This window comes from Mus musculus, chromosome 9, assembly GCF_000001635.26.
Source record: "Mus musculus strain C57BL/6J chromosome 9, GRCm38.p6 C57BL/6J".
NCBI lineage: Eukaryota > Metazoa > Chordata > Mammalia > Rodentia > Muridae > Mus > Mus musculus.
Genome location: NC_000075.6, coordinates 19,392,949 through 19,465,037, shown reverse-complemented (window position 1 = coordinate 19,465,037; position 72,089 = coordinate 19,392,949). Strand labels below are relative to the sequence as shown.

Genomic DNA, 72,089 nt, shown 5'->3' with positions numbered 1-72,089 from the left:
AAGCTTTTGCCGCAGAAGATTCCGGTTGTCCTGAGCGTGTTCTTTCCGGTGGGAACAAAAGCTCGGGATAAGTGGTGCCGAAACCTGGGACAAGAAACATCTTCAGGCACAAGCGAAGACCCCCTGCTACAGGAAGAATTCAGAACTGCATCACGGGGAAGGAGTGGTTAATAAGTGTTCCTGTAAAACAGACTGTTGAGAAGGATCTGGCGTGGATTCAGAACTCTTCAGCTGGGGAACGGTACTGGTAAGTCTCCCAAATTGATCCCCGGGTTAAAGGGGGATATTTTTAAGAGAAAGAAGAAAGATGAAGACTGAATAAACTGTTGTTAGAAGGACTGGTGGTCTTGTCGTTCTTGCTGGTCGAGAGCAGACGCAACAATTGGTGGCCCGTATGGGGAACCGACTCCCCCACCGAGTTCAGAACTTTCAGCAGTCAGTGGTTGCAGGCAGGGTAAGTTCACGGTGAGTGAAACTTGCGACCCCAGGAGTTTGGGAAGGACCTCGGATAAAATAGAGGTGAATATAAAGTTGCCAGGAAGCAGGCAGAAGGTAACAAAAGGTTCCTGGCTTTGGGACAAGTTAAGGTTCACGGTTTTGGGACAAGTCAAGGAACTATGATAAGCTCAGTATAGTGATCAATAGATCCTCGCTGTGTAGTTATGCTTTTTTCTCCCATTGACCCTTTGTGGGTAGGTCTGATAGTTTTGGTCTTGTTTGTTCTGATATATGGACTCTGTTACTCTTTGAATCGAGAGGCAGTCAAGACAGGTCAGAAAATCCTTACAGAGCAACAAGAGAGTATGTTGGAAGAGGAGAAGGGCTTAAAAAGAAAAAGGAAAAAGAAAGGAGACACAGTGTTATCAGGTGGACAGAAAGGACAAAATAAAAGAGCCGAGGCGGAGGAGGAAGGCGAATTAGCTTCTCTGCCTCCTCCCTATGCCTCTTCAGCAGCCACCTATAGGTGGACCTTCTGTTCGGAGGTTTGGAGAGAGAATAGATTCTCCTTGCTGGGATGTCCTATTTTCACAGACCAAGCAGGGCAGAGATATCATGAGCCTCTAGATTTCAAAGTAATCAGGAATTTTGCTGAGTCCGTGCAGACGTTCAGCTTAACCGTGCAGACGTTCAGCTTAACTGTCTCCTATACAGTGGCTCAAGTAAAGGCCTTGAATAGACACTGCATGACGCTGTCTGATTGGGCAGGCTTGGTAAAGGCATGCCTTTCACCTGGGCAGTATTTAGATTGGAAAGCCTTCTTTATTGAATTTACAAATGAACAGGCAGTGGCTAACTCTGCTGCAGGAAATCCAGCATGGGATAGGGATATGCTGCTTGGTCAAAGTCGATTTGCACAACAACAAACAGGATATCCACTGCAGGTGTTTGAGCAGGTGAATCAGATTGCTATAAGGGTGTGGAAATCATTGCCTATCAGAGGGGAAGCTAGTGAAAACTTGACTCTCATATTGACTCCCCAGATGGACACACAGGTGATTGAGGTTATGGTCTCATTACCACGAGGTATTGTGTCCATCCCCCCTGGGGATCGACCAAATCAGGTGTTGATATGGGCGAGAGGGTCTGTTTGTGTGTTTCCACACGACCAAATGGAACCTCTTTGGGTGCCGGAGAGGTTGGTGAGACGCTGCAAGAATGAGGCTCCTGATCCAGTTGCCCCTGTGGATGTGGTGGATGGTCCCACAAGCACAAACGATGGAGCCGAGATGGGAGATCCTTTCGGTGTTCCAGAAGCCGATACCAGCTCGACATGACGTTCAAATTTTTAGTGGGGTGATGAGTGAGCAGCTAATCAGGAGCTGACACGTCATATGGAGGGGTATATAAGGAGCATCATTTTCCTTGTTCGGGGTTCTTCTTCTTTCGCCTATGCAATCAATAAACGTGTGCAGAAGGATCCTGTTGCAGCGATGTTCTTCCTGGCCAGTTGAGTGCGTGCAAGAAGATGGCTTTAGTAAAGTCTCCTTTATGAATGTAGGTGCCCTTGCCTTTCTCTTGGTGGATTTTTTTACTTTGATGAATACAAAGTGTCCTTCTTCATTTATCTTGATATAACTTTTATTTGAAAGTCTATTTTATTGAATATTAGAATGGCCTCTCCAGCTTTTTTCTTGGGACCATTTGCTTGGAAGACTTTTTTTTTTTTTCAGCCTTTCACTTTGAGGTAGTGTCTTTTTTTGTTATTGAAGTATGTTTCTTGTATGCAGCAAAATGCTGGATCCTCTTAGCATATCTAGTCTGTTAGCTCATGTTCTTATAGGTGAGTTGAGTCCGTTAATATTGAGAGATATTAAGGACAGATGATTGGTAGTTCCTGTTACATTTATTTTTGTAGGTGGCATTAAGTGATTCTCTCCTTTTGGCTTTGTTGTGGGATGATTAATACCATGTTTTTTCCTTTGGTGTAGGTACCCTCTTTGTGTTGGAGTTTTCCTTCTAGAATCCTCCATAGGGCTGAATTTGTAGCTAAATATTGTTTGGATTTGTTTTTGTCTTGGAATATTTTTGTTTTTTTCATCTATGTTGATTGATGGTTTTGTTGGATATAGTTCTCAGGGACTGAACCACCAACTAAAGAGCACACACAGGCTGGACATAGGCCTCCCTGAACATATGTAGCAGATGTGCAATTTGGTCTTCATGTCGATCATGAAGTGTGGAGTGTGGGATATTTATTTATTTATTTATTTTTTTTTTTTTTGAGTGTGGGATATTTTAAAACCTGTTTCTAGCTAGGCTGCCTTGTCTGGTCTCAGTGGGGGAGGATGCACCTAGTTTCACAGAGTCTTGATATGTGAGGTTTGGGGGATACCCAGAGGGTTCTACCCTCTCAAAAGAGAAGGAGGGGAGGATTGTTGAAGACATTAACCTGGAGTGGGGACAGTGATGTAAAGAATTCATTAAAAACAATTCCTAATGAAAGCTTAAAAACAAAAAAGAAAGTTTGGGACTTTGAATATGACTTTGAATATGTCATAAATCACTGAATTTGACATGGTTCTCTGCCTTAGTCTGACCTATGAAACACAAATTTCACTTTCTCATTTTTATAATGGTAGCAACTGTGGAAATACTGGGGGATGATTCAGAGAAAAGGAATAAGTAGGAAAAAGTGACATACGTTGGGTTATGTCACATTGTGAACCCCTGAAATTGTGAACTGTAAAAATCTTGTTACAGTTTGGCTCAGCCCTAATACACATCTTTAAATCAAGTGTCTATTATTTACTGTAAGAAAGTACTTGTGGTGTGTCTCAGCCTTTTAAAATATTTTTTACTGAATTTATTTTTTAAGACTTAAGCATTTTCTTTATATGAGTACACTGTAGCAGTCTTCAAACACACCAGAAGAGGGCATCAGATCCCATTATAGATGGTTGTGAGCCACCATGTGTTTTCTGGGAATTGAACTCAGGACCTTTGGAAGAGCACTTGGAGTTCTTAACCACTGAGCCATCTCTCCAGCCCCTGCCTCAGCCTTAAACACCTTTAATCCTATACCTAAATAAAGTAATATCAGGTCAAGAGACAGAGCAAGAAAGCAGCTGACAGGGAGTGAATGTAGTGAATAGAAAGGAGGGACATTGAAAGACAAAGTTTTTCCAGTTTACAATCTCAGGTTTTACAGTGTGAACAAATATCATGCAAAAGACTAAATATAGGGGCTTGTGGTGGACTTCCTATCAGTTTAGCTTTTCCTTTTCAATATGTATTAATACTTAGGATGAAAATTGATCGTGAAAGGTTTAAAGAAGTAGGAAAAGTGAACAGAGGATATAACAACTCTAAGGTATAATGGCTAAGAAATGGAGACTTATTTTCAAAGTCCAATGAATAACCCTGATAGTACAGTGTTTTACTGTGAAAAGAAGGAAGGAATAATACAGAGAAAAGGCATAAACTTATATCACAGAAGGAAATATAATACTAATGTCACCTTACACTGTTTTATACAAATAAGTCACATACAATATTTTCATAATTATATTACATGTTTTATATTATCTGTCTGTTTATCTATCTATCTATGAATTTTATAAGTGTAAAGTTTAAATGAAATAATATTCTCAGAAAAACTATGTATCAAATAGCTATAAATATATAAATTTAAGCAAAAATAAACCTTTATTAAAATCATACTGTCATTGTTGATTGCTCATGTCTAAAATCTGGAAGATTACAACACATCTACTATTAAAAGCTTAAGTCTAACACAAAATCCAGTCGAATTCATACTAAATATGGGGTTTACTTTCATCCATTATTATATGTGCATGAGCAAATCTGAACCTTAATATATTATAAAATTTCTACCTTATAACACTGTGGTACACTTGTTAATGAACTTCACATATACATTGCCCTAAGAACCTTATTTGAACTGTAATATATCCATAAACATCATATTTTGAAGTCATAGATTATATTAATATTTGTAATGAATGAATAAAATTTAATGTGAATATTTTTTGTTTCATACTATACATTTTGTGTTCATTAATATTAGTAGTATTATATGAGAAATGTCTATGCTCATTTTGACACATTTTATTTACACATTTGTTCATCTTAGAGTATTTTCTGCTTTCTATAAAACATCCACATTAGCCTCAGTCCCACTAGGGAGAGAGAAGAAAGCAATCACAAGTGGGAAGGAAGGGAGGGAGGGAGGTTGGGAGGAAGGGAGGGACTTGGGAGGGATTGTGGGTGGCATGGGGGCACAGTGGAGATAGAGGGGAACCTGATCTGATATAAATTTAAAAATTGAAAAGTTCAGTGGCAAAAGATTTCCCATAGACACTTGGTTAGAAATAGGAATATATACAGCTTATTAAGAAAGGAAAAGCACTACCCCAAACAAGTGTTGGTTAGTACACTGAGGTTAAAAATGTCAAAGATGTATTGGGTCCTGAAGTGAATATCCATTCATAGAAAATTTACATAGACATCACATTTTCACATCAAATATTTTCTCACATGGGCTTAGTTCCTTAGGTGAAGGATTGCTTCCAATCTTCCACTGCACAGTGGTTTGTGCATGCTCTGCTTATGAAGCCTAGCTTGGAAATGATTCCCAGTGTTTCTCTGGCAACTGTTGTCTTTCATATATTAATCATATGTTTCAGTCTCTGTAGTTGTAAGCAGCCTGTGGCCTGCATGTACTGGGTACTCCTGAAAGGCAGGCTGATGCTGAAAAAGAGACTAGACGGGGAGAGAAATAAAGACTCCAAGACAAAAATACTCTGTTCAAGGCACCTTAAAATTTACTTAGAGTCTAAGCTTATATAGGGGGTAGGCCCATCCCCCAGCCAGTCCATCCTTGGTGCCCGGAGCCAGCCTGTAGACAACATGCAGGATAGGATGTTTCTCCAGAATGTCTCAAGGGTTTCTCAGCAGGCAGCAGAATCTTGGCAAAGAGCAGTGGCAGTTGACACATCAAAAGAAACCAGCCCTCTTCAGGCTGGGGAAGGCTACAAGTCTCTAGTGCCTTCATCACATAGAAATGAGCACCCTATAAATTTATAGACATATTCTTTTGATTTTTCTTATTATGAACACATTTATTCAATCATCACAATGACCTCCATAAATATACACAATTTTTACACATCAATGTTTTTAATAAGTTAAGGAAGTTAGCCCCAGCCTGTATTTAGATACTCAGCATCAGCAGCCAGGTAATTATCCCCAACCAAATGGAACAATCACACCTTTTAAAAGGTACTTGCCCTCTCTTACATTTTTGGTAGTGAGTCTAGGTCTTCATGTGGGACCTTAACAGTTGCAGCAGGCGCTCTTTATGACACTTGCCTGGCTTTGGATTCCTTTCCCCTAACTCAGATGCCTTATCTATGCAGAAATAGGAGAAGATGCTCCCAGTTGTACTGCAATTTGATATGACAAGGCAGATTGATGGCCATGGGAGGCCTCCCATTCTTTGAGGAGAAAGGAAGGGGAGATGGGGAAAGGGGAGGTGAGAGGCAGGGACTGGGAGGAGAGGAGTAAGGGGAAATCTAAAGTAAATATATTAATCAATTAATGGGGGGGGGAGTCCCTGCAATCATGGTCAATTCTCTTACTCTCAATCTACTCAGCTTTTTCATTCTTTTTGTCCGTCTTTCTGTCTCTCCCCTCCATTTTTGCTCATAGGCAGCGTTATATAGCTCACCCAATAAATCTATTGTATGAGGTCTTTTATAATCTTTGCAGCATTCCTTAGTCCCTCCAATCTGCCAAAGTACGTCAGCAGCAGTGTAATAATTGTCTCTGTGTTTCGGTAGGATATTCTGGTGTGTGCACACACACCGTTCTCATGTGTCCAAGCCACACTCCTACAATATTCCTTATCTCCAACCCATCTGTAACACAAACACATTTTCAGGCTCATCTCTTCCTGTGGATCCTTTCTAACAGTGGCAAATAGTAAGTTTCCCACCTGGTTAATGTGAAGGCTTCCCTGAATCTGAAGGAATGATTTATAAGCATCCTATGTCCCTCCAGTATTCTTGGAGATTGAGGTACCCCAGCCATTGTCTGTTATGCTATGGGTGACTCTCTTCATTAGCTATACCTCTGACTATTATCTTTAGAGAGACTTCATTTTTGAGTTTAGATTTTGCTTCAATCATTAATTAATTAATTAATTAATTAATTAATTAATTCAATAGTCGTGGTACCAGGTAGAGTTTGTAATCTGACTTTGGCTGGCTCAGACACTGACCCTCATCCAGTAGGTGATAACCAACTAAATAGCTTATGCTTTTCTTGTTTGGTTCCCCTGACCCTTGGGAATAACTTGGACTTCAGTATGAGACAGTGGACCATGTCAAGAAACTTGGTAAGATTAAGCATGTTTAGAGTGCCTAGCACCTAGGCACTCACCTGAGACAATAGGCAGCTCCCTGCTCCTTACTAGCTTCTTGTCCTGGAGTATGTGTCACACTTCAAACATAGGAAATGTGACCGGTGATCATGCAGCCGAGAACAGGTCTCTATGTTAATGAGTTATCTAGAGGCCCCTGATGGTTTAGGCTATGAGCTTCTCTCTCCAGACATTCCTTCTTGTAAAAGGTATTTAATCTCTGGCTTATCCTAAGGAGGTGATATGTATCCATTTTCTATGATGAACAATCAATAAGCAATTTGGAAACAAGGACTGTCTCTTTTTTTCAAGAATCAACATGAGGAACATGGAGAAGGCATTTTCCTGTGGTGTTGTGCTGCCTAAACGTCCCATAGAAGGCCCCTCTGCTCTCCCAGACAATCACCTAAGCTAAGGTAAAGACTTTCAGCTTCTGGCCCCAGGTTCATTGTTAGCTCACAGGGCCACCCCATTCCCAAATCTCCAAGACTCAGTGTCTGGATTTCCAGGAGTTTGAGAGCCCTCAGTTCCAGGTTCCTCATCACAGGCCTGTAGACCCTGAACCATTTGTTTCCCACTCCATGAAATTTCCAGTGGTAACTAGATGCCCAGGAAGTTATTTTTGGTTTTTGTTTTTCCTTGGTTGGTTGGTTGGTTTGATTTTAATGTGTGTGTGTGTGTGTGTGTGTGTGTGTGTGTGTGTGTGTGTGTGTGAGAGAGAGAGAGAGAGGGGGGGGGAGAGAGAGAGAGGAGAGAGAGAGAGAGACTTATAATCAACTCTCTGTGTCTCTGTGTATGTATTTATGTAACTTGGATTCAACTTTCACTCTCATTTAAAAAAATCTACTAGGAAAACATGATTTTATTTATTTATTTATTTATTTATTTATTTATTTATTTATTTATTTATCTATCTGTGGTTTTTCGAGATAGGGTTTCTCTGTGTTGCCCTGGCTGTCCTGGAGCTCACTCTGTAGACCAGGCTGGCCTCGAACTCAGAAATCTGCCTGCCTCTGCCTCTAAAGTGCTGGGATTAAAGGCGTGTGCCACCACTGCCCAACTGATCAGAGTTTTAATAATAACTAATCGAGTTCTGATAATCCATTAATCTAGCACTAGTAAATACTGATTATTATTAACCTGATCACAGCTCAAGACTTTTAATTTTCTTTGACTGTCTTCTATGTTTAGACTTACTAGTGTTTGTCATTGTATAAAAAGCATCTGTCTAATCTATATCCATCTAGTTTTCTGGAAAGAGGAAAGAGCTTTTAACCCAAAATCATATTGGGTCCTCCAGCTTTGATGAGTCAAAGGACTGAGTTTACTGCCTTTGCTACAATGCAGATTTCAGTAGAATCCAACCTGCTAGGATTCTACAGGTGAGCTTGAAGTCCCAATTTAAAGCGTATTAGGGGAATTCTAGGGTCCAGAACCATTGTCAGGGGATGAGGGCTGGAAACTGTTGCTGAGTAATCCTAGGGTAGGTGAGTTTTATCTTACTCTATCTCTACGCATTCCAGAACCATTATGGGCGTATAACTGTTTCTGGGGAAGTCTGAAAATTACTGCTAAGGGAGTCTAGAAATTGCTTCTGACTCATTGTCCTTGCCCCAGGCCAGGTGGCTGGGCATCCTCTGATATCAAGGAAGTTTCTGACTAGGTGGCTGATGCTTGCTTGATGCTTGGGTCTTTTTTTTTTTTCTAGTAGCTTACTTGCCTGGACTTTGGCCTAGTCTCTTAAACTGTCAATTTGAAGTCAATTTTGGAGTTATCTTACCCTTCTCAATATGTACTAGAGATAGAGATGAAAATCAATCTTCCAACTTGCCTATTCTATTTATTTCTAAGGATTGGTTACCTTCCTCATTTTCCCTAGTCTTGGTTCTTTCTTCTCCTAAATATCAAGACCATTTTAAATGGACACCTAAAAAAAATAAAATTTCTCCCTAAATTCCATGACTCTATCTTCTACCCTAATATGGATCTCTTCCAGCAACCTGCAAGATCCAGGTGTTCCCTCAAAATTTCTCTCTGGAACAGCTTCAAGGATCCAGCCTTACATACCACTTCAACTACTGCCTGTATGTTCATAGCCCTAGTTGGTCCCAGAGACCCTGGACAACAAATGAAAGAGCCTGCTCACCCAGAACCAGGCCAGCACCCCAATTACTTTGGGCCCACAAAAATGTTAATCGTCTTAGAGAGCAGGATGCAGCTTGAAGAGTACCTCCATTCTTGCCTCAACATCACTCCTTTCCATTTCCTTACTTTTATGATAAACAAAAGGGAGGAATGTTAGCCTCAGGCTACCTTCAGTGACTAAGCGCCAGAAACAACATCATCAGCAACCATCAAATTCAACAAGCATATCTTTTAAAAAGTCCCTGCAATCAAGGGCCACTCTTTTCATCTTGCTCTATCAATCTGTCCTTTCCCCCTCTCTATCCCTCTTTTTCTATCTCTGTCTTTCTTTCCCCTCCACCCTTACTCAGAGACTGCCTCTATATATACCCCAATAATTCTGTCATGTGAAATCTGCCACATTGTGTGATCTTTGCAGTATGTTAGACATGGCCATTCTGCCCAGGTACTTCTACAGTAAAATTCTTATAAAGGCAACCAATAAGTTCTGTTTATATGACATTTGGAAGTACTAAAATGTATTTATATGAGGAAATACCTACTGAAATTTGTAAGGGAAAGTAAAATATCAATACAATAAAACCTAATTGTAAAATCAATGAAAATGTAAATTATTTATAGTGAAAATAGTATTACAAATTTGTTTGGAATCCCACATTTAACTTAAGCAAATGTGAACAGGCTCTTTTTTTTTTTAACCTTAAGAAATACCAACAAAAAGAGTGAATGGATATAGATAGGAGAGATTCAGAAAATGAGAAAGAGAAACAGTGGAATAATACCTCATTTTGCCTTGTCCCAAATAATCTCACCACATTGCAAGATAAAATATATATCCATATATAGAGAGATATGTATCTGTATCTGTATCATCTGTATCTGTGTCATCTGTATCTGTATCTATATCTATATCCAGGAAGAACTAATTCAGTCAAAAGCTCTCATGGAAAAAGGTATTCTGGCTTCATGGAGAACTGGATGAATCTTTCCTGAGCTGAGAAAGGTCATCAACTAAAGTGATAACTGTTTGTGTTGCTTGAAGTATTTGTATCCCCAAGTGCTGAATTCTCAAGATGTTTCATTAACAAAAGATTTATTATCATTTTTGCTCAATTAAGCTTAAATCCTCAAGGATCACTACTCACTAACAGAGAACTTCTTGTATGAATGCAGAGACACTGAGAGGCCAAGCAAATCTCATTGTATTTTTATTATTGTTTCTCTCATCTGTATAGAGGCTGAAAGCATTCTATTTATGTTTTTAATGATATTATATTCAATTTTATATATTTGTTTATTTATTTATTTGGTTTTTATTTATATATTTATTCTGTATGTATGTGTGTGTGTATTGTGTGTTTGTGTATGTGTGACTGGTGTATGCTTGTTATTGTGTCCCTGTGAAAGTCAAGATTCATATACCTCTCCTATGAGAAATAACACTACACTCTTAAAGATTAATTAAAGAAAAGAAACTTAAAAATACTGTATGTCCAACTCTGGGTGATGCTCAAAGTATCAAGTTTTTAATAAACAAATTTCTAACTTGTATTTCCTTATGCATTTCACATATTCTCAAATCCATAAGCTTTTTTTCAGGTCCAACGATACAGTTATCCTTAAACTTCTTTCAGATCTTTGCCCCAGGTTATATTTGAACAATTTTTAAAAAATGGGAGATTTCAATTATATCAATTTTGACAGATGAAAAACTTACACATCAAGAATTATAGAAATATTTTTCTTTTTTTTTTTTAGGTTTTGCTTGATAGAATATTTTTTTTTGTTTAATTAGGTATTTTCCTCACCTACATCTCCAATGCTATCCCAAAAGTCTCCCATACCCTCCCCCAACCCCCATACCCACCCACTCCCACTTTTTGGCCCTGGCGTTCCAGTTCCCCTGTACTGGGGCATATAAAGTTTGCAAGTCCCATGGGCCTCTCTTTCCAGTGATGGCCAACTAGGCCATCTTTTGATACATATGCAGCTAGAGTCAAGAGCTCCGGGGTACTTACTGGTTAGTTCATAATGTTGTTCCACCTATAGGGTTGTAGATCCCTTTAGCTCCTTGGGTATTTTCTCTAGCTCCTCCATTGGGGGCCCTGTGATACATCCAATAGCTGAATGTGAACATCCACTTCTGTGTTTGCTAGGCCCCAGCGTAGTCTCACTAGAGACAGCTATATCAGGTTCCTATCAGCACAATCTTGCTAGTGTATGCAATGGTGTCAGCGTTTGGAAGCTGATTATGGGATGGATCCCTGGATATGGCAGTCTCTAGAGGGTCCATCCTTTTGTCTCAGCTCCAAACTTTGTCTCTATAACTCCTTCCATGAGTGTTTTGTTCCCAATTCTAAGAATTCGTTTTTCTTGAGTTTCATGTGTTTTACAAATTGTATATATCTTGAGTATTCAAAGTTTCTGGGCTAATATCCACTTATCAGTGAGTACATATCATTTGAGTTCTTTTGTGATTAGGTTACCTCACTCAGGATAATGCCCTCCAGGTCCAACCATTTGCTTAGGAATTTCATAAATTCATTCTTTTTAATAGCTGAATACTACTCCATTATGTAAATGTACCACATTTTTTTGTATCCATTCCTCTGTTGAGGGGCATCTGGGTTCTTTCCAGCTTCTGGCTATTATAAATGAGGCTGCTATAAACATAGTGGAACATGTTTCTTTCTTACTAGTTGGAACATCTTCTAGATATATGCCCAGAGAGGTACTGCAGGATCCTTCCGTAGTACCATGTTCAATTTTCTGAGAAACTGCCAGACTGATTTCCAGAGTGGTTGTACAAGCCTGCAATCCCACCAACAATGGAGGAGTGTTCCTCTTTCTCCACATCCACGCCAGCATCTGCTGTCACCTGAATTTTTGATCTTAGCCATTCTGACTTGTGTGAGAATGAATCTCAGGGTTGTTTTGATTTGCATTTCCCTGATGATTAAGGATGCTGAACATTTTTTCAGGTGTTTCTCAGCCATACAGTATTTCTCAGGTGAGAATTCTTTGCTTAGCTCTGATTTTTTAATGGGGTTATTTGATTTTCTGGAGTTCACCTTCTTGAGCTCTTTATATATATTGGATATTAGTCCTCTATCTGATTTAGGATAGGTAAAGATCCTTTCCCAATCTGTTGGTGGCCTTTTTGTCTTATTGACGGTGTCTTTTGCCTTACAGAAGCTTTGCAGTTTCATGAGGTCCCATTTGTCAATTCTCGATCTTACAGCACAAGCCATTGCTGTTCTATTCAGGAATTTCTCCCCTGTGCCAATATCTTCTAGGCTTTCCCCCACTTTCTCCTCTATAAGTTTCAGTGTCTCTGGTTTTATGTGGAGCTACTTGATCCACTTAGATTTGACCTTAGTACAAAGAGATAGGAATGGATCAAATTGTATTATTCTACATGATAACCACCAGTTGTGCCAGCACCATTTGTTGAAAATGCTGTCTTTTTTCCACTGGATGGTTTTAGCTCCCATGTGAAGATCAAGTGACCATAGGTGTGTGGGTTCATTTCTAGGTCTTCAATTCTATTCCATTGGTCTACTTTTGTGTCGTTATATCAGTACCATGCAGTTTTGATCACAATTGCTCTGTAGTAAAGCTTTAGGTCAGGCATGGTGATTCCACCAGAGGTTCTTTTATCCTTGAGAAGAGTTTTTGCTATCCTAGGTTTTTTGTTATTCCAGATGAATTTGCAGATTGTTCTTTCTAATTCGTTGAAGAATTGAGTTGGAATTTTGATGGGGATTGCATTGAATCTGTAGATTGCTTTTGGTAAGATAGCCATTTTTACAATGTTGATCCTGCCAATCCATGAGCATGGGAGATCTTTCCATCTTCTGAGATGTTCTTTAATTTCTTTCTTCAGAGACTTGAAGTTCTTATCATACAGATTTTTCACTTCCTTAGTTAGAGTCATGCCAAGGTATTTTATAATATTTGTGACTATTGAGAAGGGTGTTATTTCCCTAGTTTCTTTCTCAGCCTGTTTATTCTTTGTGTAGAGAAGGGCCATTGACTTGAGTTAATTTTATATCCAGGTACTTCACTGAAGCTGTTTATCAGGCTTAGGAGTTCTCTGGTGGAATTTTTAGGGTCACTTATATATACTATCATATCATCTGCAAAAAGTGATATTTTGATTTCTTCGTTTCCAATTTGTATCCCCTTGATCTCCTTTTGTTGTCAAATTGCTCTGGCTAGGACTTCAAGCCCAAAGTTGAATAGGTAGGGAGAAAGTGGGCAGCCTTGTCTAGTCCCTGATTTTAATGGGATTGTTTCTAGCTTCTCACCATTTACTTTGATGTTGGTTACTGGTTTGCTGTAGATTGCTTTTATCATGTTTAGTTATGGGCCTTGAATTCCTGATCTTTCCAAGACTTTTATCATGAATGCTTGTTGGATTTTGTCAAATGCTTTCTCCACATCTAACGAGATGATCATGTGGTTTTTGAATTCGAGTTTGTTTATATAATGGATTACGTTGATGAATTTTCGTTTATTAAACCATCCCTGCATTCCTGGAATAAAACCTACTTGATCAGGATGGATGATTGTTTTGATGTGTTCTTGGATTCGGTTAGTGAGAACTTTATTGAGGATTTTTACATCGATATTCATAAGGGAAATTGGTCTGAAGTTCTCTATCTTTGTTGGATCTTTCTGTGGTTTAGGTATCAGAGAAATTGTGGCTTCATAGAATGAGTTGGGTAGAGTACCGTCTACTTCTATTTTGTGGAATAGTTTGTGTAGAACTGGAATTAGATCTTCTTTGAAGGTGTGATAGAACTCTGCACTAAACCCATCTGGTCCTGGGCTTTTTTTGGTTGGGAGACCATTAATGACTGCTTCTATTTCTTTAGGAGATATGGGACTGTTTAGATCGTTAACTTGATCCTGATTTAACTTTGGTACCTGGTATCTGTCTAGAAATTTGTCCATTTCGTCCAGGTTTTCCAGTTTTGTTGAGTATAGCCTTTTGTAGAAGGATCTGATGGTGTTTTGGATTTCTTCAGGATCTGTTGTTATGTCTCCCTTTTCATTTCTGATTTTATTAATTAGGATGCTATCCCTGTGCCCTCTAGTGAGTCTGGCTAAAGGTTTATCTATCTTGTTCATTTTCTCAAAGAACCAGGTCTTCGTTTGGTTGATTCTTTGAATAGTTCTTCTTGTTTCCACTTGGTTGATTTCAACCCTGAGTTTGATTATTTCCTGCTGTCCACTCTTGGGTGAATTTGCTTCCTTTTTTTCTAGACCTTTTAGGTGTTTTGTCAAGCTGCTAGTGTCTGCTCTCTCTAGTTTCTTTTTGGAGGCACTGAGAGCTATGAGTTTTCCTCTTAGAAATGCTTTCATAGTGTCCCATAAGTCTGGGTATGTTGTGGCTTCATTTTCATTAATCTCTAAAAAGTCTTTAATTTCTTTCTTTATTCCTTCCTTGACCAAGGTATCATTGAGAATAATGTTGTTCATTGTCCATGTGAATGTTGGCTCTTCATTATTTATGTTGTTATTGAAGATCAGCCTTAGGCCATGGTGGTCTGATGGGATGCATGGGACGATTTCAATATTTTTGTATCTGTTGAGGCCTGTTTTGTGAGCAATTATATGGTCAATTTTGGAGAAGGTACCATGAGGTGCTGAGAAGAAGGTATATCCTTTTGTTTTAGGATAAAATGTTCTGTAGATATCTGTTAAGTCCATTTGTTTCATTACTGCTGTTAGATTCACTGTGTCCCTGTTTAGTTTTTGTTTCCACGATCTGTCCATTGATAAAATTGGTGTGTTGAAGTCTCCCACTATTATTGTGTGAGGTTCAATATGTGCTTTGAGCTTTACTAAAGTTTCTTTAATGAATGTGGTTGCCCTTGCATTTGGAGCAAAGATATTCAGAATTGAGAGTTCCTCTTGGAGGATTTTACCCTTGATGAGTATCAAGTGTCCCTCCTTGTCTTTTTTGGAAACTTTAGGTTGGAAGTCAATTTTATTCGACATTAGAATGGCTACTTCAGCTTGTTTCTTCACACCATTTGCTTGGAAAATTGTTTTCCAGCCTTTCACTCTGAGGTAGTGTCTGTCTTTTTCCCTGAGATGGGTTTCCTGTAAGCAGCAGAATGTTGGGTCCTGTTTATGTAGCCAGTCTGTTAGTCTATGTCTTTTTATTGGGGAATTGAATCCATTGATATTAAGAGAAATTAAGGAAAAGTAATTGTTGCTTTCTATTATTTTTGTTTTTAGAGATGGCATTCTGTTTTTGTGTCTCTCTTTTTTTAGTTTGTTGAGGGATTATTTTCTTGCTTTTTCTAGGGCGTGGTTTCCGTCCTTGTATTGGTTTTTTTCTGTTATTATCCTTTGAAGGGCTGGATTCGTGGAAAGATATTGTGTGAATTTGGTTTTGTCGTGGAATACTTTGGTTTTTCCATCTATGGTAATTGAGAGTTTGGCTGGGTATAGTAGCCTGGGCTGGCATTTGTGTTCTCTTAGTGTCTGTATAAGATCTGTCCAGGATCTTCTGGCTTTCATAGTCTGTGGTGAATAGTCTGGTGTAATTCTGATAGGCCTGCATTTATATGTTACTTGACCCATTTCCCTTACTGCTTTTAGTATTCTATCTTTATTTAGTGCATTTGTTGTTCTGATTATTATGTGTCAGGAGGAATTTCTTTTCTGGATCAGTCTATTTGGAGTTCTGTAGGCTTCTTGTATGTTCATGGGCATCTCCTTCTTTAGGTTTGGGAAGTTTTCTTCTATAATTTTGTTGAAGATATTTGCTGGCCCTTTAAGTTGAAAATCTTCATTCTCATCAACTCCTATTATCTGTAGGCTTGGTCTTATCATTGTGTCCTGGATTTCCTGAATGTTTTGAGTTAGGATCTTTTGCGTTTTGTATTTTCTTTGATTGTTGTACTGATGTTCTCTATAGAATCTTCTGCACCTGAGATTCTCTCTTCCATCTCTTGCATTCTGTTGCTGATGCTGGCATCTATGGTTCCAGATTTCTTTTCTAGGTTTTCTATCTCCAGTGTTGCCTCACTTTGGGTTTTCTTTATTATGTCTACTTCCCTTTTTATGTCTTGGATGGTTTTATTGAATTCCATCACCTGTTTGGTCTTGTTTTCCTGCAATTCTTTAAGGGATTTTTGTGTTTCCTCTTTAAGGTCTTCTACCTGTTTAGCTGTGTTCTCCTGTATTTCTTTAAGTGAGTTATTAAAGTCCTACTTGATGTCCTCTACCATCATCATGAGATATGCTTTTAAATCCGGGTCTAGTTTTTCGGGTGTTTTGGGGTGCCCAGGACTGGGTGGGGTGGAAGTGCTGCATTCTGATGATGGTGAGTGGTCTTGGTTTTTGTTAGTAAAATTCTTACTTTTGCGTTTTGCCATCTGGTAATCTCTGGAGTTAGTTGTTTTAGTTGTATCTGGTTAGATCTTGTTCCTCAGGTTTTTATGTTAGCCTCTATCAGCAGACCTGGTAGACTAGATCTCTCCTGAGCTTCAGTGTTCAGAGTACTCTCTTAAGGTAGGCTCTCCTCTTGCAGGGAAGGTGCCCAGATATCTGGTGTTCAAGCCTGCCTCCTGGCAGAAGTTGTGATCCACTCACAGAGGTCTTAATATCCCGTGGAGTGTCCTGTATATTCCTTACCTGTGTCCACAGACTCCACGCCCCAGGTACCCTAGTGCTGGCGTGGACCGGAAGGGACTTGTGCCCCTGATCAGGCCTGGTTTTCTGCTTCCCTAATTAATGCAGTCTCAGGTCCCGTGTGATTAGATTGGAGCAGCAGCTGTGTTCCACTCACCAGAGGTCTTCAGATCTTTGGCGGTCTTGTGGGTAGCTGGCAGGTGTCAGCCAACTCCGTGCCCTAGCTACCCCAGTGCTGGCTCAGAAATATTTCTTAAGTATACAAATATTGTTCTTTTCTGATATTTGTTATCCTGGGTCATCTTGTCAGTCTGCAAAAATTATGCTTCTCCTAAAGAGTGGTTCACTAGGTCTTCATGATGGTTGTGAGCTTGAGATGCCCCATTGATCTGCTCATTAGAAGCATATAGAGATAGACCTAAAGGTTGATTGTAATTCAGAGATGTCTCCTTTTATTATTGGAATGGAGACTAATTATAGGTTAATTTTGGAGAACAAACAGTAGCAGAAACTTTCTCAGCAACCCTAAACTTCATAATTTATTATTATTATTATTATTATTATTATTATTATTATTATTATTATTATACAACTTACTATGGTATAAAATTCTATTTTATGCAACAATATTTCTTATCAATTTTATTGGTATACACTTTATACCAATAATTTATTACTCCCAGATTCTACTTTATTGCTACAATTGATGTAGAAGAAACTCAAAGTAATCAATTGATATTATATAGAATTTTTAGTGAAATTGCTTAAGAAAAATTAGGTAACATAAAGTAGAATTTAGCTAAGGGAATTATGCCTCCAAAATACCTCAAAGATAACTAACAGTTTAACCAGAACTGTTAAGAGATGAGTGAAACTTATTGTGGTTTTGTCAAGGTTTGTCCACTAGAACTGTCCAGCTGTCTTAAGTCACATCCAGCTTAAAGCTGAGAAGTAGAGATGGAGTCCAAATACCATTTGATGTCTAGGTTTATTTATTACAATGATACGAATTGCTTGACAATACACAAATGGAGTAATTGACTCTGAATCAAGTAGTAGAGAGACTCAACTGGCAAGACTCATTACTACAATGACAAGCATCAGTCAACAACACACATGTGTTACCTAACTCAGAAGCAAAGAGCAGAGAGACTCACAGGTAAAGCTCTACTATACAAGTATAGTGTACCTGGCTGCTAAACAAATGGCAGAGGGGCTCACAGGCAAAACTCACAAACTATCCATCACTCAGTGTGTCTTAGGCAGTATCTCCATCCTCTGGATTCTCTTATCTCTATGCAGACAGGGCAGCAGTCAGTTGTTCTCTGGTTGGAGAACTAGACTGCTGAGAGTCTTTACTGTTGCAATATCAGGGTCTCTGCTTGTCTGCTTTGAGCCTTTACTTTTATTAGCTACAGGGGTTGGTCACTCTTTAGCATTACATCGTTGTCTATTATTTCATTCTTAACTGCTACACACAGAGCTGATGTGAATTGTAGAGCTAGTGGGAGCTGGCTGCTCCTCCAACTCTTACCTACTACAGTCAGCTGACATGAGATAGCTGCTCCTCAAAATAACATTTAACTTATTGTTTTTCTAAATTCTTATTAACATGCTCTCTACAGCAGCCATTAGGATCCTATAACAATAATAGACAACCCTGACTTACAACCAGTCATTGTAAGATTATACTTTTAATTGGTAGCTTAATGGGGCAAGCACAGGGTGACAATCTTCCTGTTATACTTCACCCTATTCCTCTTCTTAAGAAATACATGATTGTTCCAGGTGGAGAAAATGACGTGAATAACAAATATTTTTAAAGAAATGCTAGTTTATTTAAGGTCCTTACATGTTTTACATTTTTCTATTCCAAGTTGGTTAATATCCAAAATGGGATGCCTGCTCTTATCTGTGGGTGTAGAGTAATTTATACTGGTTGGGAGGGGAGATTTTCATATTTCTCTGTTTCATGACAGTATGAAAGATGTGGCAAAGAGCAGTTGAATTGCTGGTTACTTGGAAAATTTTTAAGTATAACACACACACAAACACACATACATACAAGTGTAGGGAGGTATTTATACCAGAATTCTTGTTAAGCTTGGTTTTAGCTAGAGAGTAATGATATCATTATTATATTTATGTGGGCAAATAACCATTGAAATGTGTAAAAATTAGTAGGTAAATAAAACAAGAAATCACCTTAATATCTGCCAAGGCAAACAGTATCAGCAATTTGTTTGAGATATCACATAAATACAAGCTATAAATTAGGGTTTTCAACATGATTTCCATTATAGGGCTTTTGGGGTTCCACTTGTTGATTAACAATAAAGACACAAAGATGTCTATATAGATTAAGGCTGTTGGCCATTTTGCTGGGGCAGTCCTTCAGCCAGTCACCTAAAATATACCTGAATTTCCTGCCACTGTGTCTCTGCCATTTGGCTCTATATCTTTATTTCCTTCCTTCATTCCCACCCATGCTTCGCTCTGTCTCCTTCCTCTTCCTTCTGCCTGGTACTTCTGCTGGTCCTTCTCTCTGCCCAGTCATTCTGCCCCATGGTACTACCTCAGCCTCAGCTACTAGCTCTTTATTTAACCAAAGCTGTATTTCTTTCACATACAAAAGAAAAAAATAACTATTAGCATTGAGGGAGAGGTTCCACAACTTACTCATTCTGAACTCAGTGTGAACAAGGTCCTCTCCCGTGGCAGCTTGGTTTTCCCTCTTTTTGAGCAGGTAAGGAAGAAACAAGTATTTACATATAGAAAGGGGGTAATGGGTCATAAAAAATATCGATCATCCTGCCAGCACTTGGTGCTGTGTTGCATGGCAACTAACACTGAAAATGCATACCTACATAGCTATTTGATACAATATATGTGGGTGTAGGACATCCTAACACATTGCCAAAACTGTACATTATCAGTAACTCGTTAATATAGGGTGCAGGTTTCTTACTGAAACAATTTAGGGTTTCTTTATTTGATCTATAGGTTAGATATAGTTGTTTGATGAAAGCATGGCACAGTGGTACAAAAATATAGTTACTTAAAAATATCAATTCATAAGTTAAGAGAGTGCTCATTCATGAGTGGTGTCATGTTTAATTCACTAAATGAATTAAAATAAATGTAATCTCTGTTTTGAGGTATGAAGATCTATTTCAAGTAATTTCCGACTTAATCATAGAGAAAAAAATGGAATTTTATTAATAAGATTAACTGAGTACTGTTTCAGAAGGTATACACCAGCAAGTAAACACGTTAAAACAAAGCACTTGCACATAGGCATCAACTACATACTACAAGTTAGTTTTAAAAATGACATGCTTTTTTATAGATTAAATTAACAATATGCACAAACTCCAAAGCATTAGCTTATATGCTGATGCTTTTATTCCTCTCTCAGAAGTCATGCAACCCTGAAAACTGTTTCCCACTCTTTGCAGTCAGCTCAGTTGTAGCTGAAAAAATTTAGTTGCCCTGGCCCTTAGTATGATGACAATCTTAAATCCTGTTTAGTCTCTATCATTGCCTTTTGAACTTTTGGTATTTTAATTATGCCAGACTATATGATCCTGTGTGGGAATTTGCAGTACATACTTGAAAATCTATAATTTGAAAAGTTCCTTTTTGTTTGTTTGTTTGTTCATTTTGTTTTCTTCATAAAAAAGACTGGCTGGTTTTTTCCTATAAGACCCCTCTTGTGTATTATGTGTCATCTATTTTTGTTAATACTCTCCCACATGAAGCTTTCTACCCTCATATAACTCTCCTTTTTGTGTTTCTGTAAGAGGAATGGCTGTCTTCCTTGAAGGACCCATCAAGCTGCCTCTCTTATAATGTTTTATTTCTCCTAACTGCATTTCTATTTAAAAACCAATCATGACTCAACACACTGTAGTCCCAGGATTTTCCAAATAAAGATCAAATTGAAAGGGAACTGACATTAACTTTCTTCCCAGAACTACTGTCATATTGTATTTCTGAACCTCTCTTCTTTCTTTCTCTGCTTTTGCCTCTGTCTGTCTCTGTTTCTCACTGTGTAGTTCTGCCTCTTTTTTGTCTTTTATTGATCAGTTTTATACTCTGACAGTTTCATACATGTATATAATAAATTCACAAAGCCCTCTTCTCCTACTGTCTTCTATCTTCTTTGCATGCAAATCAAATTTCCTATTCCCCACAGTCCCTCTGCAAGATAAGGGATTTCAGTTATGCTTGGTGTCACGTTTACTTTAATTAAGGCTGTGATTCATTAGATTAACAGTACCCATTACAGCCTTGTGGCACTATCAGTGGGTACAACTGATGGCAATATCTCCTTCCTTAAATTATAAGTGACAAGTAGATCATCAGTGACTGCTTGAGATGCATGAAACCCTGTTACATTGATGCCATCTTTATACTAATTTAGTACATGCATCTGTGGTACCCATGAATTCATGATTGCAATCTTGCCCAGAAGTTGATATTTCTTGGCTCTTCTCCCTCACATGCTTTTCATAAATCACCACTATTACAATTAGGTGAAAACACTATGATGAATTAACTCTATTTTCAAAGCACTTACTAAGCTCAGTATTATAAATTTATAAATTTCAATAGATGATTGTAAGTGGCACTAGATATGTGAACTGTGTCTTACCTCACAGAAAATGAAATATATGATACCATATATATGACTTTATGCCCCAAATATTATCAGAATAGACAAAAATATTTGTAAGATTAATTTGGAAAACCAAAATTACATATGGGGCTTCTGTACTGGTTCATGAAATTTTAAGAGCTTGTTGAAGTATCATATTATGAGAAACTTAACAATACTACTTCCAAAACAAATTTCTAATCTCTTCACAAGACATGTGGAAGAATATGTAAAACCTATATTCATAATAACAGAAAATTAGTGATACATTATTATTATCATAATGGTTCTTCTATTTTAATGTCATCAAATTTGATATGTAACTATACAGATGGAAATCTACAAGGTAACTATTTAGATAGACAGCATGATTTATTTTTATACTCAAAGATGAAAATCACAAGTTTTTATTAAAGGTATAATAATGTCAAAACGAGCACACTGAGCTAATGTGGTGATGAGTGCTTATAATATATGACATTGGGAGAAAGTAGAAAGATTGTTAATTCAAGAACAGGTAGGAAGTCATATCATAATCTGATTTTTAAAGAAAACCATATTATCATATCTGTCTACAAAGAATTTTAAATGGCGATATTTTTAATGCATTTGGGTCCAAAAAGTGTTACCTAAAAATGTACAATACCAAAGTTAAAGTGGTGCACATATATTAACAAATGCTGGTTGCATCAATCCAAAAAGATTATATTTATAGATATCATAACTCCTTTTAAAATCATTTTGTTTTATGTCTTTACCTGTCCTACAAGGAACCATATAATAATATTTAGGACCTACACAGATATTTTGGCAAAAAGTTTATCTGTTGAAGTTGCTTTATTACAAGGAAATAACATTCATCTATATCTCAAATTAGATAATAATTCAGACCAATTTTTGTGACCCAGAATACATATGACCTGTGCATATAAAAGTTAAATATCAATGGCTTCGTGAAAGTTCTGTCTATGGCACTGTGTTAGATTGTGACTGGAAGAGAGTCAATTGTTAAATGAGAGTATAGAATAGAGGATTGAGTAAAATTCAATTCGTTGTTCAATATACTTGCTGACATGCAAAATGTCAGATAACCTCTCCTATTTGGTTGACTGCATAATCTGAAATTTCTTATATCAAATGCAAGCAACTGCAAGGGGCAGATTTATGTATCACAACAGTATTTTGGGCCACTGTTATCTTAGCAGTAATGCATAATCTTAGCATTAATGACCCAAATATTACAGATATGATGGTTGCTTCAGAAAAAAGGATTACCTGTTGGTCTACTCAATAAGGGGAAACCATTCTTCGAACTGTAAACCTAGCCAACTACACAATGCTAGAGATGTCAAGGACCTTGGAGGAGAACCTACAACTACCAGATTACTAAACAAACCTAATTGTTAACTCAGTTTTAAGTGTTTATCTTTGTACTCAAAGATGTTGTCCTACAAACTAATATATTTATATTTTAATTTTAAATAACAGCAAAATATATAAAAACAATTATCAGCCATTGCTTTCTGGTGCACAGAAATTCGCTTCTATATGAAACTATATAGATGAGGCAAGTATTCAATTCACAGGTATCTACCTATGGAATCAGATGTAAAACATTCTCAAAATTTTGTTAGAATTTTAATAAAAGATAATGTCTACCTCTTATATACTTCCCAGATTTTACACAAAATGTTTTTATTAAAATTACAAGCCCAGTTTAAAGACCTCCTTCTGAGGAACATAGTAGGTGAATTTTCTTTAGAAAAGCATCAGAGCTAAGCATGTTGATTCACAAAGTCTTATGAAAATTTTCTTACCCTAAAGCTGAAATATAAATGATTTATTACAAAAGAAATGGTATCTTACTAGTGATTTTCCTGAAGGCTTTCTTCATCTCTTTGTTTCTTAGGCTGTAGATAAAGGGGTTCAGCATCTGAGTGATGATAGTGTACATCACTGAAGCCACTACAGTCTTTTTTGGAGAGTCTGTAAATGCAGAGCTTATGTGTACCCCAAAACCTGTACCATAGAACAGGGACACAACTGACAAATGAGACCCACATGTTGAAAAGGCTTTATACTTTCCTCCCAATGATGACATTTTTAAAACTGAGGATATAATGTGAATATAAGACAAAATAATCCCAAAGACAGGAACACCAAAAAATAGAACAGACACTGTGTAAACTAGCAGATAATTGATAAAATTATCAGAACAGGCAAGTCTGATGATCTGAGCCAGCTCACAGAAGAAGTGGGGTATCTCAATTTCTGTGCAGAAGGATAGCAGCAATATCATCAAAGTGTGGAACAAAGCATGCACAATACTAAGGAACAGAGAGAAGAGCAGCAGCATAGCACATACATATTGATTCATAATAACTGTATACTTCAGAGGGTGACAAATAGCAACATAGCGGTCATAGGCCATCACTGCCAGGAGACAGTTTTCTATACCAGCAAAATTCAAGATGAGATAGACTTGAGAGAGGCATGCTGTGTATGTGATGGTGTGATCCTCCCTCTGAATGTTCACCAACATCTTTGGGATTGTAGTATTGATTAAACAGATGTCATTAAAGGACAGGTTACAGAGAAAAAAATACATGGGTGTGTGTAATTGGGAGTCAGAGCTAACAGCTAGGATGATTAGCAAGTTTCCTAAGGTGGTGATCAGATATATGGTCAGGAACAGGGTAAAGATAAAAGGTTGCAGTGTTGGATCATCACTAAGCCCCAGAAGAATAAATTCTGATATGATTGTTTGATTCACAGTTTCCATGTTGTTGAGTACTCTGAAAGTAAAGAAAATTGCAAGGATAAGATGTTTGCATCATTACCTCCATAACCTTGTTATTTGAATTCTATACTTCACATTTATTAGTAAATGCATTTCTTGTATTAATCCATATATTCTCTGATACTTCCTTAGTGAATTTCTATGAATTAATCCTTTAATAAAATCCCTCCTAAATGTATGAACAATGAAGAAAGCACAATTTGCAAGGTTTCATAGTAAACATCATGGTCTATAAGAAACACTGTTTTGTTTGACAGGGAATTGATACTACTTAGAGTAGCCCAATGGAGGCTGGTTAGTGCGGATGTATATAAGCATGGGTCAGGTTGAAAACAGATTAGTGAGAAGCTTTATCTTCTTTCCAGATGATTCTTTACTGTATCTATTTTTATAGACTTCCTAGCAATAACTAAGGTGATATCCTACTAATAAAGTCCAGCTACTATTCCATATATTTCTAAAGGGATTTTAGTTGTCTTCTTAGATTCAAGTGAGTCATGATAAGCATCTTACCTGAATGTTGATCATAAATGTGTTCTTGTGAAAGTCATAAAACATCGCATGATCAATTGACTTTTCATTAAGAAGTATCATTTGTAGGAAAAAGCTTGGATATTGTTCTAAGGTTGGCATAATAAACCTAAAGGAACAACAGAGAGACTTCTATAGTTTTTCTGTCTCTGGGGCTCAGTATTCAAGTATTTTAATTATACTAGCATGACAACGCCATCATAATCCCAAGTGTGCAAATCCTTAATGCCCATGTCTACTGAAAGGGAGAATTCAGGCTTGTCAGTTTCCTAATCAATCCCCAAGTCAAGGTTCTCATCATTGCTGCTGATTATATGAATTATTGAATTTACATTTGAAATATGAATATCATTTCTACAATGAATCCCATTGTTGCTCTTAAGTTATGAAGAAAATATACTATATATAATAATTTGAATTGGAATAATTGATTACTTTGTTAAAAGTTTTTATGGATTCTTTGTGAATTTCACATCATGAATCCCAATCCCAATCCTTTTTCTCTTTCCTCATACCTGCCCCACATACTTGCAATCTCCCCAACAGAGAAAAAAGCTGTAGTGTGTCACACTGTGCCCCACAGTATTTTCTTTTGTTCATAATTCTTTGCTTGTGAATTTTCATTGAAAAGAGTCATAGTCTTGTAGGAGGCACCTGGCTTCTGCTCCATTGTCAATACTTGAGTTCACTAGGATTCCTCTTGCATATCATATTTTTGCCCTGTGTCTTGGAGATCCTGTAGTTTTGGATCTATCTGTAGGGCTGGCTCCTTCATCCATTCCAATAGTTCAACAATGGGATAGATGTTTGGGTAGGCCAACTCAAAGCTCTGGATCTGCTCCTGGGAGGGATCTGGGATGATCGCCCCACTGGATCTCTGACACTCACACCATACCAGCTGGCTATGCAACAACCCCTGCAAATGGCCAACTCTACCCTGCTGCCCAGGTAAGGTTCAGGGCTTGCTCTCCCTAGTGTTGCAGCCAGTGAGAGACATGGACAGTTCTCACACACCGATGACCCAAGGGCTAGCTCTTCCATCTGCCATAGATGGCTGTATGAAGGAATTGAGGAGGACATCTCTCCCTTGTCTGAAGCACATGCCCTTGAGATCCAACTCACATATAACTTCCACCTTGAGGGTCAGCTCTATTGTATTGCACAAGCAAGGTGTGTAGTAAAATTCCTGGGTTTTGCAGTAGGGAGAGGTCAGGGCTAGTCCTATTGTGGTTATAAATCCAGGACCAGTTCTCCTACCCCCTGTAGGTGGCAAGGTACAAGTGTTGTAGAGCACATTTCTTCCTTGCCCATACTGTTGCAAGGCAGGAAAGAGGCAAGGACAGTTCTTTCATTCTCACAAACTCTGATGGTTAACCATATGTACATCATCAAGGTCTGTTCTCTTAAGTTCTGCAACATGTGAGGGGCAAAGACAGCTTTCATGTTCTCACAACCTTATCATGGCCAACTTTCCTACCTACTGCCGGTGGTAAGGGCAAAATGGCAGGGAGAGGAGCAATGTTATCTCAAAACAGACAAAAGCAAGACTGGATCACCCATACTCATGCCCTTAGGCTAACTCAAGCACAACCAACACATTCAGGGTAATTTCTCCTGAGCTGTCTAGGCAAGGTGCTGGGTCTGCCCTCCCAAGTGCTACAGCTCATAAAGGACAGGGTCAGCTTTCCTGCTTTCATGACAACTGGGCTTGATCTCTCACCTACCAAAGGTGGTAAGGGGAAAAAGGTATATCTCTCCCTCATCTACATCACCACAGGGAAATGAGTGATAGTGTTAGTTCTCCTATCTAATATATGAAATGCCAGAAATGTGGCGATCTTGCTCCCAATAATAAAGTTGTCTAGAAGTGGCTTCTGATATGCTCACATGCTCAGGTGAAGTACGGGGCCAGTTCTATACAGCCCTTAGATATCAGCATGTCCTCAGGTGGCAACAAAGACCAAAGACATTCACTGGGTTTTTGATGGTAATAGAAACTTGCTGCTGCAGGACCATATGGCAGACCAGGATTCTGGTGGCAGTACAGGCTGGTCTAAGGTGGCATCACTGACTAGTTTAATCAGGCAACTCCTCACTACCTTTCTACAAAGTTTCCAGTTCTGTCTTTTTAAAAAATTATTATTGTGCTCACATCCTTTTGTTTCTCTCTGTCTTTCTGTTCTCCACCACTTACTTGCTCCTCTTAGTGATGCCTGGGTCCTCTGACTGTCTGTGGTTGTCTTAGGAATGTTTTTAGGAGTGCTTTCCATAGCTTGCATACTATAGTGTCAGGCAGGCATTATCTTGAGCTGACAGACTGGTGTTCATCTCAGGCTAGATCCCTGTTCTAATACTAGTCTGGTTAGTTCTTTGTCTGACCTAGTGGAGTGTCCTCTAGTGAATGGCTTCTGTATTCAGCTTATATCCATCCAGGGCCTGTGGTCTCAAGAGGGGTTCTTTGAGTCTCTTTACTTCTTCCAGTTCTAGAAGCCCATCTAGACCCTCCTCACACTGGTCAGGTGGATATCTCAGGATCTCTATTTTAAGAAAAATGTCAGGGTACTAATAATTCAGATGTACATACATCAGAACACTGAGCATAGACATAACCTCTATCCTGTCTGACCCTGAAACACATGTAATACAGCAGCAACATCTGCAATGCCTCCCAGGGTAAGGATTCCTACTTTTTAATATGTGTATTTTTATTTTTTCAATATTTTATTAGTTTGTTTGTTTACATTTCTGTTGTTGTACCCACGTTTGGTCCTCCATTCCACAGTTCCTAATCTCATCCCTCCTACCCCTTGCCTCCAAGAGGGTGCTACCCTGACCTTACCAGCCCTCACCTTTCCCTGAGACCTCAAGGCTCTTGAGGATTAAGCACAACTTTTCCCACCAAGGCTTAGACAGGCAGGCCTCTGCTATATTTGTGCCAGGAGCAATGGACTGGTCTGTGTTGGTGGCTCAGTCTCTGGAAGCTCCTTGGAATCTGGGAAAGATGAGACTGATGGTCTTCCTATGGGGTTGCTCTACCCATCAGCTATCCCTAATTCAACCATAGCGGTACCTGGCTTCAGTTCAATGGTTAGGTGCAAGTATCTGCTTCTGTCTCAATCAGATGCTGGTAGTGACTCTTAGGGGACAGCTATGACATGATCCTGTCTGTAAGCATATTGTAACATCAGTAATAGTGTCAGGCCTTGGTGCCCTCCCATGAGATGGATCCCAAGTAGAGCAGGTAATTGGACTGCCCTTCCTTCAGTTTTTGTCCCTGCAGTTCTTTTAGACAGGAGCAGTTCATGTATATTCTTTTGGGTCCTCTTTAGTTGGTAGTTCAGTCTCTGAGAGCCCTAAGCATTCAGGATAGTTGACTTGTTGGTCTTCCTGAGAAGTACCTATCCCCCTCAGCCTACAATCTTCCCAATTCATTCATAAGAATCTCCAATCTCCATTTACTATATGCTTGTATCCATTTGAGTAAACTGTTGAGTGGAGCTTCTCAGAGGACAATCATGCTAGACTCCTGTCTGCAAGCATGACAGTGTATCTATACTGTCAACAATTGGTGCTTGCTCATGGTATGGGTCTCAAGTTGGACCATTTATTGGTTGGCCTTTCCTTCACTCTCTGTTCCATCCCCTGTGCCTGCACTAATTGTAAACATGATAAATTTTGTCTTAGAAGTTTTGGGGGTTTATTGTTGTCTCTATCACATCACTGGGGTTTCTGCCTGAGTAGAGGAGGTGGCCTCTTCAAGTTCCATTCCCCCAATTCTGTGTGACATAACTGAGGTAACTCCCATTGATTCTTGGCCATCTCCTGTTGTGGATAACCATGGGACTAATTATATTTGATGTTAATTCCATTCTCCTGTGAGTGGTTGAAAACAAGGAAAGAGTCAGCACTCAGGTGATTTCTTATAAACCTGCAGATAAAAGGGGAAGGTGGAGCAAAAGGTAGGAAAGAGAAGGAGAAAGTGAAAGAGGGAGAGGATGCAGAGGAGGAGGAGGAAGAAGAAAAGTGGAGCAGAAGCACATGACCTGGAGAAACCACAAGTTCTAAAAGGTCTCATAAGCTGTGAGAGATGGTAGTGTAGTGGTAGATCTGCCAAATTTGGTGCACAGCATGTATTCATATTAACTGTGTTGTGTTTTTATTGTCAGGGGATATTTGGGAGGAGATTTACTGCAACAAAATAGCACCCAATGCATTGATTTGAATTAAACTAACCTGAGATAAAAATTCACTGACCCGCAACCCCTGAATGGGGCTTGGGCAGTGGCCTAGGCTGTAGCAGTACAGATTTGAAGCTGGCTAGATTTAAGGGGCCTACAGAGAACAGCAGAGAGTCATCTATGCCTAAGAGAGCCTTTCTGTGTTTGCTTCCCTGTATCATTCACTCCCCATGTTGCCTCCCCCATCTCCAAAGAGGTACACAGACAACTCAGATCTTTTTACACTCAGCTTCTCCCTGTGAATAAATAATTGGGAGACAAAGGTACAAAGGACTCTGGACCAGGTAATTCATTTCTTTAAAAAGAGAAATATAACCTTTTGACAGTTGAAGAAGGTATAAAGATATAGTGCTCTAGTAAGTCTGATGGGACACTCATATTCTGTCTAATGTGGGCTCCATGTGAATTTTGGGTTTAAATCCTGACTTGACAAGCTGCCTCTTATAAGTAGGTGAAGTACCTAAAGATAAGAAATTTCACCTGTGGTTCAGAACCAGATAGGGAATATTAGCCACTGACTCCAAGTATTGAGAACAGAGATGATCACCTTTTATGAACATGTATTAATTAATGGAAGTCTGTAGCTCTAGGTAAAGAACATAACAGGTAGATTTTTTAAAATTAATTAATTTATTTATTTATTAGGTATTTTGCTCATTTACATTTTCAATGCTATCCCAAAGGTCCTCCATACCCACCCCCCCAATCCCCGACCCACCCACTCACCCTTTTTGGTCTTGGTGTTCCCCTGTATTGGGGCATATAAAGTTTGCAAGTCCAATGGGACTCTCTTTGCAGTGATGGCCGAGTAGGCCATCTTTTGATACATATGCAGCTAGAGACAAGAGCTCCGGGGTACTGGTTAGTTCATATTGTTGTTCCACCTATAGGGTTGCAGTTCCCATTAGCTCCTTGGGTAATTTCTCTAGCTCCTCCATTGGGAGCCCTGTGACCCATCCAATAGCTGACTGTGATCATCCATTTCTGTGTTTGCTAGGCCCCAGCATAGTCTCACGAGAGAGAGCTATATCTGGGTCCTTTCAGCAAAATCTTGCTAGTGTATGCAATGGTGTCAGCATTTGGAAACTGATTATGGGATGGATCCCTGCATATGGCAATCACTAGATGGTCCATACTTTCGTCACAGCTCCAAATTTTGTCTCTATAACTCCTTCCATGGGTGTTTGGTTCCCATTTCTAAGAAAGGGTAAAGTGTCCACACTTTGGTCTTCATTCTTCTTGAATTTCATGCGTTTAGCAAGTTGTATCTTATATCTTGGGTATCCTAGGTTTCTGGGCTAATATCCACTTATCAGTGAGTACATATTGTGCGAGTTCCTTTGTGATTGGGTTACCTCACTCAGGATGATACCCTACAGGTCCATCCATTTGCCTAGGAATTTCATAAATTCATTCTTTTTAATAGCTGAGTAGTACTCCATTGTGTAAATGTATCACATTTTTTGTATCCATTCCTCTGTTGAGGGGCATCTGGGTTCTTTCCAGCTTCTGGCTATTATAAACAAGGCTGCTATGAACATATTGAAGCATGTGTCCTTCTAACCGGTTGGAACATCTTCTGGATATATGCCCAGGAGAGGTATTGCAGGATCCTCCGGTAGTACTATGTCCAATTTTCTGAGTAACCGCCAGACTGATTTCCAGAGTGGTTTTACAAGCTTGCAATCCCACCAACAATGGAGGAGTGTTCCTCTTTCTCCACATCCTTGCCAGCATCTGCTGTCACCTGAGTTTTTCATCTTAGCCATTCTGAACTGATGTGAGGTGGAATCTCAGGGTTGTTTTGATTTGCATTTCCCTGATGATTAAGGATGTTGAACATTTTTTCAGGTGTTTCTCTGCCATTCGGTATTCCTCAGGTGAGAATTCTTTGTTCAGCTCTGAGCCCCATTTTTAATGGGGTTATTTGATTTTCTGGAGTCCACCTTCTTGAGTTCTTTATATAAATTGGATATTAGTCCCCTATCCGATTTGGGATAGGTAAAGATCCTTTCCCAATCTGTTGGTGGCCTTTTTGTCTTATTGACGGTGTCTTTTGCTTTGCAGAAGCTTTGCAATTTTATGAGGTCCCATTTATCGATTCTTGATCTTACAGCACAAGCCATTGCTGTTCTATTCAGGAATTTTTCCCCTGTACCCATATCTTCGAGGCTTTTCCCTACTTTCTCCTCTATAAGTTTCAGTGTCTCTGATTTTATGTGGAGTTCCTTAATCCACTTAGATTTGACCTTAGTACAAGGAGATAGAAATGGATCAATTCGCATTCTTTTACATGATAACCGCCAGTTGTGCCAGCACCATTTGTTGAAAATGCTGTCTTTTTTCCACTGGATGGTTTTAGCTCCCTTGTCAAAGATCAGGTGACCATAGGTGTGTGGATTCATCTCTGGGTCTTCAATTCTGTTCCATTGGTCTACTTGTCTGTCACTATACCAGTACCATGCAGTTTTGATCACAATTGCTCTGTAGTACAGTTTTAGGTCCGTCGTGGTGATTCCACCAGAGGTTCTTTTATCCTTGAGAAGAGTTTTTGCTATCCTTGGTTTTTTGTTATTCCAGATGAATCTGCCGATTGCCCTTTCTAATTTGTTGAAGAATTGAGTTGGAATTTTGATGGGGATTGCATTGAATCTGTAGATTGCTTTTGGCAAGATAGCCATTTTTACAATGTTGATCCTGCCAATCCATGAGAATGGGAGATCTTTCCATCTTCTGAGAACTTTAATTTCTTTCTTTAGGGACTTGAAGTTCTTATCATACAGATCTTTCACTTTCTTAGTTAGAGTCACTCCAATGTATTTTATATTATTTGTGACTATTGAGAAGGGTGTTGTTTCCCTAATTTATTTCTCAGCCTGTTTATTCTTTGTGTACAGAAAGGCCATTGACTTGTTTGAGTTAATTTTATATCCAGCTACTTCATTGAAGCTGTTTATCAGGCTTAGGGGTTCTCTGGTGGAATTTTTAGGGTCACTTATATATACTATCCTATCATCTGCCAAAAGTGATATTTTGACTTCTTCCTTTCCAATTTGTATCCTCTTGATCTCCTTTTGTTGTCTAATTGCTCTGGCTAGGACTTCAAGTACAATGTTGAATAGGTAGGGCGAGAGTGGACAGCCTTGTCTAGTCGCTGATTTTAGTGGGATTGCTTCCAGCTTCTCACCATTTACTTTGATGTTGGCTATTGGTTTGCTGTAGATTGTTTTTATCATGTTTACGTATGGGCCTTGAATTCCTGATCTTTCCAAAACTTTTATCATGAATGGGTGTTGGATTTTGTCAAATGCTTTCTCAGCATCTAATGAGATGATCATGTGGTTTTTGTCTTTGAGTTTGTTTATATACTGGATTACGTTGATGGATTTCCGTATATTGAACCATCCCTGCATCCCTGGGATGAAACCTACTTGGTCATGTTGGATGATTGTTTTGATGTGTTCTTGGATTCGGTTAGCAAGAACTTTATTGAGGATTTTTGCATAGATATTCGTAAGAGAAATTGGTCTGAAGTTCTCTATCTTTGTTGGGCCTTTTTGTGGTTTAGGTATCAGAGTAATTGTGGCTTTATAGAATGAGTTGGGTAGAGTACCTTCCATTTCTATTTTGAGGAATAGTTTGTGAAGAACTGGAATTAGGTCTTCTTTGAAGGTCTGATAGAACTCTAAAACCCCTCTGGTCCTGGGCTTTTTTTTGGCTGGGAGACTATTAATGACTGCTTCTATTTCTTTAGGAGATATAGGACTGTTGAGATCATTAACCTGATCCTGATTTAGCTTTGGTACCTGGTATCTGTCTAGAAACTTGTCCATTTCATCCAGGTTTTCCAGTTTTGTTGAGTATAGCCTTTTGTAGAAGGATCTGATGGTGTTTTGGATTTCTTCAGGATCTGTTGTTATGTCTCCCTTTTCATTTCTGATTTTGTTAATTAGGATGCTTTCCCTGTGCCCTCTAGTGAGTCTGGATAAGGGTTTATCAATCTTGTTGATTTTCTCAAAGAACCAGCTCCTTGATTGGTTGATTCTTTGAATAGTTCTTCTTGTTTCCACTTGGTTGATTTCACCCCTGAGTTTGATTATTTCCTGCCTTCTACTCCTCTTGGGTGAATTTGCTTCCTTTTGTTCTAGAGCTTTTAGGTGTGTTGTCAAGCTGCTAATGTGTGCTCTCTCTAGTTTCCTTTTGGGGGCACTCAGAGCTATGAGTTTTCCTCTTAGGAATGCTTTCATTCTGTCTCATAAGTTTGGGTATGTTGTGGCTTCATTTTCATTAAACTCCAAAAAGTCCTTAATTTCTTTCTTTATTCCTTCCTTGACCAAGTTATCATTGAGAAGAGGGTTGTTCAGTTTCCACATGAATGTTGGCTTTCTATTATTTATTTTGTTATTGAAGATCAGCCTTAGTGCATGGTGATCTGATAGGATACATGGGACAATTTCAATATTTTTGAATCTGTTGAGGCCTGTTTTGTGACCTATTATGTGGTCAATTTTGGAGAAGGTACCATGAGGTGCTGAGAAGAAGGTATGACCTTTTGTTTTAGGATAAAATGTTCTGTAGATATCTGTTAAGTCCATTTGTTTCATCACTTCTGTTAGTTTCACTGTGTCCCTGTTTAGTTTCTGTTTCCATGATCTGTCCATTGGTGAAAGTGGTGTGTTGAAGTCTCCCACTATTATTTGTGAGGTGCAATGTGTGCTTTGAGATTACTAAAGTTTCTTTAATGAATGTGGCTGCCCTTGTATTTGGAGCATAGATATTCAGAATTGAGAGTTCCTCTTGGAGGATTTCACCTTTGATGAGTATGAAGTGCCCCTCCTTGTCTTTTTTGATTATTTTGGGTTGGAAGTCGATTTTGTTAGATATTAGAATGACTACTCCAGCTTGTTTCTTCATACCATTTGCTTGGAAAATTGTTTAACAGCCTTTCATTCTGAGGTAGTGTCTGTCTTTTTCCCTGAGATGGATTTTCTGTAAGCAGCAAAATGTTGGGTCTTGTTTGTGTAGCCAGTTTGTTAGTCTATGTCTTTTTATTGGGGAGTTGAATCCATTGATATTAAGAGATATTAAGGAAAAGTAATTGTTGCTTCCTGTTATTTTTGTTGTTAAAGTTGGCATTCTGTTCTTGTGGCTGTCTTCTTTTAGTTTTGTTGAGGGATTACCTTCTTGTTTTTTCTAGGGCGTGGTCCCTGTCCTTGTATTGGTTTTTTTCTGTTATTATCCTTTGAAGGGCTGGATTCGTGGAGAGATATAGGGTGAATTTAGTTTTGTCGTGGAATACTTTGGTTTCTCCATCTATGGTAATTGAGAGTTTGGCTGGGTATAGTAGCCTGGGCTGGGATTTGTGTTCTCTTAGTGTCTGTATAACATCTTTCCAGGCTCTTCTGGCTTTCATAGTCTCTGGTGAAAAATCTGGTGTAATTCTGATAGGCTTGCCTTTATATGTTACTTGACCTTTTTCCCTTACTGCTTTTAGTATTCTATCTTTATTTAGTGCATTTCTTGTTCTGATTATTATGTGTCGGGAGGAATTTCTTTTCTGGTCCAGTCTATTTGGAGTTCTGTAGGCTTCTTGTATGTTCATGGGCATCTCTTTCTTTAGATTTGGGAAGTTTTCTTCAATAATTTTGTTGAAGATGTTTGCTGGTCCTTTGAGTTGAAAATCTTCATTCTCATCCACTCCTATTATCCGTAGGTTTGGTCTTCTCATTGTGTCCTGGATTTCCTGGATATTTTGAGTTAGGATCTTTTTGCATTTTCCATTTTCTTTGATTGTTGTGCCGATGTTGTCTATGGAATCTTCTGCACCTGAGATTCTCTCTTCCATCTCTTGTATTCTGTTGCTGATGCTCGCATCTATGTTTCCAGATTTCTTTCCTAGGGTTTCTATCTCCAGTATTGCCTCACTTTGGGTTTTCTTTATTGTGTTTACTTCCCTTTTTAGGTCTAGTATGGTTTTGTTCATTTCCATTATCTGTTTGGATGTGTTTTCCTGTTTTTCTATAAGGACTTCTACCTGTTTGGTTGTGTTTTCCTGTTTTTGTTTAAGGACTTGTAACTCTTTAGCAGTGTTCTCCTGTATTTCTTTAAGTGAGTTATTAAAGTTCTTCTTTATGTCCTCTACCATCATCATGAGATATGCTTTTAAATCCAGGTCTACCTTTTCAGGTGTGTTAGGGTGCCCTGGACTGGGCGAAGTGGGCGTTCTGGGTTCTGATGATGGCGATCGGTCCTGGTTTCTGTTAGTAGGATTCTTACGTTTACCTTTTGCCATCTGGCAATCTCTGGAGTTAGTTGTTATAGTTGTCTTTGTTTAGAGATTGTTCCTCTGGTGATTTTGTTACCCTCTATCAGCATATGTGGGAGACTAGCTCTCTCCTCTGAGTTTCAGTGGTCAGAGCTGTCTCTGCAGGCAAGCTCTCCTCTTTCAGGGAAGGTGCACAGTTAACTGGTGTTTGGACCTTCTCCTGGCTGAAGATGAAGGCCCAAAACAGGATCTTTCCCAGAAGCTGTGTTTCTTTGGCCAGGGAGGAGGCCGGTTGTCTGGAGCCGAAAATGGCGCTGCCTCAGAAGGTCTCTGGCTCTATCCTGTCCCAGAAACTGCTGGCCTCTGTATTCCACACCCTCAAACGTGCAGCCTGCCGTCCGCGGAGTCCTGGAACCAAGGTGGCTCCCGCGGTGCCTGAGGCAGAAACCTCTCAGGCTGGGAGGACCCCTGTGCTCTCACCAGGAAGGTGGCCGCTTGTCTGGAGCCGAAAAACAGGTAGATATTATAATAGGTATTAATTAAATAAATGTCTGTGGCTCCTGGTAGAGAGCACAACAGACAGAAGGTATAAATGAATGTCTGTGGCTCCTGGTAGAGAGCACAACAGACAGAAGGTATAAATGAATGTCTGTGGCTCCTGGTAGAGAGCACAACAGACAGGATAGCTGCTCTAGGCAGAGAGCTTATTAACTATGAGAACTTTCATGTTCAGAATTAGATAGGGAATATTTGTCACTGACTCCAAGTAGAGAGAGCAGTGATGATCGCCTGCTACGAACAGGTATTAATTAATAGAAGTCTGTGACTCCAGGTAGAGAACATAGACGATAGATATATTGGGCATCAATTAAATAAATGTCTGTGGCTCAAGGTAGAGAGCACCCTAATAAGTCTTATGGATACTCATATTCTGTCTAATATGGGGTCCACTGTGGGAAGCCACCCTCACATTTGCCATTATAAGATGGCGCTGACAGCTGTGTTCTAAGTGGTAAACATAATCTGCACACGTGCAGGGGCAGTTTTCCCGCCATGTGTTCTGCCTTTCCCGTGATGACAACTGGGCCGATGGGCTGCAGCCAATCAGGGAGTAATACGTCCTAGGCGGAAGATAATTCTCCTTAAAAGGGACGGGGTTTTGCCATTCTTTCTCTTGCTTTCTTGTTCTTGCTTTCTTTTTTTTTCTCTTTTGCACTCTTGCTCTTGCTCTTGCTCTCTTGCTCCTGAAGATGTAAGCAATAAAGCTTTTGCCGCAGAAGATTCTGGTTTGTTGCGTTCTTCCTGGCCGGTCGCGAGAACGCGGGTAAGAGTCCACGGGAATTTTGGGTTTAAATACTGGTTTGACAAGCTTCCTCTTATAAGCATGTGGGGAAAGGAAAGGAAAGGGGAAAGGGAAGAGGAAAGGAAAGAGAAAAGGAAAGAGGAATGAAGAAAGAAAGAGGAAAGAGGAAAGAAAAGGGAAAGAGGAAAGGAAAAGGAAAGGAAAAGGAAGAGGAAAGGGAAAGGAAAATAGAAGTGTGAATCAATTGTTTAAAAGAGGTATAATAAAGTTTGCAGGAGACTTATATTCTGTGTAACATGGGCTCCACAGGAATTTTGGGTTAATATCCTGACATGACAAATTAGAAAGGCCTATATAGGATAAAATGGGTGTGATTTTGAGTATTGTGGTGGTTTTATTGTTCCTCTGGGATAGAGAGCAAGCTACAGGTTTTCCTGGTTACCAGCTGAAGGATATGCTGATCTGGGGAAAAGGCTTTGCTTTGTGTTTTTGGAAAAGGTGATTAAGATATTTACACCTTCCAGAGTTATATGGATCAGATTTGATAGACAGAGACCCCCTGAGAACTAGATTCCAGAGAATCAAACAAAAAGGTTTTCTTGATGATACTAAAATTTTGTTTTGAGATTTATATATTACAGAATATACAGCCTTGGTGAATTTCATCATCAGACATGCTGAACTGACCTGCCTTAACTCCTGATGTCTTGGTTTTTCATCCAGATCCAGTGAGGACACAGACATCAGAAACTAATACAATCACTGGTGGGGTCTTCTTAACGCTAACTAACTCCCCCATTTCCCTACTCTTCCACCTCCCTTTAAAAATATCTCAACTCCCATATTCAGCTTGGAGAAGTTATGAAGAGTTGTCCCAGTTCCCTAAGCTTTGGGTCTTGGGGTGGTTATTATAGGTTGTCTTTGGTACTAAAACTTTTGAAGTATAGACCTGAGATGTGTAAGCCTGTGAGTTAAGGGCCAAATAGGAAATTCATGGCTCTGAATTTATCATTAGGGTGTTTTCAGTTATTTTAATTAGAAATAGCTGAGAGTAGTTAACAGACAACAGTCTAGATTACTTCACATAGTTGGTTTTCAAAAACGTCAGAAATCCACAGAATGTGACGTTTAATATTATCTATCCACTTGTTGTTGAGACCAGTCTGCTCCTGACAGCTTTCCCTGTCTTGGATTCAAAGAAGAAACTGAGCATCTTTGAGTTACTCTAGTTGTGGTGAAACAGTCACTAGGCAAGAATTGCCTCATTCATCTACAGACATAATATTGTCCAAAGAAAGGACACAATTACAGGTTAGGACAGCTTGATTCTGCTGAGACAGAATAGGCTAGTCCTTAATATTCCTGTTTCTTCAAGTCTGTCAGATGACCCTGGCCAGTAGGCTGAAGACCAATGCTCCAATGTGTTGAAGTAAAGGACTGTCTAGGTGATCAGTGGTCTCTGTGGATTGGCTAAGTTTTGGAAGCTGTGTTAGGCTTTCTATATATTTTCAGTTAATATCATCCATTCTTGGATTTCTGTTGGGGTTGAAAACCTACATAGGATCCTAGCCAACCTAAGCCTTTTACTTTGAGAGGACAGTTTAGAGAGGATGGTTTTCAGATGGCATTCAATCTAAAGCCAAGACATAGGCAGATATAGAATTATAAGTCTTTTAAGTAATGATAGATAACAGAGGTTCTGTTTAGTTAACAAACATGATGGACTGGGGGTTAGGTCTCTTGTACTTTATAAATTACGAAATAATAATAGTTACTTTCAATTATATCTGAGATAAAATAGTTTTTTAATTGGACAGAAAGGGGGAAATGTGGTTAGCCCTGGGACTAATTATATTTGATGTTAATTCCATTCTCCTGTTGAGAACAAGGAATGAATCAGCACTCAGGTGATTTCCTGTAAACCTGCTTCCCACCTTAAATTGTAAATAAAAATAAATTGTAAATAAAAAAAAGAAGAGCTGATGATTGGGCAGATAAAAGGGAAGATGGTGCAAAAGGTAGGAAAGAAGGAGAATGGAAGAGGAAGATGATGCAGAGGATGAGGAGGAGGAAGAAGAAAAGTGGAGCAGAAGCACATTACCTGGAGAAACCACAAGGTCTAAATGGTCTCATAAGCTGTGGGAGATGGTAGTATAGTGGTAGATCTGCCCAATCTAGGTGCAAAGCATGTATTCATATTAACTGTGTTATGTTTTCATGGCCGTGGCATATTTGGGAGGAGATTTGCTGCAACAATCTCCCTTATCCCAGGTCTCTGTGATGTCCTGCAGATGCCCCCTACCTCTGCACTCTTTCAGTTGCAGTTTTTCACCCATTCTTATGGCCATCTGGAAATTTCTCCTGACCCTCCCCACATATGATTCTGAAACTCTTTCCATACACTACCCATCCCCTATCCCAGCCATGTTCCTCTTCCAAGTGAGTTTCAAGCTTTCTCCCTTGGGCTTTCCTTCTTGTTTGGCTTTCTTGGGTCTGTGGTATATAGCATAGGTATTTTGTATTTTATAGCTAATATCCATTTATTAGTGAGTACATGCATGTCCTTTGAGGTCTGGGTTACCTCACTCAGGAGGATAATTTCTACTTCCATCATTTTGTCTGAAAAATCATGAGATCGTTTATAATAGGTGAGTTGTATTCCATTTGTAAATAAACCACATTTTCTGTATCCATTATTTGATTGAGGGATATGCATGTTATTTCAGCTTCTAGCTATTAAGAATAAGGCTGCTAGCCAGGCAGTGGTGGCACATGCCTTTAATCCCAGCACTTGGGAGGCAGAGACAGTCGGATTTCTGAGTTCGGCTATACTGAGAAACCCTGGCTCGAAAAACCAAAAAAAAAAAAAAAAAAAAAAAAAAAAAAAAAAAAAAAAAAAAAAGGCTGCTGTGTCCATAGAAGAGCATGTTTCCTTGTGCTATGGTGGAACATATTTTGTGTATATGCCCAGGAGTAGAATACCTGGATCTTCAGGTTGATCTATTTCCTATTTTCTGAGGAACCACTACAAGACTGATTTCCACAGTGGGTATACCAGTTAGAAATTTCACCATCAACGGAGGAGTGTTCCTCTTTCTCCACATCCTTGCCACCATGTAGTGTCACTTGAGTTTTTGACTTAGCCATTCTGATTGGTGTGAGGTAAAATCTCAGTCATTTTGATATGAATTTCTCTGATGACAAAGGACTTTGAACATTTTTAAGTGTTTCTCAGCCATTTGAGATTTTTCTGTAGTTAATTTTCTCTGTTTACCTATGTACCCCATTTTTAAAATTGACTTATTTTGTTCTGTGGCGGTTAACTTTTTGAGTTCTCTATGCATTTTGAATATTAGCATTCTGTCAGATGTAGGGTTAGTGAAGATTTTTCCTATTTGTCGGTTGCTGAATTGTCCAATTGAAAGTCTTTTTCTTTACAGAAACTTTTGTGTTTCATGAGGTCCCATTTATCAATTATTGATCGTAGAGCACAAGCTATAGGTGTTCTGTTCAGGAAATTCTCCTTCTTTGCCAATGAGTTGGAGGTTCTTTTTCACTTTCTCTTATACTAGATTCAGTGTATTTTGTTTTATATTGAGTCCTTGATCCACTTGGACTTGAGATTTATTCAGGGTGATTAATATGGATTAATTTTCATTTACCTACATACTGACCACCAGTTATACCTGCACCATTTATTGAAGTTTTTCCCACTGTTTGTTCTTTGTCTAAGATCACGTGTACATAATTTTGTGAGTTTACTTCTGGGACTTCAATTATATTCCATTGATCAACCTGCCTGTTTCTGTACCAACTCCATGAGGCTTTTATCACTATTGCTTTGTAGTACAGCTTGAGGTCAGGGATGGTGATTCTCACAGAAGTTCCTATCTATATGGTTAAGAATTGTTTTGGCTATCCCGGTTTTGCTTTTTGTTTTTTGTTTTGTTTTGTTTTGTTTTTTTCCTTTTCTACATGAAATTGAGAATTGCGTTTTCCATGTCTGTGAAGAACTGAGTTGGAATGCTGATAGGGACTGCATTGAATCTGTAGATGGTGTTTGGTAACATGGCCATTTTCACTATGTTCATTCTACAAATCTATGAGCATGGAAGATCTTTCCATCTTCTACGGTCTTCTTCAATTTCTTTTTTTTTTTTTGGGGGGGGGATTTAAAGTACTTGTCATACAAATCTTTCAATCGCCTGGTAAGAGTTACACCAAGATATTTTATGCTGTTTGTGGCTATTACGAATGGTGTTGTTTCCACAATTTCTTTCTCTGTCAGTTTATCATGTGTGAAGGAAGGACACTGACTTGTTTGAGTAAATTTTATATCCTGCTACTTTGCTGAAGTTGTTTATCAACTTTAGGAGTTCTCTAGTGGATTGTTGGGAACTGTATGTATACTATCACGTCATTTGCAAATAATGAAACTTTGCCTTCTTTCTTTCCAATTTGTAACTCCTTCATCTCCCTTTGTTGTCTAATTGTTCTGCTTAGAACTTCAAGTAATAAATAAATAAAATTATACAAAAAAAAAAAAAAACCCTCCGAGTAATGCATTGCAAAGATAGGAAGAGAGTGGGCAGCCTTGTCTTGTCCCAGATTTTAGTGGGATTGCTTCTAGTTTCTGTTCATTTAATTTGATGTTGGCTGATGGTTTGTTTATTATGTTTAAGTATGTGCCACAAAGTCATCACATTTTCCAGGCTTTTAACATAAAGTGGTGGTGTACTTTTTCAAAGGCTTTTTCAGCATCTAATGAGATGATCATGTGGCATTTTTTCCTTGAGTTTGTTTACATAGTGTTTTAGGTTGATAAGGTTTTGTATATTGAACCATCCCTGAATCACCATGATTAAACACAGTTGATCATGGTGAATGATGGTTTTGATGTGTTCTTAGATTCAATTTGTGAGAATTTTATTGACTATTATTGCATCGATATTCATCGATATTCATGAAGATTGACTTGAAGTTCTCTTTCTTTTCTGGGCTTTTGTGTGGTTTAGGTGTTAGAGTATCTTTGGCTTCATAGAATGAATTATGTAGTTTTCTTCTTTTTTCATGCAATAATTTGGGAGGTATTGGCATTAGCTCTTCTTTGAAGGTCTGGTAGAATACTGCACTCAAACCATCTGGCACTGGGACTTTTTTTTTTGGATGGGAAGTTTTTGCTGACTATTTCTATTTCTGTAGGAGTTATGAGACTGCTTAGATAGTATACCTGATCTTGATTCAACTTGGTTACATAGAATATGTCTAGAAAATCATCAATTTCATCGAGACTTTCCAGTTTTTAAGAGTATATAGTTTTTTTTTTAAGTGGGTTCTGATGATTTTTTTCAAGTTCCTCATTTTATGTTGTTATGTTTCCCTTTCTATTTCTGATTTTATTAATTTGGATACTGTCTTTGTGCTCTTTAGATAGTTTGGCTAAATGTTTATCTATCCTGCTTATTTTCTCAAAGAACCAGTTTTTTTGTTGATTCTTATATCATTTTCTTTGTTTGGTACCTGATTGATTTCAGCTCTGAGTTTAAATGTTTCCTACCCACTACTCCTCTATGGTGTGTTTGCTTATTTCTGATTTAGATATTTTGGGTGTGCAGTTAAGTGGCTTGTAATGATTGCTTCTCTCAATTTATTCATGAAGACACTTAGTGCTATGAATTTTCCTCTTAGCATGGCCTTCATTATTTCCCATACGTTTGGTTATGATGTATCTTCATTTTTTATGTGTTTCATTTTAATTAATTCATATTGTAATTCCATATTTTATTCACCCCATCCTGATCCACCTTTCAACTGTTCCACATCCCATACCTTCTCCCCTCCCCACAGTCTCCATGTAGATGTCCCCACCCACTACCCCACCTCATCTCTAAACTCCCTGGGACCTCTAGTTTCTTGAGGGTTAGGTGCATCATCTCTGAATGAACACAGACCCAGCAGTTCTCTACTGTATGTGTGTTGAGGAACTCATATCAGCTGGTGGTATGCTGCCTGGTTGGTGGGCCAGTGTTTGAGAGATCTCGGGTGCCCACATTGATTGAGACTGCTGGTCTTCCTACAGGATCACCATTCTCTTCAACTTCTTTTAGCCTTCCCTGATTCAACAACAGGGGTCAACTGCTTCTGTCCATTGATTGGGTGAAAATATCTGCATCTGATTCTTTCAGCTAGCTGCTTGTTTGGTCTTTCAGAGGGAAGTCTTGATATATCCCTTTTAGTGAGCACTCCACAGCCTCAGTAATAGTGTCAGGCCTTGGGACCTTCCATCCAGCTGGAACCCACTTTGGGCCTGTCACCAGACCTTCTTTTCCATAGGCTTCTCTTCATTTCCATCCGTGTAATTCTTTCAGACAGGAACAATTATGGGTCAGAGTTGTGACTATGGGATGGCAACCTCATCCCTCACATGATGTCCTGTGTTCCAGCTGGAGGTGGGCTCTGTAAGTTCCCACACCCTACTGTCTGGCATTGCATCAAAGGTCTTTCCCTTTGAGTCCTGAGAGTCTCTCACCTCCCAGATGTTTGGTACATTTTAGACAGCACCCCCCCCCCAACTTCCTATTTCCCGGAGGTTGCCTATTTCCATTCTTTCTGCGGGCATCACGGCTTCAGTCATTTGCCCTCATCCAATAGAAGATCAGGTTCCCCTCTCCCCCCACCCCCTTCATCCACTTTCCCTCCCAGGTCCCTACCTCCCTCCCCAATTGTGATGGCTTTCTTTTTTCTCCCAAGTGGGACTGTAGCACACTCACTTGAGGACTTCAGCTTGTTGACGTTTTTGAGTTCTGTGGACTGTGTCTTCGGTATTGTGTACTTGTTTTTTGTTTTGTTTTGTTTTGTTTTTGTTTTTGTTTTTGTTTTTGTTTTTGTTTTCGTTTTGGAGGGTAATATGCACTTATTAGTAAGGACATACTACGCATGCACTTTTGGGTCTGAGTTACCTCACTCAGGATGATATTTTCTAGCTCCATCAATTTGCCTACAAAACTCAAGATGTCCTTGTTCTTACTGTTTATTATTCGATTGTGTAAATGAACCACATTTTCTGTTTTCAAACTTCTATCCTGGGACATCTGGATTGTTTCCAGCTTCTAGATGTCACAAATAAGGCCACTCTGAATACACTGGAATATGTGCCGCTGTCACATGGTACGGCATGTTTTGGGTATATTCCCAAGAGTGGTATAGTTGGGTCTTCAGGTAGATCTATTTCTAATTTTCTGAGGAACCTCCACATTGATTTCCAGAGTGGCTCTAAAAGTTTGCAATCCCACCAACAATGGAGTACTGTCCTTCTTTCTACACATCCTCTCCAAGATGTGTTGTCACCTGAGGTTTTGATTTTAGTTATTTTGATTTGTGTGAAGTGGAAATCTCAGGGTTGTTTTAGTATGTATTTCTCTGATCACCCAGGACGTTGAACATTTCTTTAGGTGTTTCTCAGCCATTCAAGATTTTTTACTTGTGAAGTCTCTGTTTAGTTCTATACCCCATTTTTTGATTGAATTGTTTGGTTCTTTGGTAAATAACTTCTTGAGTATTTTATATATTTTGGATATTAGCCCTCTATCAGATGTGGGGTTAGTGAAGATTTCTTTTCCAATCTGCAGGTTGCCATTTTGTTTTATTGACTATGTCTTTTGCCATACAGAAGCTTTCCAGTTTCATGAGGTCCCATTTATCAATTCTTGATCTTAGAGCTGAGCCATTGGAGTTCTGTTTAGGATATTTCCCCCTGTGCCAGTGAGTTCAATGTCCTTTCCCACTTTCTCTTCTATTAGATTCAGTGTATCTGGTTGTGTGTTGAGGTCTTTGATCCATTTGGACTTGAGCTTTGTGCAAGGTGAAAAATATGGGTCTAATTTAATTTTTTTACATACAGCCAGCCAGTTAAACCTGGACCACTTATTACAGACGCTTTCTTTTTTCCATTGTATATTTTTGGCTCCTTTGTCGAAGATCAATTGTTTATAATTATGTGGTTTTATTTCTGGGACTTCAGTTCTACTCCACTAATCAATGTGTCTATCTCAATACCAATACCATGAATTTTTCATTCACTATTACTCTGTAGTAAAGTGTGAGGTCAAGGATGGTGATTCTCCCAGCTGTTCTTTTATTTTTAAGAATTGTTTTCTCTATTATGGGATTTTTCCCTTCCCAGATGAATTTGAGAATTGTTCTTTTCATGTCTTTGAAAAATTGTGTTGATATTTGGATGGGAAATGCATTGAACCTATATATTACCTTTACTAGAATGGACATTTTTAATCTGTTATTTCTGCCAATCCATGAGCATGGGAGATGTCTCCATTTTCTATGATATTCTTCAATTTCTTTCTTGAGAGACTTGAAGTTATTGTCATACAGGTCTTTCCCTTGTTTGGTTAAAGTTATCCCAAGATATTTTATTTGTGGCTACTGTGAAGGGAGTTGTTTCCCTATTTTCTTTCTTAGTCTGTTTATCATTTGTATAAAGGAAGACTACTGATTTATTTCAGTTAATTTTATATCTGGCCACATTGCTGAAATTGCTTCTCAGCTGGAGAAGTTCTCTGGTAGAATTTTTGGGGTTGCTTATGTATATTATCACAGAGTATATATATATATAGTGTCCCCTTGATCTCGTCTTGTGGTCTTATTGTTCTAGTTAACCCTTCGAGTAATATATTGAATAGCTATGGGGAGAGTAGGCATCCTTGTCCCTGATTTCAGTGGGATTGCTTCATATATGTCTCCATTTAATTTGTTATTGACTGTTGGTTTCCAATAAACTGCTTTTCTTATATTTAGGTATAGGATTTGAATTGCTGATCTCTCCAATCCTTTTAACATGAAGTATTTAGGTATTTTTTTAAATGCTTTTTCTGCATCTAAGGAAATGATCATGTGACTTTTTTTCTTTGAGTTTCTTTATGTAGTGGATACTTTGATAGATTTTCATATATTGAACCAACCTTGTATCTCTAGGATTAAGTCTACTTGATTGTGTTGAATGATGGTATTGATATGTTCTTGGATTCAATTTGTAAGAATTTTTTTTTTAGTAGTTTTGCATCAATTTATATGTCCCATAAGTTTGGGTATGATGTGTCAACATTTTCATTAAATTCCAGGAATTCTTCCAGTAGAGCAAGTTAAGTCTAAAATGAGATTTGGAATGTAGCTAAGAGTGAAATGGGAGGAGGGGGCAAGAAGCTAGCCAGTAACACTCTCGGGAGGGGGGAGACAGAGAGATCAGAGGAAGGCCTAGTCTTTTGAACTAGGTTACTCATGGTCTTGAGTAATCTGGAGTTCTGATGTGAGCTTCTGTGTTTGTCTATTCCAAGCTAGGGGTATGCTTAGCTGGTTCTGTCCCATGTTGGTAGTACGAGCTGTGGGTTAAAATGGTGTCCCATGGGGTTTGGCTGTTGGACCAGTTGGGAAGTAAGAAGTTTTGACTGCTTGTTCTCCAGGCCATTGCTGGGCAGACATCAGGCTGTGAGAAGCTTAGGACTCCATTCCGGGTGGGGAAACACAATCTGTGGTCCCCGTGGACTTTGGCTCAGGGGTCTCAGACCTACACAGAAGATGAGGACATCAGACTCTTGGGTACCACAGATGCTGCTGGATGTCACAGAAGAGCTGAGAATGGAGTCAGGGCATGTGACTGGCTCTATCCCAGGGCTTAAGGAAAAAGGGCAGGAAGTTGAGCTGCAGCTGGGTCCCATGGGGAGAAAAGAGTCCTTTGCTTGCTTGGGCAGGTGGCTTGGCTTGGTGGCGTCCATGGCTGGGAACACAAGAGAGATCACCCGTGGGAGATTAGGTGTGGCTCTTTAGATGAAGATCTGCTCCGTTGTTCCCCACAGTAGATAGGGAAACACTAGAAAATAGAAAGAAATCTCATGTTCATGGAGTAGTATAATAAATATTGTGAAAATGTGGTAGATCTATCATCTTATTTAGTAGTGTTCCTGTTGTTGTTATAAAAAAAACCATTACTAAAATTGAGATGGTGAGGAAAGGAATTATTTGTCTTACACTGCAACATCGTGCTGCATATTGGAAGGAAGCTAGGACAGGACCCAAACAAGGCAGGAACATGGATGTAGAAGCAGCTGCACAGGGTATAGAGGCACATTGCTTACTGGCCTGCTCCTTGTTGTTTACTAGGCCTACTTTCTTACTGAAACTGTGACCACCAGCCTAGGCATAACACCACCCACAATGGGCTGCATCCCCCTAAATCAGTCAACAATTAATAAAATGTCCTAAAAATGGATCTTGTGGAAGAAATTTCTCAGTTCTGAAACTCTACTTTCATGTGACTCTAGCCTGTGGTCAGTTTCTATAAAATTATCCAGGACATCTATCAAAAGTTATTTACAGATTTAATATAATTTCAATAAAATCCCATTTGATTAATCACAGAAATAGGAAGAATATTATAAAGTTATGATGGAACCACAAAAGCCCACAATAGTAAAAAAAATCTTCAGCCTAAAACTATTAGAAACCATCAGTCTAGATTTTAAGATACATTACAGACAACAGTAATAGAAACCCAAGGGTACTAACAGAAAAACAAATATCTAGAGAATGGATCAAAATTGAATACCCAATTGTGATCATGCATACCTTAAACTACTTAATATTTGACAAAGAAGGCAACAACATAAGTTTCAGAAAAGAAACAATCTTCAATAAATGGTGCTGTGAAAACTGTATATCCCCATTCAGAAAGGTAAAAAATGACTAGTTTCTATCACCTGGCACAAATATAATACCAAATGGATCAAAGAGTTAAATTTGAAACCCAAACCAATGAAAATGCTAGAAGATAACATAGGCTGTTCCATATATGTTGGAAGTGTAGAACAGGGTTTTATGATTAGAACTCTGTTCAAGAACAAAGCCCAACCACTGACAAATATGACTTCACAAAAATAGAAATCTTATGTACAACAAAAGGAACACACTAGAGTAAAGAGGAAGCCTGAAGAACAGGAAAGAGTTCTTGCCAGCTAAACATCTTACAGAATATTATTCTTCACATATATAAAGAACTGAAAAATAACCAATAAAGAAAAAAACAAACATGAAATCTTTAAAAATTTAACAAAGGGAAATAAACAAAAAGTTCCCAAAAGAAGAATAAAAATGATTAATAAATATATTAAAATATATATGATATTAAACAATTTGGGGAACATAAATTAAAGCAACTTTGAGACTTCATCATACCCCACTCATAATTTCAAAGATATTTAATCTCTATAAGCCAAACATTTATACACATCAGTTTGTGAGGGCCATTCCTGTTCAAACAAACATGGAATGCTATTTAACTGTGAAGAATAAGGAAATCAAGACCATTTTAAGTAAATGTATACAGTATGTTAGATCATTTTCAGTCTGTAACTCAGGCTCAGAAAGAAAAAACACTGCATGATCTATTTAATCAGAGGCTTCTAGATATAAACTTTCAGATGTGAGTACATATATTGAAATTACTGAAATAAAAAAAAACAGGAAACTAAAAAAGAACCATTGCTATAGTTGTGGTGGGGAGCAACAGAGAGAGAACACTGGTATAAAACATGATCTGATAACTGAAATTATGAAAAATCAATCTAAATCAGAAAAGAGGAATGAAATCTGGTGAAACTATTATGTTAATCAGTATGAAGATTCTACATAAAGCTAAGAATCAATCTACCCCAATATCCAACTATATCACTGTGCTGGAGAGTTTTATGTCAACATGATGCAAACTAGAGTCATCTGAAAGAGGGGAACCTCCATTAAAGAACCGCCTCTATAATATTAGATTACAGGCCTGTATAGAATTGTCTTACTTTAAGATTAATGGAAGAAAGGCCTAGTCCATTGTGGGTGGTAACATGGCCTGATGTTCTTGGTTCCATAAGAAAGCTGGTCAAACTCCAAACTCTATGTCTTCATGTCTGATATCAAAACAGTCTTCAGATCTACAATTCCTTTCATCTCTGTTAACTGCAATAAACTTCTTTCTTTGGGGCTGGTTCTGTTCCCTGTTAACAGTTTTCCTCAGCAGGTATCCTGTGGCTCTGGAATCTCCAATATCTTGTGGTCCCAGAGGCATCTTTAACTTCACAGTTTCTTGGTACAATGTCTAGAATCCATACATGATCTTCTGGTATTTTCCAAAGGGTTTGTGTCATTTCTCAAGCTCTTCCCTCTGTAGTATTCTAGGCTCAGGTTGAACACATTCCACTGCTGCTAGTGTTCTGGGTATTTATGCCATGGTACTGGCATTTCTAATATGTGCAGGTCTTCTGCTGAAACTAGGCTTCACTAAGAAGCCTCTCATAAGCTCTCTCTTCATTATGCTAAGCCTTAATTTGTTTCCATAATGCCTTCAGTCCAAAACTGTAAACTACAATGTAGGGTGTATCTTCATCAATGGCCTTCCATGGGCTCTCATAGTGACAAGACTCACCTTCAAAATACTGTTCATTAACAAGTATAACTACAGCATGACATACAACTTTGGCTGAAACAAAACTTCCTTGTGCTCTCAGAAAACACTTAACAGAAGATTTCATCTCAGTGATGTTAGTCCCTTCTTAGTCACCCAAATTTCTTTGCTCTAGCTTACCAGCATCAATTGTTTCAATAACACCTGTGATCTAATCAAAGATGTACCTCATGCTGTAGTTGGATTTGTTGATGTGTATTAATTATCCAGCTGGTACTGCTTTTGAAGGTGAGGCTTGTCAGATTGACAAGTCATGGCTTATGATAGCTAGAGCCACATGGCCAAACCTTATGAGTTCTGCTGCTTGCTGTGGCTGGAACATGGCCCTATTTTTCTATCACTTCCTTCACTAGTCTTGGCTGTTCTAGAACTTCCTCTGTACACTGACCTTGAACTCAGAGATATGCATCTTGCCACTGTCTCCTGAATGCTGGTATTAAAGTAGTGTATCACTATGACTGGACCTAAGCCTTTTTTACCTTTTCACAAGACATTTATAAATTCTGGATTGTAGTTCATTCTAGATATAATCATGTTGAAAACTGTTATAACAGCCCATCTCTTATCAATCTGACATATAATATCTTCTTATGTTCAAATGAAAACAATAGCCAAGTCATAGTAGCATCTAACATGATATAACTATCCTTTGCTTAATTGCAAATGCATAAACAATAAGCTTACAGGTGTGAAATATCGCCCTGAAGTCATCACTCCCTTAATTCAATTTAATATCCTTAAATAGAAGATTTAGCTACATTTTTACTTCCTGGTGCCACTTTTAAATTTTGAACCATAAAGTTTGTATTTTTCTACTCACAGTTTGCTACACTTGATGAAAACTCTCTTCATAAAAGTGAACCACAGGGCATAGTCTATACTAAGCTTTGTTGAGACCTCTTTCCTCAATCTGAATTTCTTCACCTCAGGCAGAGTAACCCCCAAATGGGCAAAACTATGTATATTCTTCACCAAAACATCATGATAATGATTTCTAGGCAACATACTACAATTTCCCTTGTCTGAAAACTCTTGAGTCATGCCTCCAGTGTTCAAATCACCATCAGCATCAATATATTCCATATGCCTAATAGGATGGCCAATTAAATAGGATTCAAAGCATTGTATTGCTTTCTACAATCAAAGTCCTGGAATCCATAATCCTCCAAATAAAACAATTATCAGCCTGTCACACTAATACTCCCCTCCTGGTACCAACTTCTGCTTAGGGTTTCCACTTCTGTGAAGAGACATCATAATCAGGGCAACTCAAATTAAAGCAAAACAAAACAAAGAAAACAACCCAAAACAAAACAGCAATAAAAAGCAAGCAAGCAAGCAAGCAAATAAACAAACAAAAAACCTACATTTAATTGGTGATGGCTTACAGTTTCTTATGTCCAGTCCATTATCATTATGGCAATATCGAGGAAGACATGATGTTAGAATTTCTGTATAATAGACAAGAAAAGCTGGCATCTACACACAGTTTAAATCTTATTGAGTAATTTGGTCAATGGTTTCTCATGATATTCTCAAACATCATAGGCTTTTTCTAAGGTTGCTTTCTCTAACATGATAATAAGGTTCAAATGCTTAATACTTATATATGCCATTGAACAAGGAAAAATTAAAGAGTTGCTAAATTAGAATCTTCATTTATACTTATTAGCATTCATGGTTTTTTAAGTTACTCTATATGTTACCATAGAAGAATGATAATCACCTATCTCCAAAACCTTTTGTTGTTTTTAAGAAAATCTCAAATGTTCAATATTATGCTGGTGTGGGATGAAAGCTTGTTTATTCATAGATGCTGAGAAATCATCCAGCTGCCCTTCCTATTCAGCTGACATCCCAAAAGGAAGCTCTCCTCTGTTCTACTTCCTGTACATCACTCTATCTTTGCTCATCCCTTCTTCTTACTCCTTATGTCTTTATCCTATGTTCACTCCCTGCCTAATAGCATGTGCTGCCTCTTGACCTGTGTTTGAGTTTATGTTTGACTTTATTTAATTCTGTTTAAAATAAACAGAAAACTTTTGGATTTAAGATGTATGATAGGGATGAGCTACACCACAACCAGAACAGTTTTTTTTTTCTCTTTCAATAAATAGCACATTCTTTTCTATACAATGTAATCAAATACCCTGCAACATGATTTAACCTACGATTATGACTCGAGTGTGAGATATGCTGGTACAATAGCATAACAAATGCTATGGGAGTAACCAATAAAATATTAATTTGAACTAGTGCTCACTCCATGAGAAACTCCACATCTGATAGTGTTAATGTACCCAAGAACCTGAGAAAGATAGGTCCTTATCCTAGTGGGAAAATCTAATATTATTTTGCTAAATGAATGTAGCAATAAAATGACATCATTTTTATTCATTCTTTAATTCTTTTTTTTTTTTTCAGTCCAGTCATTATCCCACTATCTCACACCTGGTTCACCCTCCACCTGTGTGGAAAATGACTTCTAATTACCATTTTTTTATACCCATAAAACAATGCTTCATATAGTAGATGGGAATTAGCATCGAAACCCATAACTGAACAACATGTGGTGACTGAGAGATACTAGAAAAAGGAGTATTAAATGCATGCAATGATTGAGAGAGAACACATTGTCTTAAATGAGATGTCTTAAACTCTATTTTCCTTTAATGGCTCACAGATATGAGGAAGTGTAAAGAATGTAAGTTTCAGATGAGTCTTACACATACAGTAACTTTTATTTGAATAGGAAGGAACTTACAGAGACCATGGTAGGATGCAAAACATCTTCATAGGGTCAAGCCTGATGGCAGCCAAGCACTGACAGCAAGAAGTAGATAGGTAATTCTACACCTAACCAACTAAATGTTTGTAATTGATACTGGATGGTAGAGGTAGAATCAATTTTCTCCCATGTTGTATCACACCATATCACAGGGCAAATATCTAGAAGGAAATAGCTAATATAAATGAACTCAATGTTCTTTCATGTATGTGTATGGTTGGGGGGAGTGGTTCATTTTTTGTTTGTCCTAGCATTTTTACTCATATTGGCTTTGTTTTTTTTTTTTGCTTTTTGCATTTTTTAGAGAAAGAAAAAGTAGAGTGGGGATTGATGACAGAAAATCTGGCAGGTGTTGAGAAAGAAAATACATGGTCAAAATGTAAACTTTTTTAATAAGAAAGAAAATATATAATGCTTTATTGTTATAAAGTTCAAATTATATTATACTTCAAATATAGCTTCTCTACTATAATTTTACATAAAATTATTAGTGTATAGTAAGTGAAATGGTAAATTATAAAAATACTGAAGTTCTTAAATATACAAAGTTTTAAAATTAGTGTTTGAATGAATTGTCTTACCCAGTATTTAAGTTGTAACTAAACTTCAACCAAATATTCCAGTAATATTACATTTGCTGCCATGGTTTCCTTTTTGTTGCTGGGATAACCTGACAATAACAATTTTAAGAAGAACAAATTTTGTCAGCTTACAATCTATGTTAACAAGCTATCACTGCAAGGAAGTCAAGGTTAAAAAAAAAAAGTAAAGCAGCTAGGCACATCCACAGTAGAAAGCAGAGAGATAATTAATCCACATAAATGTTCATACATCAATTAATAAAATCAAGACAATCTGCCACAAACATGCTGTCAGGTGAAGGTTATCTAGACTAACCTTTCAGACTCTCTTTGTAGGTGATAATACATTATGCCAAGTTGATAATTAAAAGCAACCTACCACACTTGCTAACAATGTATTTTGGCTACTTTCCAACTGGAATAATATCTCAATTGAAAAATGAACACTTGCATCAATGACTCCTGCTCTCTGTAGTAGAACATAAAGTCTGTTGAAGTTTTTGGTTGTTTCATGTAATACAAAATCACATGGTGTGTTGCTGCGCCAGACTCATGTGGTATTTTGTTGAGACAGAACCCATGAGAGGACATGTGACATTTTCACAGAGTATAAATAGGACTTAATGGACAGTAACAGGGAACTTGCATAGCTAACCTTGCAATGTTTCATTGGTTTTGTGTCTTTCCTGATCTTTACTTTCTTGAGGGAAGCATGGCAGAGAACTCTGGGCTTCCTGCCTGGTTCTGGTCTTTCACACTGATTTGTGCCAATTCTGTGGAGACCTGGCTGTTTCTGCTGGATTATGCCATAACTGTTGATTTGTGTTTGATGCCCTGATACTACTGAACTGAACTGCTGGTATCCTGACAACAGAGACTGTAATTTCCCGAAAGAACTACTTCTAAACAGGTTCATATCCCCTTATTCTATTTATCATCTTTTCTTTCCACTTTTGCCAGTGAGTTTGAAAGGAAGTCAAAGTCTTCAATAACCTTTATTAAAGTATGTTTTGAAAAATCTACACCTACACTCCTTTGAAAATCTACCCAAGAGTCATATAACTTTTTGAGTTCTCACCACATTGCTTTCTAAAGTGGCTGTTTAAGTTTTCATTCCCAGCAGTAAATGTCAGTTTCCCTTTTCTCATACCCTTTCCAGAATTTACTAGAATTTCTTTTTATGCTTATTAGCCATTCTGACTGGATCAAGACACAATTTTTATGTTGTTTTTAATTTACATTTTTAATGGCTAAAGATGTTGAACACTTTCAGTGAAATTTATGTTTATACTTACAGATAAATGTAGTCCTTATCAACAAAATGACGTTTATTTGCAAAAGTTGGAGTCTACTACAGGACACAACAGCCAAATAAAATAAACAATTATGAGCTTAGTTCCAATGGATCAATTTATAAAGCAACATCCTAGACTTTAGGATCAGGAGAAATTACAGATGATAGGGCAGAAAGATTGTAAGGAGCCAGAGGATCAGGGAGTTTGCGATAAGACTGCCTTTTTATGAGTCAGAAGTTAGAACAAAAATATATCACCAACCTTACTGTCTAAGAATGAGGTGAACAAGGACAGCAATTATAGATATGCCAAAGTAGATGGGAGAAAATCCAGAAAGCCTCAATACTACACAAAAAATGACAGGCAACCAAGGATTACTGAGAGTGGGAGAAAATGTCTTCTCCATAGAAAATCACACCAATTGGTTATATAATACACGTAGCCCTGAAAATAAACATGGAAATGACCTTATACAGATTGAACAAATATTGAATATATATATATATATATATATATATATATTCCTAAAGCTGTTGCCTGTCTGGGGCATTCATTTCCTTAATTTAGCTGTCTTGACTGGCCTCAGTGGGAAAAGAAGCACCTCACAGGACATGGACTTGATATGCCAGCATGGGGAAATACTGAGGGTAGCCCCACCCTCTCAGAAAAGAAGGGGGAAAAGGATGGAAAATAGTACAGTGGGAGGGGGCAGACTGTTACTGGGATGTAAATTGGATAAGTTAATAAATAAAATTATTTTTCAATACAATACATTCTGATCAGAGTTCCCACATCCATCACCTCCCAGATTTTTCACAGCTCCTCCTTTATCATATTCCAAGTAGTAGTTTGCGTACACACACACACACACACACACACACACACACACACACACACAAAACAGACACACATTCGTCAAATTCATACAGGAATAAAGTTTAAAAAATCATATACAAGCAAAAGAACAGAAAGATAAAACACCAAAGCAGTCTGTGAAAAAAAAAAGTCAATAACATACCACTGAATTTATTTTGTGTTGGCCATCTAGTGTCTGACATAGAACTACACTTGTGTGTTCTTGATATACAATGTGACTTCATTGAAAATTGAAATTTTGCTTTCCAAGCAATTGTCTATTAGAGAAACCTTTTCAGTTAGGCATGAAAATATGTGTACACTTCCCCCTCTCAGTACTAGGACCCCATCTGTTTTAACCTGTGGTGGCGTAGGACAGTGCATGCTGCAACAGTTTGTGTGAGTTCATATGTGCATTAGTCTTGTTGTTTCTGGAAGACACTATTTCATTTGTGTCACTGTCATACATCTTACCCAGCTCTTACAATCACTCTGCCTCCATTTCTGCATAACTTCCTGAGCTCCAAGGGGAGAATTTTGTTGAAGACATCACATTTAAAGACTAACTGAAGCTATAAAGTCTCACTGTGCAGAGTATTTAATTATGAGTCTCTATGTGAATTTCCATGTACTACAGGAGGAATAATCTTTGATCATAGTTGATCTAAACACGGATCTATGGGTATAGTAGAATGATACTAGACGTTATCTTGTTGCTATGATCTTTTAGTAGAACAATAGTAGTTTACTTTCCTCTACACCCATAGTTTATCTAGTCTCAGTTTCTCGTTTATTTAAGCAGCATGAGCCATGGGTACAATCTGATGGATGAGGCCTTAATTCCAAGCAGAGACCCTGAAAAACTTAAGATTCTTTTCTTAAAAATATATTAATGTATCAGAGTTTAGCAGTAAGAAGGAAATAATCTCATCATGAAGTCTCATCATTCAAGCACTCTCCAGGATGTGTTTGTTATAAAAGAATTTACTGTGATGTAAAAACATTCTTTAAATTGTAGCTTGTTAGTAAAAAGTGAGAAATTTCTGTTCATATATCATTTTACTTGTATGTGTGCATGTATGTGTCTCAAAATGATTGCTCATTTCTATTAGATTAACCAATTTTCTACTCTATAAATTAGGGATACATGTTTCTCATGAATTTATAAATTTAGTACTTTACATGATCTGTGCTAAAGCTTGTATCATAATCAGTGTGAGGGTCTGATTTTTCACAATGCTAGATTTATTTTCATGTAATTTTATTCATTGTTTTTGTGAGTGCAGCTTATCTATGCTGAAGTGCTCACATGAAGATCATATGTCAAGTTTCACAATCTGTTTCTTTACTTCCATCTTAGGTGCTGATTATCAAAGTTAGGGGTTCAAGTTTGCATGGGAAGCAATATTACGCACTAAGCTTTATTCTTGATCCAGTAAGTTTTGTGTTTCACCTCATCTATTTTTTCCTAAAGGGAGACACCGATTTTCTACATGGACATGCCTAAGTCTGTTCTGATTCTAAGTTCTATTACAGAGCATAATTGTCCATGTTTAGTTTTTCCAACTGACAATACATTTTTAAATTTTCATTTGTACCCTTAGAAATGTGTTCACTTAAGGATTTTCTCATTAAATTAATTACTTTCTCAATAAAAATGATAGGTCTCTTCTAGCTTCTTAGAATAATCTGAAAGAGAGAGTGAGAGTTGTAGTATTGCCCAGACTTTTCTATAAATATTTGCATTTTATGGGAGTCTTATGTGTGCTGCAGCATTACATACTCTGTATTCAGTCAACTTTGTAGATGATATTTACCTGTTGAAATAAGTTTATTTCATATATTTGAGTTATCTTGAGTTTTCCTCAGAAAATTCTTGTAGCATGCAGTTTTTGTTGCCCCACTTTGAGCTCCAGGTAGACTGTGCTACCAGCCCCTACCCAGAGAATATTGAATCTGTGGATAAAAGCACAGTCTCTCTCTCTCTCTCTCTCTCTCTCTCTCTCTCTCTCTCTCTCTCTCTCTCTCTCTCACACACACACACACACACACACACACACACATTCAATTTCAACCTGTCTTACTGGCTCAACTGCTGGGTTGTTCTAATCTCCCATAGCTATCATTCTGTTCCCAATACTCTTAGCTCAGCAGCTCTTAATCTGCCCTTAGCCTCATGTTCTGATTACCTTATCCTTGTTCAACAACCCCAAACATTTAGTTGTGTTTCTAATCTCCCCCCTGGAGAAGTAGCTTATGGTCACTATACCTAAGATCTCACATGGTGGTTCACCTTTTCTCCCTCTGAAGCATGGTGAAATGCCCCCCCCCCTTCCTGCATTTCTTTACCTGCCTTCAGGGACCTGTAAATCCCACCTCTTTCTTTCTACTCAGAAATTAGCCCTGTCATCTTTTCTGATCGTTCAAGAATCAATTGGGGGAACTGGACCTTAGCATCAGAACCATCCCCTTCAACTCACATTTTCTGTCTAATAAAAAAAATCAAAACAAAACAACTATTCTTCCAGACATACATTGAACAAAACAATAACAATCATGTAAATTACAGATTATGATATGCAATTAACATTCAGTCCATCATATTTTTCAATAAGATGAAGTACTCCACCATCATTCCTAACTTAAAAAATTATGATTCTATCCCTGAAATAGTTTAGATTTCATACTGTAAATCCACTTGGAAACCATGTCTTCCATGTTATAAGTTCTCTTTCAATGTTAAACTACTTGAGTTTGATTATGAGACTGTAACTAGTTTTCAACACTGTCAGAAATGTGAGAAAAAGTTAAATATTGGCTAAGTATATGGGAAGTGCAAAACATAGCTTCCAAAACTTAAACAACTAGAGAGACAACTGACTACCTGGACAGCCCATAATTTTTCATAAGTTTGGAACATCTATCTTCAGCATCCTGGTCCAAAACCATCTGGCAGACCTTTTGTGAAGTAGAAAATATGAAGGACCAGCTTAACATCCTGATTACCTTCTACTTGTTCAACAACCCAAAACTGCCCTCCACTTAGTTGTGTTTCTAATCTCCCACCTGGGGAAGCAGCCTATGGCCTGTCTTGACAACGTGAGTATTCGACTATCCCATCTCTGTTTGACCCTTTTGGACAGTATTTATTTATCTGTTGATGATAAAAGCAAATTTTGTCCAGTGGATACATTGCCATGATAAGTAACCTCACCTGAGGGGGTAAAGATGCTCAATTTCTCTTTGAAGAAGAATGGGGAAACTGTCGCAGCATATATGTCTCATTATGAAGTGATTCTTAATAATGAAATAACATTAAATGTCACATTCTGGGGATTTCTGATGTTTTGTAAGACTATCTAAGTAAAGTATCTCTAAAGTGTTAAACCTTAATTACTCTTAGCCATTCATATTTGTGTAAACATTTTATTATAATTAAATACAAATCTAACATAACTATGAATTTGCTATCTGGACCTTAATTTGTGTTACTTAATCATCTTAAACAGTTTGTAAATCAGCTATTAGGACAGTGCCTAAACTGCATATTCTTAAATGAGTTCCATAGGCACAGTGCCTACCTAAGAGTGACAATATTAATTTCAAATTTTGTATCAATATACAAATTCATACCAATGAAAGCATAAAATCTTTATCAATATAAATTTTGTACCAATATAAGAAATTATAATTTTAATTTGTATCAATTATAAAGGTTTCTATCAATTAAAATATTTGTATGGGTTGTGCAGGGTACACAGACCAGTTATGGGTGAAATTATGCTACTGTTTTGAGCAGGTTAAAGACAAGTGTCTTTTATTATGAGTTAGTTTTATTAATAACTAATTGTAATAAGCCTTCATTCATGCTGTGTGAAAGATAGAATGATGAATACCTACTGTTCCTGTTTAATTTTCTTGAACATTTATAGTTCTTCAGTCTACCACTGTCATATCTAATCCATATCACTCTGGAAGGGGTCTATAGGCTATTCTCCTTTCCTTTCAACACAAATGCAGAACTTTTCTTCCAAAATAGCATGTACTTGGTCCAGTAACTAGAATTCATTGAATATTTAGCTTGACCTCTCTCCCAGAGGAATTTTAATATAGTGACCAAACTCATAACCACACTCATTTTGACAAATAAAACAATTCAAAGCAAATAAAGCAATTTAAACAAATATTAAGTGACGAAACAGTGTTTCTGCTGTCTCCTTTCCCAACCTTCATGAGATCAAGGCCTAAATTTAATATCTCTGTCTACTTACTGTATAACACTATTTCCAGTGTCTCTCTATGAAATTCCCAGTGTCTAAATTTCTACTCTCTGAGGTAGGCTAGGTGACCTACCCCCTGCATTCAATCTAATGTTTAAAGATCAAGTGCCTCACTACTTTTATTTCTCTGTAATTTACTTTAAATACATTCCCTATCATCCTTAAAAACAATTAAATCACATTTTGAAAGTCTGCTCTTTGATATTTTGTTGTATTAAGCAGGCAATTGATTCTCTCCCTTAGAGCATCTATCCTATTTCTTTGCATAGCAGGAGCTCCCAAAGTCTTGAGCTGAGGCTCTCCCTGTGTTTCTTTGTTAACATTTCATGCACTGGAGCCATGTGACTCAGTTCATCTCACTGAGAAACAAATTCTCCTGTGTTCCTAGACTTATATCACTCTGTGTGTGTGTGTTTGTGTGTGTGTAATTCATCTGCAGATGTTCTCAAATAGTGGATTTTCACCTTTCATGTGGTATACTATCTGTTACATGTTATTTTGCTACCTTGCTTTAATCTCTGAGCAGACAGAGCTACCAGCCATCACCCAGATATTGGATCTGTGGATGAAAAACTGAGACAGCCACTTAATTCAGTTTCAACCTACCTTATTGTCTCAATTGCTGGGTGCTTCTTATCTTCTGCAGCTAGCATGCCCTTCTCAATACTTTTAGCTCTGCACCCATTAATCTGCCCTTAGCTTAGTGTTCTGGTTACCCATTCCTTGTTCAACAACCAAAAACTGCTCTTCACTTAATTGTGTTTCTAATATCCAGCCTGAGAAAGGGGCCTATGGCTACTCTGCCTTAGATCTTGCATGGCTCGTCAGCTTTTCTCCCTCCAAACCATGACAGAATCTCCCTCCCTATTCTTGCGTTTATTCACCTGCCTGTGGGGGACCCAAAAGTCTTATCTTTTTCCTTCTACCCATGAATTGGCCTATGGCATCTCTATTTATTGATAGAAAATAAATTGGGGCCATAGCATTACAACCACTCCCTACAAATGCTAGAGTTTTTGTTCACAAAAATATAGCATACTGACAAAACTAAGAAAAAGCTTTTGATTATTTGTGCATGTTAATTTGGTATTTATAAGGTATATGCATGAAGACAGTTCATGAAAAACAATTCTTCATGCTATTACAAATATTATTATTTACTTCACATTCTAGGTGTTACCTTGAAGTGAGGTCTTGGATGGTAATGTAGGAGTAACAGTTCATTCTCTGTGGCACACAAGACTGTATATCCTTGAAAAATGACCTGCTAGAACAAAAAAGTTAAAAGACAGTTGGAGTGCTTGACTGACAACTAGATACTAGAGTCAAGGATATAAAGATGTCTACTAAAATCAGACATTGGAATAAGAGAAGGACTATTTGGGAAGGTAAGGGACATTATGAAATGGGCGTAATGGAGCTGAATTTGATAATAGTGAGATGTAAGTAAACACGAAGTTTAAAAAATACTTTAATAAAATTTGTTTCATTGAAGTGACCAAAGAAAATACATAACAGAAGAAAATATTTAAATGGACACTTGGGTTCACAATATCAGATAAATGCTTCCTTTGACTAAATATTTATTTTGCAAAGATATCATACTTGTCTACAATATCTCTTGCATTTTCTTAAGAGAAGTTTATAGGAACTCCTCTGGTGGTATCTCTTATATTTTAATTAACTCAATATTTTCACCAGATTCATCAACAACATGGAGGATAGGACTCAATTAGATATGCTATAATGCTTTCTTGTGGGAGCAACAAATGATCCTATTGTGCTACTGATCATCTTCAGCACCTTTTTGAACATATATCTAGTCGCTATCCTTAGAAAACTATTTGTTTTCCTGGTTGTGAGTTCTGACTCCCAATTCCAAATCCACAAGTGTGATATTTCTCTCTAACCTTGTAGTTGTTGACAAATATTTAAATTCAGCTTCCACCCTGAAGGTGTTGGTAAACATGCAGGCATAGAATAAGAGCATGGCTTCTGCAGGTTGCCTTACTCAAGTCTGTTTTACTTTGGCATTTGTTTCCTTAGAAATGTGTCCCCTTGCTGTGATGGCCTACGATTTACTATGTGGCCTTTTTTTAACCTACTGAAGTACATATCATGAACCAAGAATTCTGAGGTTGGCTAATTATCTTGTCCCTGTTAATTTGCCTTGAAAACCCCCTCTTATTTGTATGGTGATATTGAGGTTGTCCTTCTACATAGATTTGAAAATCACACTTTTCTATAGTGAATTTGTTCAGGTCATCAAACTTGCCTGTTGATATACTTTTATCTGTAACATTCTGAAATATATTACAATATTCATATGTAGTGGTGTTCCAATCTCTGGAATAATTTTCTCTGTACTCAGAATTTCCCTTTAATTGGGAGAAGTTTCTTAGTAGAAGGAAGGTACAAAGATTTTTCTACCTGTGTATCACATCTAGTACTCTTTTCCTTGTTCTATGGTACAGCTTTGGGTATTATATTAGCTATGAACTTTCTACTTAAACTCAAAGGACAGTGGAGACTTCACTAATGTACACAGTGAACCACTGAAATTATTAACCCATTTATCTATAGTCTAAGGAATAAAGACATGATGGAAAATCATTAGTAACAGATTATTTTTCAAACACATTTTGGCTTTGGACTTCATTGTTCAGAATAAGTGACTTTGGCAACATTCCTGGTAAGTCAAGATGTCTAGTTCTTCTAGATCTTTGTAAAATATCAGTCAAAATACAATATTTTATATTTCTTCTCATCTTTGGTTTTTTACTATGATCTTTGATGTTTAACATATTTCTTTAACTTTCTATTGCATACAGCAAACATACCTCAACAACAAAAATACACGTAGCCACAGAATAAAGAGTTAGAAAAGATCTTCCAACAAATGAACCTAAAAACCAAGATGGTGTAGCCATTCAAATATCTAATAAAATAGACTTCAAATCAAAATTAATCAAAAGAGAAAGGGTAGTATAGTCCATTCACATCAAAAGAAAGATACACCTAGATGATCTTTAAATTAATTAATTCTATACCCCAAATACAAGTACACTCCCATTTGTAAACAAAACAATGCTAAAACTTAAATTATAGAACAACACTCACACATTGATAGTGGGAAACCTCAATACCAAATTCGCATCAATTTCAGGTCATTCAGGCAAAAACTAAACTGAGCAAAACTGGAGTTAGCAGGTATGAATCAAAAGGACTTAACAACTATCTAGAGAACATTTCAATCAAATACAAAAAGAGTACAATGTATTCTCAGCACCTCATAGCATTCCTCAACACTGACCACATATTTAGTCACAAAGCAACTCTCAACTGATACAAGAATATTAAAATAATGTTGTGCACATTTTTAGACCACCATGGATTAAATCTGTATTTCAACAACAGAAACACTGTAAAGTAGACAAACTCATAGAAACTGAATAACTCTCTATTGAATGACTGCTGTGTTAATGCAGAGACAATGAAATTATATTAAAGACTTCCTTGAATTCATGGAAAAGTAATGGAGAATATACTCAAGCTTATGGGACACAATGAAAGATATGCCAAGAAGGAAAGTGAATAGCTCTAAGTGACTTCATAAAGAACTTTAATAGATCTCATACTAGTAACTTAGCAGTATACCTGAAAGCTCTAGAACAAAAATAAGCAAACTTGGGGAAGAGAGTATACAGTAAGGAATAGACAATCTCAGACATTAAATCAATAAAATAGAAACAAAGTAAATAATAAGAGCCAATGAAATGAAGAGTTGGTACTTGTAGAAAATTTAAAAAAAGAACAAGAAACCCTTACCAAAACTAACTAAATGGCAGAGAATTTTCAATTTGGGAAAATCAGAAATAAAAATTGGGGCAAAATAACAGACCACAAAGAAATCTAAAGAATCGTCAGATCATATTCTTAAAACCTGTACTGCACAACATTGTAGTATTTTTTTTTTAAAAAATGGGTAAATTTCTTGTTTGATATAACTTAGGAAGTAGATGAATAAAGGGACAGAAAGTTTCAGCAAAGAATTCTAGCAGACTTTCAAAGAAGAGCTAATACCAATACTCACTCATTAAATTAGTCCACGAAATAGGAACAAAAGAAATATTTCCAAATTCATTTTATGGGGCTGCAGTTACCTTGATACACAAACTACACTGAGTCAAAAAAGAAAGTGATTGCAGACTAACTTCTCTCATGAAAATTGATGCAAAAATATCCAATAAAATATTCACAAACCAATTTCATGAGTACATAAAAAGATGATGATCTAGTAGGCTTTACCCATGAATACACAGATGGTTCAACATACAAAAATCAATAAATGTAATCCATCAATAAACATACTGAAAGAAAAAAAAAACATATGATGAACTCATTAGATGCTGAGAAGACCTTTGACAAAATCCAGCACTTCTTCATGATAGAAATCTTGAATAGATTAGGGAAGCAAGAGACATATGTTAACATAATGAAGGCAATTCACAGGTAGCCAACAGCTAACATTAGATTAAATGGAGAGAAATGCAAAGCAGTTCCACTAAAATAACGAACAGGAAAAGGCTGTCAACTCTCTCCATATTTACTCAACATAGTAATTGATACCCAATTTTAATAAAGAAGCCAGAAATAAACAAATAAAGATAGAAACTTGAACACATGATGCTGGTATAACTGGATGTCTGCATGTGGCAGAATGTAAATTGATCCATATCTATTACACTGCACAAAACCCAAGTTCAAGTAGATCAAATACCTCAATCTAGAACCAGATTCACTGAACCTAATAGAATAGAAAGTGGAGAATAACCTGGAATACACTGCTACAGAAGACAACTTCTTGAAAAGACCACTGTTAGCACAGGCACTGAGAAAAAAAAGCAATACATGGGACCACAAAAACACAAAACAAAGCAGAGCAAAACAAGACAAGACAAGACAAGACAAAAGCAAAAGCAAAAGCAAAAGCAAAAGCAAAAGCAAAAGCAAAAGCAAAAGCAAAAGCAAAAGCAAAAGCAAAAGCAAAAGCAAAAGCAAAACCAAAAGCAAAACCAAAAGCAAAACCAAAAGCAAAACCAAAACCAAAACCAAAACCAAAAGCAAAACAAGCAAAAGCAAAACAAGCAAAAGCAAAACAAGCAAAAGCAAAACAAGCAAAAGCAAAACAAGCAAAAGCAAAACAAGCAAAAGCAAAACAAGCAAAAGCAAAACAAGCAAAAGCAAAACAAGCAAAAGCAAAACAAGCAAAAGCAAAACAAGCAAAAGCAAAACAAGCAAAAGCAAAACAAGCAAAAGCAAAACAAGCAAAAGCAAAACAAGCAAAAGCAAAACAAGCAAAAGCAAAACAAGCAAAAGCAAAACAAGCAAAAGCAAAACAAGCAAAAGCAAAACAAGCAAAAGCAAAACAAGCAAAAGCAAAACAAGCAAAAGCAAAACAAGCAAAAGCAAAACAAGCAAAAGCAAAACAAGCAAAAGCAAAACAAGCAAAAGCAAAACAAGCAAAAGCAAAACAAGCAAAAGCAAAACAAGCAAAAGCAAAACAAGCAAAAGCAAAACAAGCAAAAGCAAAACAAGCAAAAGCAAAACAAGCAAAAGCAAAACAAGCAAAAGCAAAACAAGCAAAAGCAAAACAAGCAAAAGCAAAACAAGCAAAAGCAAAACAAGCAAAAGCAAAAAAAGCAAAAGCAAAAAAAGCAAAAGCAAAAAAGCAAAAGCAAAAAAAGCAAAAGCAAAAAAAGCAAAAGCAAAAAAAGCAAAAGCAAAAAAAGCAAAACCAAAACCAAAACCAAAACCAAAACCAAAACCAAAACCAAACAAAAACCTGAGAAAATTCTTTAAGGCCAAGAACACTGTTAATAGGACAAAATAGCACCCTATATCTGACAAAAGACTAATAGCCACATTACTAGAAGTCTTTTCTAGGGTTATTATCATATATTCCATGATAATTACACAATGTTTATTGATCAGGATAAAGTGCACCCTTTTTAAATCTTTTATATCTTTAGACTGTCCTGCCTGCAGAATGTTCTTGGACTAGAATTTAGCACAATATTCATCAAAGAACCTACAGAGACTTCATTCAACAACTTCTGGGAGCAGTTGCAGAGACCCACAGACAACTATTAGTCATACCTCAGCGAGTACTTATGAAGAGGGTAGGTTGGATTTTAGGGAACATAATAGAAAAACTATAGGAACATGAGAACACAACCCACAGATCAATTGACTGCCTCTTATGGGAACTTGCAGAGATTAGAAAGCCTGTAGAGTCTAACCTAGGTCTGTTGTATATATGTTATAGGTGAGTACTTGCTATTTTTGTAAGAATTCTAACAGTGGAACATGCCCTGACTCTTACCTACTTGTGGTACATTTTTTTTCTTCTTTCGGTTTGCTTTGTTTTATTATAGCGTGGCATTCTGTGTTTGGTTAATATTCCTGGGAGGTCTGCTCTATTCTGAATGGAGGTGGATATGAGGTGGATCTGGAAAAGTGGGGAGGTGGAGGAGAGAGAGACTGGGTGGGGGGAGGCAGGTGAAAATATGGCAGGAATGTAATATATGAGATTTAAAATGGGGTACAGATCTAAACAGTGAATTCTCAACAGAGGAATCTCAAATGTCTGAGGATTACTTCAAGGAATATTCATTATCCTTAGCTACCAGAAAAAAATAAATTAAAACTACATTAAGTTTCTATCTTATACCTGTCAGAATGGCTGAGTGAGCTTAAAAACACAATTTAAAGCAGTAATATCTGAACCTGCTCTATATTTCCTGGCTGGGGCAGCACAGTTCTTCACCACCAAGAACAATGCTCTGGAGTTCCCAAATGAAACACACACACACACACACACACACACACACACACACACACACACCACACACATAGACACAGACACACACACACACAAACACACACCACACACATAGACACAGGCACACACACAGACACACACACACACACACACCACACAATAGACACAGACACACACACCACACACATAGACACAGACACACACACAGACACACACACACACACACACACACACACACAATTCTGTTTTAGTACTCCTTGAACAGCACAAAGGCTGAGCACTTCCAAATGTCCCTGCAGCTAACTCACTCTTCCCTCTGGTATTCCTGAATTATTACTTAACTAAAATCTTTATTTTAACTTGATTGCTTGGACCCAGTTGGGCAGCCCTCTCAGCCCACAGTCTCTCAGATCCTTCACATGGCTGTAGGCTCTTGCTTCTCCATCTCTCAAGACCAATTTTTCTGATTCCCCATCATGGTGATTCTAATCTTCCTTGTGGTCCATTGTCCAGGAAATCTAAAGTCTTGCTGCTGTCTCCCTGCTCAGCCATTGGCTGTTGACAACTTTATTTACCAATTATAACTAGCTGGGATCAGGGGTCTTGTGTATCTCACATGCAGGCATGTGAATTCTCATGTGATTTTGGGAGTCTAATTAATACAAATAGCATTAGAACCAATCCACAAGAAGAGTTTACACTAGCAAGGATGAAGAAGTGGAATACTTCTCCTATGTTGTTAGGAATGAGGGTCTTAAGCCCACACCCACAGTAACACACCTATTCCAACCAGGTCACACCTATTCCAACAAGGTCACACCTCCAAATGGTGCCACTACCTGGTCCAAGAATATACAAACCATCACAGTAATGTCCTAGGATTTTACTGCTGTGAACAGACACTGTGATTGGTCACAGTGTCTCTTATAAGTCAACTCTTATAAGGAAAACATTTATTTGGGGCTGGCTGACAGGTTCATACTTTCAGTCTATTATCATCAAGATGAGAGAATAGGAGGCAGCATCTAGGCACGCATGGTGCAAGAGGAGTTCAGAGTTATACCTCTTCATCTGAAGGCGTCAAGAAGACTAGCTTTCACATGATTAGGAGGAATGTCTCATCGGACTTCCTCGATATCACAAAAATATTATAATTTTTCTTTATTTAGTCTCATATTTCAGAAAATTTGGTTCATAGAATTATTTTATGTACTTAAAATTCCATATATTATTCCTCCAATAATGCCATACTTATCCCAACAAGGACATACATTATAATAGCATGACTCTATGGGCAAAGCATGAATATATGGTTATGTATGAATCCTTGTCTGTATGTGACCATACATTTAACAGCAACAACAATAAGGGAGTCTATGAACTTGGGAGAAAGCAAGAGATTGTATAGCGTGGTTTGTGAATAAAAAGGAAGTTGATATATGGTGTTATTATAACATAATTTTAAAAACTACAAAATATTCCCAATTTCAAATACTGCCTCATATATATATATATATATATATATATATATATATATATATATATATAATATACACACACATATATATATGACTCATCATATATATATAGTAAATAAACATAAAGTTTAAACAAAAAAGTCCTAAAATCCTTAAATATAAAGATTTCTCTTTTTGACCATTCAAAACACCTTTGTCAAAACAGATGTTTTCTTCACATAATATATACCAATTATTGTTTTTCTATTCCTGTAACTTCTCCCAGTAACTCCACACTTCCCTTTCCATTGAGATAGACTCTGTTTCTGCCTCTCATTATAAAACAAAACAAAACAAAACAAAAATCCAAAAAAACCACAAAAAACAAAACCAAGACAAACAAAACATAACAAAAACAAACAGGGTTTTATGAATTAATTAAAATAACACAAAATATGATTTAATAAAAACTAACTCATTGGTGTGGAAACAAACAAGTAAACAAAGAAGTAGAAGGAAAAGAATCCAAATAAAGGCAAAAGAAACACAAACCCACTCATTTGCACACTTAGGAATCCCATGAAATACTAATATGGAAGCCATATTATATTCACAGAGGAACTGTGCATACCATGTGTCTGTTGGCACACATCCATGCAGGCCCCAAGCATGCTGCTTCAGTCTCTTTGATTAAACAAATGCCTTGATCATGCTGATTTAGAGGGCTTTGTTTTCTTGATGCCACCCCATTCCCACTGGTTGTTATAATTTTTCACCTCTTTTTTCTTCTCTTTTTTCATTTCCTCAGTGTCCATTTTTTATTGGTTATTTTATTTATTTTCATTTTAAATTTTATCCCCCTTCCTGGTTTCCCCTCTTCAAAACTCCTATCTCCTCCCTCCTTCCCCCTGCTTCTATGAGGGAGCTCTTCTACCCACCTGCCCAGTTTGCCTCACTGCACTAGCGTTTTCCTACACTGGGGCATCAAGCTTCCACAGGACCAAGAGTGCCCCCTCCCCTTGATGCCAGATAAGGCAATTCTCTGTTACATATGCAGCTGGAGCTATGTGCCCCCCATAAGGTCAGGAAATTGAATAGAGGTTTGTAGCAGTGAAGGGATAAGGAACTGGGGGTTTAGCCATTAGAGAGTCCCAGATGACAGGGAAACAAGAGGATCCCAGGACACAACAAGGATGATATTAGCTGGAATACCCAAAAGAGGGGAGAGAGAACATATAGAGACCATAGCCAGAAGTCAGGCACAGCCCCCAGTTGACAGATGAGGGCCACCCACCCATCTCAAATATATGAAGCCTGAATTGTTCCAATCTAAAGAAAATGCAGAGACAAAGAACAGAACAGAGACTCAAGGAAAGGCCATCCAGAGAGTGCCCCATCTAAGGATCTATCTCACCTGCAGACATCAAACCCAGACACTATCCTTGATGCCAAGAAGTGCTTGCTGACGGGAACCTGGTATAGCTGCCCTCTGAGAGGCTCTGCCAGAGCCCAACAAATACAGATGATGATGATTATAGCCAACCATGAGGCTCCTCCAATGGAGGAGTTAGGCAGAGGAGTGAAGGAGCTAAAGGGGTTTGCCACCCCATAGGCAGAACAACAATATCAACCAATCAGACACACCCCAGAGCTCCCAGGGACTAAAACACCAACAAAGGGTATCCAGCTGCATATGTAACAGAGGATGACCTTTTCTGGCATCAATGGGAGGAGAAGCCATTGGTCCTGGGAAGGTTCAATGCCCCAATGTAGGGGAATGACAGGGTGGTATGATGGGAGTGGGTAGGTGGGTTGGGGAGCACCCTCATAGAATCAGGGGGAGGGGTATATGATAGGGAGTTTGCAGAGGCGAAACTTGGAGAAGGGATAACATTTGAAATGTAAATAAAGGAAATAGCCAATAAAAAGAATTTTAAAAAGACAACACTCAAATATAAGAAAAGAATTAGTATATTTCTCAATCCTTATCAGAGAAGTTTTTATTTGTGAATAACAATTAATAGAGAGAAAATGATTAGACACTAAAACTTTATGATGCTTTTTGTTTTATATATATATATATATACATATATATATATATGGTAATATGACAACATATGTAGGACCAGTATAGAATTAAACCAGCTAATTACCTAGTGAAGATTGGGAAGGGGTTTGTTTATTCCTATCCCTAGATGAAAATCTATTAACAAGGAATGCCTGTGTGATAGGAGATTACATTTACTTATTTATTTTTCAGGAATATGGTACCTAAGAATGTGCTTGAGTAGAGCCACATACACATAAAGAGAACACTAAATTGACTCAGGTAAATTTTCTTTATAAAAGGCAGCATTTAAAATTGGGAATGAAAAGTGTTAGTGGAATTTAGGATTGGGATTTGGGAAAGAGAACATTATTTGTATGTGTGATAGTCTGAAGTGACAAAAATATGTAAGGCAAGAACAATTGAATTTTATGTATCAAGTATTAATCTACAAAAATTGATTATCAGAGGACAAATTCACCAAAAGGAATTTTCAGTTCTAAATATCTATGCTCCAAATATAGGGGCACCGTATTCATAAAAGAAACTTTACTTTTAAAGCTTGAATTGAACCCCATACATTAAGAGTGGAAGACGTCAATACGCCATTCTCACTAATGGACACATCATTAAGACAGAAACTAGACAGGAAAATAATGAAACTAACAGAGGCTTTGATTCAAGTGGACCAAACAGATAAGTATAGAACATTTCACACAGTAACAAGACAATATGCCTTCTTTTCTGGACCTCATGGGACTTTCTCCAAGATTAACCATATAATTAGTCTCAAAACTGTGACTCATGAGCTACAGAAGATTGACATTATCCATTGCATTTTGTCAGATTATGATGGATAAAAGGTAGATTTAAACAACAACAACAACAACAGAAAATTTACAATCTCATGGAAACTGAACAACTTTCTATACAATGATTACTGGGCCAGAGAAGAAATAAAGAAAGAAATTAAAGACTTTCTAGAATTCGATGAAAATGAAGAGTCAACATAATCAAACTTATGGTGCCACAGACTGGACTCAGTAGTTCCCTCAACCTGAGGGAGAATTTAGGGTCTTGTATGCGCAGGTGGACAAGTAGTGAGTGAAAAAATGACAAATACCTGCAAACACAAGGGTGTGTTGATCTGAATGTAATTTCTCAAAGCATCAGACTTATATTACAGAAGAAAAACAAGGAAGCTAGGCGACACATCAGCCAAGGTACATTGAAGTTACCTTTTGCATAATGACACAAAAGAGAGAAATGCATATGTAAAGACTGGCAGGAACTAGGCAGTGTTTACAACTGAGATAAGATCAGCACTATCTAAAATCAGCTATTCACAGGAGCCAGGTGAAAGGGCTAGTGTTAAGGGACACCAGGGGTCCCTTAGTAAATAACTAATTATGCCACTCCTTTGGGCCTAGTGAAAAACAAGTACCAGGGAAGTTCTGTTCTGCTAACCTTTTCATGAACAATATAATACTCTAGTTCCTCCTTAAACCACAACCCACCTTCTTTCTAATATTATGTAATGTAGGCTGCCATTCATGTCTGTAATGAGAATTCTAAACTTACTTTGCTAAGCTTGCCCTGAAATTTCTAACTTTATGTAGTAGATAGTAATGCCTGATTTCTTTCACTATTTCTCTTTCAATAGTGGAGGCATTCATCTGAATGAGTAACATTCTTATAAAATTCCAAGCCCAGGGTTGTCTAAAGGACTGCCTAGGACATTGTTGAAGGTCAGCAAGTAAAGTTCAACCTAATTTAGGTATTCATCAAAACATTCCTTGGTGCCACCTATAATAAAACAACACTGAAAGAAAGCACACAGAACCATTCACCAATTAACGCAAGGACAAGTTTGGAACATTTGTGCTACAGGATGCCAAGGCTCCAGGAGACTAAGTTTCTGTGAAAATTTTTGCCTCAGGACTGCAGCCAAGCTTTTGAACTTGCCATGCAGACTTCACTGGAGTGGGTGTGGCATTATGGGACACAATAAAGGAGTGCTAAGATGAAAGTTCATCTTAAGGAACTAGTTCCTCAAAAGGAAACTTGAGAGATCTCATACTAACAACTTAAAAGCACACTAGAAAGCTCCAGGGAGAAAATAAAGCAAACACACTCAAGAGGAGTAGATGGGAAAAAAATAATCAAAACCTGAGTTGTAATTAATAAAATTAGAAACAGAATAATTCAAAGAATTAGTGAAACCAAGAGCAGGTTCTTTCAGAAAATCATCAAAGTAGACAAACCCTTTGCCAAACTAAGTAAAAATCAGAAAGACAATATCCAAATTAACAAAATCAGAAATGCAAAGGAGGCGATAGCAACAGACACTGAAAAACTTCAAAGAATCATTAGGTCATACTTCAAAAGCCTGTATTTGACAAAACTGGAAAATCTAAATGAAATGAGCAATTGTTTTGTTATAGATTACACTTATTGAAGTTTAATGAAGAGCAGGTAAAAAAACAAAACAAAACAAAACAAAACAAAAAAACAAAACTAACAATTCTTATAACCTCTAAGGAAAAGGAAACAGTAAAAAGCACCCAGGATCAGATGATTTTTTAACCATATTCTACCAGATTTTCAAAGAAAAGTGAATACCAATAGTCCTCCAATTATTCCACAAAAGAGAAATAGAGGGAACAGCAAAACTCATTCTATGAACTCATTCACAGTCACTCTGACAGCTAAAATACACAAACACTCAATGAAGAAAATTTCAGATGGATTTCTCTTCTGAACACTGATGCAAAAATACACAATAAAATACTTGCAAAATCTCAATGATAAGTGGATATTAGTCCAGAAACATAGAACATGCAAGATACAATTTGTAAAACACAAGAAAATCAAGAAGAGGGAAGACCAACAGGTTGATACTTTATTCCTCCTTAGAATAGGGAACAAAATAAACATGAAAGGAGTT

At 37.6% G+C, this 72,089-nt stretch overlaps 1 protein-coding gene, 1 non-coding gene and 1 pseudogene across 2 annotated transcripts; 1 reads left to right on the top strand and 2 right to left on the bottom strand.

Annotated features, from left to right (window-relative positions):
• Window positions 1-23,184: 23,184 nt before the first annotated feature.
• Window positions 23,185-24,123, bottom strand: Olfr849 (olfactory receptor 849). The gene has a single exon (NM_146527.1). It carries the CDS (start codon window positions 24,121-24,123, stop codon window positions 23,185-23,187), a length of 939 nt encoding a protein of 312 aa, NP_666738.1.
• A 3,099-nt stretch (window positions 24,124-27,222) lies between these two features.
• Window positions 27,223-27,351, bottom strand: Gm23048. Its single transcript, XR_003948515.1, has one exon. It is a non-coding gene; the product is annotated as a small nucleolar RNA SNORA17 (small nucleolar RNA).
• On the top strand, window positions 60,533-61,411 carry Olfr848-ps1 (olfactory receptor 848, pseudogene 1; annotated as a pseudogene).

Excerpts from the sequence above, each read along its gene's own strand:
- Olfr849 (NM_146527.1), bottom strand. The coding sequence starts at position 24,123 with ATGGAAACTGTGAATCAAACAATCATATCAGAATTTATTCTTCTGGGG.